Source organism: Melospiza melodia (genome assembly GCF_035770615.1).
Source record: "Melospiza melodia melodia isolate bMelMel2 chromosome 7 unlocalized genomic scaffold, bMelMel2.pri SUPER_7_unloc_2, whole genome shotgun sequence".
Lineage (NCBI taxonomy): Eukaryota > Metazoa > Chordata > Aves > Passeriformes > Passerellidae > Melospiza > Melospiza melodia.
The window spans coordinates 120,672-191,903 of record NW_026948498.1 but is presented as its reverse complement, the minus strand read 5'-3'; the positions used below and the strand labels follow the sequence as shown (position 1 = coordinate 191,903).

Genomic DNA, 71,232 nt, shown 5'->3' with positions numbered 1-71,232 from the left:
GTGATTACAGCTGTTGCTCTATATTTCCCTCCCTCCTTTTTTTCCCAACAGCTATTCTACTCCAGCACCATAGGCAGGCAGTGATGGCTGCCTGTAGCTAACAAGCCAAACTGAGATCTGCCTGCAGAGCCATAGGAAGGTGTCCCTGGGCTTGTGAGACAGGCCAGGACAACACAAACTGACGCCACAGCCATGCTGTGCTTTCAGTTGAGCCTGTGGTGGAGCTGCTGTGCTTGTAGTCAGCATCTAGATGGGGCAGGTGACATATCTATCTTAGCTGGGACAGAAACAGAAGTACAGCCCTTGCACAGCATCCTTCTGCTAGGCTGTGCTAAGCTCAGGGGCCTGTAAACTGGCCCTTAAGACCTAGGTCTCCACTCCTTGCCCAGATCCCCAGCCTCAGGGAGAAAGACTTGGGTTTAGGAGCCATGGCTTTTTCTTCCATCAGACTCCATTAAGAAAAAGTCAAGTTAAGCAGTTCATTAACATTTAAAATACTGCACAGTGTGTAAACCAAATATCCCCCTCCCCACAACAATCCTGTGCTCTCAGCAGACGCTCTGGTGAAGAATACTGCTTTTGGCACTGTTTGCCTTCTCCTTCTTCTTCTTCTTCTTTATGGGATCCATCTCAAAACAGCGGCAGATCCGCAGTGTTTCATCAGCAGCTGCTGAGGCCACTGCTGTACCATTAGGGCTCATGGTCAGGTTCAAGATTCTATCAGTATCACCTGAGGAGGAGAAGGAATGTGCAGTCAGGGCTGAGCTGATCAGCACATGCACATTTACTCCTGTATGTTCCCATTAGCCCTGCCAGCTTGCATAGCTGTCTCCCCACTGGCTGTGGCAACATGATTTCAGACCCCAAGCATACACTTGGATCAATGCTATCTCTTCCACAGCCCCGTAGGCATGCTTTACTCCTAGCAGCATGGCCCCAGATACTGTCCTGTATCAGTGATGCTGCAGGCTCAAACCAAGGAGTGCAGCTGTCTTCAACCTCTAACAGCCCCCCCACCCAGGCCCTGTCCACCTACCTTGCAGCTCTGCAACCTTGGTCATTGTTGGATACTTCCATATAACCAGCTGATTCTGTGCAAAGCCATGGCCTGAAATGAGCTCCTTGTAGTTTGTTGACCATAGGATAGAAGAGACCTGCAAAGAGGCAGTAACACAGGTGAGACAAGGCGCATGTGCTGATGCTCACCACTTGGAGGCGAGCATGGTCCCCCTCCTTCCCTATGCCTCTGGGCCTGAGGAGCCAGCAGCTCTGTGGAGGTGTGCTGCCAGAAGGTGTTTGTCTCCAAGCTGATGTTCATCTCTCACCTGGGAAAGGGTATCAACAGCACTGAGGCAGGCACCAGAACACACGTTCCAGATGTGGATATGTCTGTCACTAGCGCCACCTCCAGTGGCTAGAACATTCGTCTGCCATGGGCACCACGCCACAGCCTGAGAGAGGAGAGTTCATTTTAAAACATACAAGAGACAAGCTGCACCCAGCCAGTGCTGCATGCCTGCCTTGCACACACATGTCCACCTGTGGCAGCTCTGTGCTCACCTTGACAGCACCCTGGTGCTGAGTGAAGGTCTGTACAGGAGCAAAGTCGCCACCCCCACCTTGGGTGCGTGGCCAGATGTTTACCATACTGTCATTGCCACCACTGGCCAGGTAGCGGCCATCCAGAGACCATCTGAGTCCGCATACCTCGTGTCTGTGGCCAGCAAGGGTGGCCACGTGATGCTCAGCCACTCGGACATTGTGGTGATGGATGTGCCCAGTCTGTGCACCACTGCAGAGAGAAGAGAAGGCTTGCAGGGTCAGGCTGCACATTTTCACCAAAATCCATTTTTGTTGTTGCAAGACTGCTATACCTGCCACTGGGTTTCAACCAGTGTTACCAGCAACACAGGTCTGTTGGTGTGAGTGAAACACCCACACAAGCTCTTTACAACTTCAGCACAAATTGCAATACAGGAAAGAGGCCTTCATCTCACAGCCCCAACAGAAAAGGCTGAGTAAGAATCCCAAGCCAGGACAAACTTCTCTGCCATCCCTAACCCATGCCACACATAGATTGAGGGATAGGAGTTTGCAACAACTGGAAACTGCCCTTGACCCACTGCTTTACCTGGAGAGGATGCAGCTGTTCCAGCTGAGGGTTCCCACAGGGGCACAATGGCTGATCATGGTTCGGAGACGTTTCTGCTCCTCAATGTCCCATAGCTTATACGGGCCTGAGTAAATATATGTATTGCAGTAAAAGATCTCTGTATTGTATAAGTGACCCTTCCCTGATTCTAGTTATTGTAAATGGGCTGCAGCTGCAGTGTCCTTGATTGGGCAGCAGCTGTAGCCTGTGGAGGTAGCTGGGATAAAAGGGGGTGAGGCATTCAGGGAGGGCTGCAGAGGAGCCCTGGCTGAGAAACAACAACAACACTGCTGTGAAGAGCTGCTGTGAGAAAACCACCCAGAAGGTATGAGACCCTAGAAATATGATATACAACAATATAAATGTTGTATATTGTTATATATATATAACAATATACATTGTTATATTGTTATATTGTTATATAACATAGCTGGAGAGGCAAAGCAAAATTTCTTCAATCCTCTTTCTATGCCCTAGAAACCTCACTGCACACACTCTGGCATTCAGCTTTCTCAGTAAGGGAACAGAGAAAATGTGTATCTCATGACTATAGCACAGAAGGTAACGTTGCTTATCAGAAAACCCCCAGAACAAACCCTGCCTTGCACACTGGGCAGTTCCACCCCACACCAGGGAAGACAAGTCAGGTGCATGGCATCCTTCCTCTGCCAACCACAGTTTTGTCCCCAGGCCCCACAGTTCTGTCAATCCCTTGAAAATGTCTCTAGTTTTACTCCTGCATTCACCTGAACCTCAGCACTACTTGTGCCAACAGCAAGGTAGTCTCCATCTTTAATCCATGACACAGAGGAAATGTAAACATCTGGATGCTCCGTCTGCAGCAGGGGGATAATCTCCCTAGTAGCGTGATTCCACAGATAAACAGTGTCGTCCAGAGCCACTGCCAGGAAGTTCTGGGAGCTCCAGTCCACAAGATTCAGATCTACAATTTGAAAGAGCAATGCAGGTCACACCATGATGGCTAGAGAGCCCTGCCCTTCACCCGTGCTGATGCAGCAGGTGCGGGTGCACATGTGCACACACACACATACAGGTGAGGGGCACCCTTCTGAGTGTCACTATGCCCAGCTGCTGGGGCCAGGTACCCTGCTCCAAGGCATCTACACAGTGCCCTAGACCACTGTCCCTGTAAGGCCACACAGGGACACTCCAGAAGTGGTCTGTGCTAGCCTGGGTACACAAAATAATACAGACAGCCCAGTTACACTGTCCTAGGAACAGCAATCCAGTGCAGAATGTTCTGGATGCCCAGCACTCAACCCTGTAGCCTACTTACAGTAGTCGTTGAACATCTCTGGTGCATCCAAGAGCCGTTCTGGCTTTGAGGGAATATTTCTGCTATTCTTCCTGCTGAATCCAGGTGCCATTTTCTGACTGTAGAGCACTTTCAGGTTGTTCTGACAGCCTGTGTGCAGGGGAACAGGTTTGTTAACCTGAGTTAGTTTCCTCCTAGCTGAGTGCTGCTCACCCAACCAGGAATCCCTTGGAGTGAAAATGAAGTCGTAAGAGAAACACTCACAAGCCTGCAGTGCACTAAAATCACTGGCAGTATGAACTGCTGAACAGGGGTGAGCTACAATTTCGTCATTCATGGAAACAAATTTAACAAACGTTTGGGTTTTTGAATCCCATTATATTTAGTTGCAGTGAAAGCTAGAAAATGCACAGCAGAGAGTTTGGTGCTCTTACAGACTTCATGAAGGTTTGGAACCTGCAGTACAGGTGACTGTCACCGACATCTTTTCATAAAAATCCTTTCTTTAGGATTTTCCCCCCTTCTTAGAAGCTGTGGCCTCAGCAACAAAATGTAAACAATGGTTATCTGCTGCTGTGGAATGCAACAGGTGGATGCGTGATTGGTCTCGGGTGGATGTTTGGATTTACTGACCACTCAAGGCAGAGCTGGGTCTCACCCTCTGCTGAGACACAGAACTTTATTTATTCATTCATTTTCTATTCTTAGCTTAGCTAGCTTCTGAGAACTTTCCTTCTATTTCATTTAGTATAGTAACAATGTAATATATATCATAAAATAATAAATCAAGCCTTCTGAACATGAGGTCAAGATTCTCGTCTCTCTCTTCACCCTGAAGACCCTTGCAAGCCCTGTAACAGGTGACCAGCTGGCAGTCGTAGCAACTTTCCTAAATAAATTCACTGTAACTGTTATGCCCTCCCTCGACCTCAGGAACCTTAAGAAAGGAGACTCCAGCCTGTACAGCTCTCAGAAACCAGTTGATTTCTCCTGTGACCACGCACAGAGCCTCTGTGTTGCTGTTCCCCTGACCTGATCTCTCCTGCTGATTCAGCTCACACGGAGCCTGTATCATACCTTCTGGAGCATTCTGTGGTTTTCCACTGAGGTGGAGGATCTTTGCCTCTTCTACATCAAAACCATTCAGATTCACTGCCCAGGCTTTCTGTTGCTCCTACAGAGACAAATCACCCTCAGTGCAATGCATTTAAAACAATTCCCACACTGCAATTTAAACAGACACCTAAGCCTCCTTCTCTTAGAATCTGAAGATGTTTGACTGTGCTGCAAGGGTCAGTCACACAGAGGCAGGTCAAAGCAGTTTTTCCTCAGACTTTCATACATCATCCTGCTTACATTTTCACACAATGGCAAATTCAGTGTTATTGCCAGTGGGAAAAGCCACAGCCACAAAGCGACCAAATGCTTCACAAACAGATTTCAGAACACAGTGTAAAACATTCCAGAAGTATTCCCTGTGGATACATTGTCCTAGAATAGCTACCACCAGCAGTTTCACTTTGCATAGGCTTACAGCGTTGTGTTTTTGTTGCCTGCTACATTTTAACACCTCATTAGTCAAAAGCTAAATTTTGCTACCACAAGCAGCATAGGCTTAGAGTGCATGGCAGTCTCTACAGCTTCAATCTCATCCTAAGCTCCTGAAGCCCAGAGCTGCAAGTAGTGATGGTTGGGACTTGTCAGTGCCGTGTGCCCACTTGATAGAACCTATAGTTTACTGCTCTGTAAAGGGGCAGGAAGGAGTAGCGGTTGTTGAAGTAATTGTAACTTAGCAACATGCTCACCTTCTTGGTAGGGGAATCCTCAGCAGGGTCATTCTCTTTAGTTAGGAGGAAATTTGCCATCTCCATCTGCAGAGTGCTGCGGTTGGGAATGAAGCAATCCCCCCCCAGCCTTTTTGGGGGTGCTTTGAATTTTGGATCAAGATTTACCTGCATTCACATATGAAAATATTGTCATACACCTATTTAACAGCCTGTATTAGAGCTTTCATGGGAGCAAACCCAACACTCTTCCACATCACACCCACCAGACAAGTAAGCCTCTGAGGTCTCATGCCACCCAGTCCTAACTAACTTATATTTTCCTCCCTGCCACCAAGTTGGTTAGGGACTGTGTGCACTTGGGTCTAGTGCAACAATTCCAGAGTCCAGAGATAAGGAGAAGATACAAAAACACTCACAGGATGTAAAGCTGTCAGCTGACAGTCCCGCCCACACTCATCCTAGCATACAGCTGTGCCAGCAAGGCTCAGCTGGGCGAACAGCAGCTGGCCAGCCCCAGTGCTCAGAGCTCTGACCCTCATGCTGGCAAGGAGGTGGGTGATGAGACGGAGTGGGGATCCATTCTGAATTAGGTGAAGTGCCTGGGAGAGGTGAGAGGTCTGTAGGGCCAAAGCTGAAGGAAAGGCCGCATTCCAGAGACAGCAAGGAGACAGAGAAAGAAAAACAGAAATTACCGCAAGGTCGATCTGCCCCAGACCTAGGAATTCCTTTGATAAAGAAGAACTGGTGCTAAATGTCACACAGAATGAATATGTATGAACTTATTGTGAAACTGTATGCATATGCATTTGGAAGGGGGATAAAAGAAGACTCGAGGTCTTCAGAGGTACGCATGCCTTGTTGGGGGACTTGCGTCCGGCGCGCGTCGTAATAAAAGCATACCGGGCTTTACAACTTTTATAAAGTTGTGAGGTTTCTTCTTTTCTCCGCAAAACATTATGGCAAGCCAGCCAGGAGTTCTCTGTCCCCGCAGGGGCAGGGGGGATAAACGGACCTCCAAGGCACGCCCTAGGATTTTTTCCTGGTGGGGCTCCGCTCGTCTCAACTTGCCACCTGCGAGGACAGACAAGGACCTGCTGGCCTGCGGAGGAAGATACGGTATGTACTGAGGGGCCCCCGGGGGAGGGAAAGGAGAGCAAGGGAGTAAACCACCCAGAGACATCTGGGTTCAGCTGATAGAGCAGCTGTATTAGAGATGGGGTTCATCGTTCTGATAGAGCAGACTGCTAGTGGCTCTGGGGGTGAGCCGGGTGAACCCGTGTATGTGTGTTGGGGGTTCATAGTTCTGATAGAGCAGAACCGCTAGAGGCTCTGGGGGTGAGCTGGGTGAACCCGTGTATGTGTGGGTTGGGGGTTCATAGCTCTGATAGAGCAGAACTGTTGAGCCCGTGTGTGCTTTGATTGTATGTGTGTGTGATGTCCGGACATTGTTTTGCTGTATGGTTAATGTGTGTATTGTGTGGTCGGTGAGCTGTGTTTCTAATTGTGCAAGTATATAAGTGTATAGTGTATAAAAGGAATAAATCTACAGTGCGGGGGGGTCAGTACTACCCGTGTTTGAAGCAGCCGAGTGAGGCCTGAGGTGCCGGCTGCAGCAGGCTGCGGGGGCAGGGACAGAAGTGCCCCGCAGAGAAGCGAGTGGAAGAATGTCAGTGATGGTATTTATCGTGTTTAAATGTAGTGATTTGTGTAGATCTGGTACATTTTAACCGTGAGTATGAGCTCAGAGAGTTCCTTTGCCCTGGATGTTTGATTTTGATTGTGTCCAAGAAAATTGATGTGAGTAAATGCTGAATTATGGTATGCTATGTTGTGTTGAGAAAAGCGAGCACTTTGAGAGATATGCCCTTTCCCAGTGGTTTTGTGTGGTGATTTTCTTCCGCTGCATTGTGATAATTTGATTCTCAGATTGTATAGTAGTGTTTGTGGAGATTTTAAGATTTTGTTGCAACAAGAGTGGCATTTTACATAGGAGAACTATAGTATGGTGATTTATGCTTAATTACGATAGAGTTAAAGGAATTGCAAGAATTCCCCCCCCTCACAGTAATTCAAGCCTTGGCTCTAGCGAATTTGAGATAAAGGGGGCGGTGCGGGTGCGAGTGTCTGTGGGCATATCAGAGTTTCAGCTGTGACTAGCACAGCCTTTTTGCAAAGCAGTAAAACAAGTGTAAGTAGACACAGGGCTTAATTAGATTGTGCAAGAAGAGAACTAGAAAAGACTGATATTTTGTTCGATCAGAACATAGTGTCTATGTCACGTTTTTGATTAGCATGCTGTGTGAGGTGACAGTGGCTGCCCCCTGGGCACAGGGACAGCTCTGACTGCCCCGTCTCCCCAGGGAACACGGGAATGGCCTGTGAGCAAAAGCTGGATGTGCAGGTATTATTGCAGTGCGGCGTTTATGAGAAACACTGGTTTGGCTGTTCTAATAAGTGTCAGGGCACATGTAAATTAGAGGTTTCTGGTCAAGCGGATTCAGAACCTAAGGTCTTAGAACTTGTGTGTGGGAACCACATCTGATACCTGCCACCTGGAGCTGTGTGTATAGGAGGAAAGTTGAGAAACTACTGTGAAGGTCTGTAAAAAGGTTTGAGTGGAAGCGAGATAGGGCAAGGAGAAATAAATAATGAGAACTGACCAGAGCAAAGAGGTTCCTAAATTAGCCCCTTTTGGGAGGGGCTCACTGGGAGAAGGCTGCCAGTAGGAGCAGCTCAGAAAATAAAAAGATTTATAATACTTCATTGCAGTTAGTACTGTTTTAAAATAGGAGGATAAATGGGATAGAGTTTTGTATGCTGAAATGTCTTTGTGTTTTAAGAAATCACCCTGAATGGCAAAGAGACTGTAAGATCAGACCGCCCTCTGGTCTCGGCCCTTGAAAAAGGAAAACAAGGCAAAGAGAAAGCAAATCAAACATGTTGTTCAGCATGCAGCATAAGATAGCAATGTATGAAATCAGGCAAGGATCATCATGCTGAAATGCAAAGCAATCACAGTTCACAAAATGAGTACATATGATTTGCTAAAGGCTCCTCCCAAGGTAAGGGAGGAAGGGTAAAGATGACCTCCCCAAAAGGGAAGAATTTTTGTCGACACAAGGGTCATATATTCAGTTTTAAATAAAGCTTTAGTACCTGTGGAGAATGTTTATGTTGCAGTGTGGGGAACAACTGAACAACTGGCCAGTCTGAGAAGGCATCCTTGTGCAAACCTTTAAAGTAACATATGTACTATGTGTACCTAAAAGCTTTTGTACAATTCGCTCAATTTGCTAAACATTCTCAAATGAGAAAGGTTACTCTGGAGGCAAATGATATAAAGATGTTAGGCTTAACATTAACAGACACTGAAATTAAAAACATTAGTAAGGAGATATTAGAATAAGTAAATAAGTGTTTTCAAGGGTATGGGACTCTGCTGTACCAGGGAGAGTGAAAGATGCTCCCCCATGAGCATCAAGCTTAAGGAAAGAACACAACTAGTGAGAACTAAGTAGTACCCTCAAAAGGAAGATAAGGAAGGAATCAGCCCAATAACTGATAGTACTGGATTAAGGGCTGTCAATAAGATAACACAGAATTTATACCCTGTGGTAGCAAATCCATATACCTTATTAACTTATTTAACACCTGAGCTAACTTGGTTCACTTTTTTAGGCCTAAGAGATGCCTTCTTTTGCCTCCCTATCCACGAAGCCAGCCAGAAAATTTTTGCATTCAAACACAAGCTCACATAGTCCATGTGCCTGAAGGCTTCAAGATTCCCCACTCCGATTGGAGAACAGCTTGCAAAGACCCAGAGTCCCAGGAAGCTCCACAAGAAGAAAGGAGGCTGTTGCAGTACGTGGACGATCTTCTAGTAGCCACTTGGACGAGGGAAGCGAGAGAAGCCTGGACAGTAAGCCTTTTGAATTTCCTAGGACTCCAAGGACGCAGAGTCTCAAAGAAAAGGCACAGGTAGTGAAACAGAAGGTAATCTACCTGGGGTAAGAAGTGAGTGCGGAGCAGCAGACTTTAAAGCAAAGAAGCTGTACGCAAAACCCTGAAACCCCAGACAACGAAAGAACTCCGAACCCTCTTAGGCATGACAGGGTGGTGACAGCTGTGGGTTTATAATTATGGACTGCTTGCCAGACCCCTCTATGCTCTTATTGCCAATGGAAACAGAGATCTCCAGTGGACACAGGACACCACATGGGCCTTTCGCCAGCTAGAGAGAGTGCCCTCATGTCGGCTCCAGCTTTGAAACTTCCAGATGTAAGTAAACCATTCTTTCTATTTTTCCCACGCAAGGAATTGCCCAAGTGTGGGATCTCAGCACCTCAGGACGGAGGTGCAGAGTGGCCGAGACCACCCTTGAGGGGCTTGGGAGTCCTTGGGAGTCTGGTGGCTGGACTTTGATCCTACACAGGAGACGACACCTGTATGAGGATGGGAGGATTTCACTGGGTGAATGGTGAAGGGATAAGTTAATTAAAGTGTAAGACACAGGATTTAGGATTTCTGTACAGGGGGGGTCTGAAGAAGTAAGATGGAGGAATTGGGGCGTGTCCTGTTCTTCTTCTTCTTCTTGGCCTCCATCTTCTGTGGTGATGTTGGCACTTTGGGATTGGTTATTACTAAAAGTGCACTGGTTAATAATGGTAAAAGATATTGGGGAAAAAGTATAAATATTGTATACGTAACTTCGAGTATAAAGATAGGTGACCGCCCCGGGGGCTCTCAGTGTGCCCATGGCTGACATGCTCTGCAGACCTCTGTCGGGCCGAGAGAAAATCTTTTAGATAAACAATTAATAAACACCGAGACCGAGAAAAGATCTGAAGTCTCTTCTCGTCCTTTGAAGCGCAGGCTGTCCAAGGCCATCCCCGGGCCTTTCCAGGTCACCCAAACAGCCGAGAAACCGACAAGTGGCGTTCGCTGCGTGGGCTACTCCCCACCAACCCTTTCAGGGGGGGATCAGCCCTGAAGAGCTGAAGAGCTGAAGAGCCAAGAGGGCAGCTCCGATCTAGGACGAGTTCCCAGGAGAGCACTGATAGCTCCTGAGGAGAGAAGCCTGAAGAAAGAAGGAAAAAAAACCGGCCAGAAGAGTCTGCAAAAAACAGCAGTCACTGAGAATTACATCTCTCAGCTTCTGCCGAAGAGAGTTCATAGCAGAGCAGCCCGGATTGGAACCGGAAGGCGCCTCTGGATCCTTCTCCCGTGACCTGCTGGACAGAGACCGGGAGCCTTCGGACAGCTATGACGACAGATTCAGTGAGAAGGTCAAAAAATAAGAACATGGGGGGCACACTCTCCCAGGAACAACAGGAAATTTTGTCCGCCTAACAAGGCGTGGCTCAAGCATACACGGAAGGGATCCCAAAGAAAGAATTAAAACAGTTATTGTTGTGGGCAAGGCTTAACTACCCACTTGCCGAAACATGCCTGCTATTCGAAGTGCGGGTTTGGCAAGAAATTAACAGACATTTATATCTCTAAGCAACAAGAAAAGAAAAGACAGCGTTAAAGCTGCTCTCGCTGGCAAGATTGATGCTGGAAGGTATCTCGGTGCAGTCAAAAAGACTGGAAGAGCAACGAAAAGTTGCCCTCAGAAGGAGGTGGGGAGCAAAGCTGTGAGAAAAAATTAGCTCTGGCCTCAAGAAGCCAGGGGGAAAGGGCTCTCGAGAAAAGAGAGCAAGAAATAATATTAAAGCCCCCGGTCCCAAAACCCAGAAACCCCAGGAAACTCCTAAAGCGTCCTGAAACCCCAGAGAGTACAGGGGAGTCAGGATCGGAAGAGGGAGTGCAGGGAGGAGAAAAGGGATCCAGGGGGGCGCTTTCTCGCGGAGGGCACGGCAGCGCGGCGGTGGAGGCAGAGCAGGCTGCGGCGGTGCAGATGGGGAGCGCGGGTGAAGAGATAATAGGAGACACGAGTTCCGGTGCGGCTTTTGTCAGCACAACGCCGGGGGTGGCGGCCACCCCGGCCGGCAGGGTAGAGGAGACGCGCGCGGCGGGCAAAACTCGCAAAAACCCGGGGGGGAGTCACATACCAGCGCGGGGCAGTAAACACGGGCGGCGAACTGGGGAAAATTGCGCAGCCCCAAAGGGTCGCCGTAGTGAGACACGGGAGGCACGCAGTTGTGACGTCAGACCCGGTGCGGAGGTTGGCTCGAATTGCGGAGCGGGCCCGGGTGCCGGCGGGGGCCAGGCTGTACACACCAGTGGAAGGAATGGACACAGCGTCAGAGGAGGAGGAGACAGAGTCAGGGACAGACCGAGGGGAGGAGACCTCGGAGGTGGAACGAGGGGGAGAGAGTGACATCAGCTCGGGAGAGACAGGGAGCGGCTCGGAGAGCACGCATGCGAAGAGAGTGGAGCGCGGGCGGGGGCGGACCCGATCCCCTGTGACGTCTCGGGCGAGGAGGGGCTGTGTTAGGGATTCTACGTCCCAGGGCTCCACACCCTCTCCAGACTCGGTGCCTTTGGTTGAAACCCTCGGAGTTCCAGTCCCTTCCCTTCAAGGGAGACGTTCTGGTGTTCAAGCTCCATTTTCAGCTGAATTAAAAGCCAAGCAAACACGGTCTCAAATGAGATCGCCGACACGGCAGTCGACTGGAAGAGGAACTGGGGCAGTCGAGCTCATTCCGTCATCCTAGCTGGGGAGGCTGGTGACAGCGCCACCTAGTGGGAGGAGGACAGAAGTGCACGACATGCCAAATCTTTTCAGTGGAGCCACAGCGCCATCTCGTGGCGAGACTGCAACAATGCAGCAATTTTTTCCAACATTATACGAAAAGAAAAGCACTTTAAAGAAGACAATGTTAACACAACAAAGGGATTATCCATCGACTTTGGGATTTCATGAAGATGATGAAAGCTCAGATGAAGAACAAGCTACAAGGAGAAGATGTCATAAGGATCACAGCATCGGAAGGTGTTCCGACATGGATGCTGTCAGCAGCAGAAGCAGCAAAAAGCTTCTTGCATTCAGTTGATGCAGCGTAAAAGAAATATCAAGAGGATCCTCGAGTTTTCTTTTTGGATTTAGGAGTGAGACCAAAAACCTCAAGGCGAGAAATGAGGCACGATGAATCACCGATGACATCCACAACACCATTATTCATGCAAATCCCAATGGAACCTCAAGAAGAGGAATTTCAAGAGCCAGTGAAGACGATGGATTGGAAGCGAATCAGAAAAGAATTGGCAAAGGAAAAGCATTTATTTCCAGGATCAGGAGATCTGACAATGCCGGTGACATATGATGCCCAGGGGCAGAATCCAAGGTGGGAAAGGATGGGTCATGAGACACTCAAAGACTTAGGGAAGGCGGCTCAAACTTTTGGGCTGAATTCACAATACTTCAAACAGCTACTAAGAGGGACATTCACTACATATGACCTCACACCATATGATATTCAAAGTATTGTGGCAATGATTCTCACTGACACACAGAATCTCGTCTGGGAAAAAAGGTGGAGAAAATATCTTTCTGAATTGCGGAATAGATATCAAGGTGGGCCAAATGCGAACCTCACAGAAGGGCAGTTAGCAGGAGATCCTCCAGATGACAACCCAGGGGAACAAGCAGCGCGGCTTCCACGAAGAGTGTTAAGCGACATCAAGGAAGCAGCGCGAAGGGCAATCATGTAAATCACTCCAACAGGAGCTCCAGAAGTCCCGTTCTCTTGCATCAGGCAAGGTCCCACAGAGCCATTCATGTCGTTCATCGATCGACTCACGCAAGCCGTGGATCGACAGGTGACAATAGAAGAAGCGAAGAGGCCTCTCTTGGAGAGCTTAGCTTTCGGCAGTGCCAACCCGGTTTCTCAACGGGTCATTAGCACCATGCCAGGACGGCCATCCTTGGCAGAGATGGTGGAGGCATGCAGCAAGGTGGGGACACCTCAGCATGTCGCATCGATCGTGAAGAGTGAATTAAGAGAGGAATGGGAAGAACAGTTAAAGGGACATTCAGAAAGGCAAACAGAGAACAAGACATTGGAGAAGATGCTTGAAAAAATACTGCAACAGCAGGACGAGAACATCAACAAAGTTCTTGCGATGATGCAGAAAAAGAACAATTCCCCAAGAGGACAGTGCTACAAATGTGGGGAGTTCGGGCACATGAAAAGGAATTGTCCACGGACACATACGCCAGTGCCAGCACAGAAGGCGGAAAGGCCAATTTGTGCGCGGTGCGGAAAAGGAAGACACTCAGCTAAAGAATGTTATTCCCAGACAGACGTGGACGGAAATCCGTTACCGCATCCAGGAAATGGAGAGCGCAGCGCGCCCGTTACTCGCCAGCACGCTCAGACACAAGTACTGGTGGTGTCACAAGAGCAGACAGGGCAAGCATCAGTGAGCGACAAGCAGATGCCCTCAGTAAAACCCTCAGTCGATTCCACAGTGACCCAGACCTCCTCCCACCAGGGGCACAGTGTGCATTGGCAGCTTCAAAACTAGTATGCTTTCTAGATGAAAGTCATGCGGAGATACCAACGGGTATCCGTGGGGACTCATATAAGAAACAAGATTTCTTGATAATTGGACAAGATAAGTGCAGTATTCTTGGACTCATTGTTTATCCAACAGTTGTCTCAGCGGACAAAAATACTGAATTAACAGTTTTGGCAAGAGCACTTCGTCCACCATTGACTGTACCGGAAAATACTGTGGTTGCGAGAGTTTTTGCATTGCCGCCACACGCAGTTGGAGAGGTCCTGTCAATCTTCGACAAAGAAGGTTTCCCTATGAAAGAACATGTTGAAGTACATACAACATGGGTGAAGCACATAGGTCGAGACCGACCCACGCTCACATGCCAATTGACATGTGGGGACAGGACAATAGCGATCAGATGTATGCTTGACACAGGGGCGGATGTAACGGTAATATCGTACATCTTTTGGCCACGCAGTTGGAGCTTGGTCGCGCCATTGGGTTCTCTCTCAGGCATAGGGGGAGCATCTCTGTGTCTGCAAAGTGAGAATTCTGTCGTTGTCACGGGACCAGGAGACAAGACGGCGATCATTCGTCCTTTTGTCGTCCAAAAGCCAATCACAGTCTGGGGTCGGGACCTTTTGGCACAATGGGGCGCGAAGATCAAAGTGGATTTTTAATAGGGGTCACTGCAGCACTCGCCACACTGAAGCTGACATGGAAAACAGATGATCCAGTTTGGGTGGATCAGTGGCCCCTTGAGCAGAAAAAATTGAGTGCTTTGAAAGACCTGGTCCAAGAACAATTGCGGAAGGGACACATCAAGCCAACAGACAGCCCTTGGAATTCTCCAGTGTTTGTCATCAAGAAAAAACTATCGGGCAAATGGAGGTTGTTACACGATCTCAGGAAGATCAACGAAGTCATAGAAGACATGGGACCACTTCAGTTGGGACTTCCATCTGTCTCAATGATTCCCAGAGATTGGCAGCTTGTGGTCATTGACCTCAAGGATTGTTTTTTCAGTATTCCACTCCATCCAGATGATGCTCCGAGATTTGCCTTTTCAGTTCCGAGTATCAACAGGGAAACACCTCTGCAGCGATACCATTGGGTCGTTCTTCCACAAGGCCTAAAAAATTCTCCAACAATCTGTCAATGGTACATGGCACGAGCTTTGGCACCAGCGCGGAAGAAATTTCCGAAGGTGAAGATCATTCAGTACATGGATGATTTGCTCATTGAAGCATCAACACGACAGGAGGTGCAAGAAGCTCATGACTGTGTGATTGCAGAGGTGCAAAAGGCAGGTCTGGAAATCAGCATTTCGAAGATTCAAGAGGTTGCACCTTGGAAATATCTAGGGTGGAAAATTTCAGAGAGAACAATAAAACCTCAAAAAAATGGAGATCAGCACCAAGATCAGCAATTTGCATGATTTGCAACAGCTTTTGGGAGAAATCAACTGGATGAGGCCAGTTTTGGGAATCACGAACAGCGACATCCCAGCGTTGCTCGATCTTTTGAGAGGAGACACAGACATTCGGTTTCCCAGGACGCTCACGCCAGAAGCGAAAAAGGAGTTGGAGAAAGTCGCAGACGCGACACAGAAAAGGCAGGCACATCGATTTGTTCCAACATTGCCTTTTCAGTTGGCAGTGCTGGGGAAGAAAACACAGTTCCATGGTTTGATCTTCCAATGGGACGAATCACAAAAGGACTCTTTGATAATCATAGAATGGATTTTCCTACCATACAGGCCCGCAAAAACAATTCTCACAGATTTGGAGATGGCAGCACAAATCATCATCAAGGCGAGAGCAAGGTTGCTGACAATGGCAGGAAGAGAATTCTCAGTCATCAGATTACCTCTGAAGCAAGACTATTTCGATTGGGCAATGCAACAATCGAAAGACCTGTTAATCGCATTGTTAGCGTTCCCAGGAACTTGCACAGTCCACTTTTCACGACATAGAATACTGCATTCGCAGATATGCTATAGAGCAAAACCAAGAATAAGTGAAGAACCTTTATACGGGAGCACAGTGTTCACAGATGGCTCAGGGAAGACACACAAGTCAGTGATCACACGGAGAGACTCAACGACAGGGGATTGGGAATCTGACGTGAAGATGATTCAGGGCTCCCCACAAATTGTGGAGTTGGCAGCCGTTGTCCGAGCATTTCAGTTGTTCGAACAACCTCTCAATCTGGTGACAGACTCCGCATATGTTGTGGGTGTGGTCAAGAGATTGGAAGGTTCGCTCTTGAAAGAAGTCAGTAATGAGGTTTTATACTCATATCTGACAAGCTTGAAAATACTGCTAGAGAGCAGGGAAAGAAAATATTTTATCACACACATTAGAGCGCACACAACACTTCCGGGATTTTTAGCAGAAGGGAATGCTCGGGCGGACAGGTTGACAATGCCCATTTCTCAAACACTGCCGGACATTTTTGAGCGGGCAAGATTAAGTCATGCGTTCTTTCATCAGAATGCGCAAGGGCTAATGGAGTCCTTTTGTCTCACAAAGAGTCAGGCGAGGGAAATCATTAGTGCTTGTCCAGACTGTCAGCTTGTGCAGCCACCTTCTTCTACAGGAGCAATCAATCCGCGGGGGCTGCAAAGTCTGCAATTGTGGCAGGCTGATGTCACAAAATATCCATCTTTTGGGAGGCTCAAAAATGTTCATGTTTCTGTAGATACATTCTCAGGGGCAGTCTTTGCTTCAGCACATGCAGGGGAAACAGCAGACCATGCTTGCTGACATTTTCTGCAAGCATTCGCAGCATTAGGTGTGCCTCAGGAGATAAAAACAGATAATGGTCCAACGTATATAGGCAGGGTGCTTGACAGATTCTTGAAAAGATGGGGTGTCAGACATACGTTTGATATTCCACATTCGCCCACAGGTCAGGCGATCACTGAAAGAACACATCACACCCTGAAATCCCTTCTGGACAGACAAAGAAGGGCTGAGCCAGAGGCAACATCTCACATGAAATTAAATAAGGCACTGTATGTGTTGAATTTCTTAAATAGCTCATCCTCAGAACCTAATCCACCAATCGTGAGGCATTTTCTAAACAGCACACAGGCAAAGCTAAGGGAAAATCCTTTAGTTTTGATTAGAAACCCAGAGACAGGACAATTAGAAGGTCCTTTCAAACTAATCACTTGGGGCAAGGGTTTCGCTTGCATCTCCACAGATCGAGGTCTGAAGTGGGTGTCGGCGCGGCACATGAAGCCATTCCGAACGCGAGAACACGAGAACGCTGATCCAAGAAACAAAGAGACGAGTACTCAGACAGGAGTCGAGACTCAGACTGGAAAGAGTGATTCAGAAGAGATATAAAAAGAAACTAAGGACTTTGGGGATTTTCACATAAAAGCGAAGTAATGAGTTTCATGATGCTTATGTGCATCATTCTTTCATTCATTGCAGTAAGCAATGGAGGAAATTTACCTGTTAGTCAACCCAGGCAAAATGTATGGGAGACTTTAGCTCAGGCAGCAAATTTAGATAGTATGTGCCTGACACATTCGAGGCCAGGGAAACCATTTTCAGCATGCATGGTTGGATTGCCAGTGGACGAATGGCCAGTTCCAGGGCACTCCGCAGTTAACATTTCGCAGGTCATTAAAGATCCTGTGAAAGAGTGGTGTGCTTGGACACATCTTCCTGTGGCTTCTACAGAACCTCAGGAGTTGGAGATTTTTGGGTCCATGACAATGGAACTCTGCATGCAGTTTGAAGCTCCGAAGGTCACAAAGGCAAAAACTATCGATTTGACTCCCATTCATGAATTCTATAAGAATGCGTCAGCATGGTGTAAATATACAGAGAAAACTGCCAGAGGATCGGTCCAAGTCCCAGTGCAATTGCCACGGGGTTTGTTCTTAATTTGCGGGGACAGAATTTGGCACGGCATTCCTGCTAGTGCCACGGGAGGTCCATGCAGCATTGGGGAAATTTCAATGCTATCGCCTGATTTGAACATGTTAAGGGAGAGAAAACGCAGAGAAAAAAGATCAATAGAACAATATGCGGTAGATTGCAATGATAAAATATTTTCTTGGGACAAGAAAGCGAGTATTGCTACAGCAATCTTCTCACCTCAAACAGCATCAGGGGTAGCCTTGACTCAAGTCAACCGCATGGGTTGTTGGTTGAGCAAACATGCACGGTCTGTGTCTGTCGCATTGGATGACATGTTAAAAGACATCAGTGGTGTAAGACAGGCGACTCTTCAAAACAGAGCGGCGATCGATTATCTATTGCTCGCTCATGGACATGGGTGTGAAGAGTTTGAAGGGATGTGCTGCATGAATCTCTCAGATCATTCAAGGTCAATTCATGAAAGTATTAAAAATATAAAGGACAGCATAAATAAGCTTGGCAAGATCACAGGATCATGGATCGATCAGCTGGTAGAATTCTTTGACATCTCTCCCATTTGGAGAGGAATTTTAAGAGTAGGGTTCTATGTTTTAATAGTTCGCCTAGTCCTCATACTTGTCGTCCCATGCATATTTGCATGTTTAAAACGTGCTATGAATCGGATAGCAAAAGAGGTTTTCTTGGTGCAAACAGAAGGGGGAGATGTGGGATCTCAGCACCTCAGGACGGAGGTGCAGAGTGGCCGAGACCACCTTTGGGGGGCTTGGGAATCCTGGAATGTTGCCAGAAGTGTCTGGTGGCAGGACTTTGATCCTACACAGGAGACGACACCTGTATGAGGATGGGAGGATTTCACTGGGTGAATGGTGAAGGGATAAGTTAATTAAAGTGTAAGACACAGGGTTTAGGATTTCTGTACAGGTGGGTCTAAAGAAGTAAGATGGAGGAATTGGGGCGTGTCCTGTTCTTCTTCTTCTTCTTCTTGGCCTCCATCTTCTGTGGTGATGTTGGCACTTTGGGATTGGTTATTACTAAAAGTGCACTGGTTAATAAGGGTAAAAGGTATTGGGGAAAAATGATAAATATTGTATACGTAACTTCGAGTATAAAGATAGGTGACCGCCCCGGGGGCTCTCAGTGTGCCCATGGCTGACATGCTCTGCAGACCTCTGTCGGGCCGAGAGAAAATCTTTTAGATAAACAATTAATAAACACCGAGACCGAGAAAAGATCTGAAGTCTCTTCTCGTCCTTTGAAGCGCGGGCTGTCCAAGGCCATCCCTGGGCCTTTCCAGGTCACCCAAACAGCCAAGAAACCGACACCCACGGAATATTGGCTCAGGACTTGGACCCTTACTGAAGGGCAGTTGATTACTTCTCTAAGCAACTAGATGCAACAGCCAAAGGATGGCCAGGTTGCCTCATAGCTGTAGCAGCAGTCGTGCTGAATATTCAAGAGTCACGCAAGTTTACCCTGGGACAAAAATGACTGTGCTAGTGTCCGACACAGTGTCCGCAGCACTGGAAGTAAAGGGTGGCCACTGTGTTTTTTCCTTATCTAGTTTTTCTCATGGTTTATTTGATAGTAATTATTCCTTTTGATAATTACTTTCTTCCTCAGCCATGAGTCTTTTCTTTAACAGCTTAAACCTGTGGTTTGTGCATGTTAAAACAGCTGAGCTGCATGGATGGCACTTGAGCAAGCAGTCTTTAATGCTGTGGTATCCAACTCTCTCTGTGAGAATGAGATCTGACATAGAGTCCAGCATGCCCGATAATTCACTTTAGAAAGTAGCTGTCAGTTGCTGACACAGTGCTGAATATTCAGGAGTCACGCAAGTTTACCCTGGGACAAAAATGACTGTGCTAGTGTCCCACACAGTGTCCGCAGCACTGGAAGCAAAGGGTGGCCACTGGCATTCACCACAGAGGTTTCTGAAATGCCAGGCCATCATGGTAGAGCAAGACGATGTAGAGGTAGTGGTGACTAATATTGTCAACTCAGCTTCTTTTCTCAGTGGAATCAAGGAGAAGCAGTACACCATAGTTGCCTAGAGACCACTGAAGCTACCTACTCCAGCCACCCATACTTAAGGGATACTCCTCCGGATGATGCAGAGACCTGGTTCACTGACAGGAAAGCGACATTGCAAAGTTCACAGTGACTACCTGCAGAGAGGTAATCAAGTCTGGACCCTTACCAACAGCTACCTCTGCGCAGAAGGCTGAGATAATTGCCCTGCCCCGTGCCCTGGAAAGGGCAAAAGGGAGGAGAATAACCATCTACACAGACCCAAGGAATGCATTTGGAGTCATACATGCACATGGAGCCATCTGGAAAGAGAGGGGACTGCTGACCTCACAGGGAAAGAAGAGACAATCCAGCTGCTGGAAGCAGTTCAGCTACCTGAAAAAGCATATTAAGGCACACCAGAGAGTGAGCTTAAAATTGGAGGAAAGAAATGAGCTGGCGGATGGAGAGGCAAAGAAAGCAGAAAAGGGTGAGGTACAGATTTTCCTCGAAGGTAAGCCATAATACAATAATACTAACCAAAAGAGACGTACAACTGCAAGGGGTGGGCTACCATTGAAAGAGAGCTAGTAATCCCTTCCCATTTTCGTGGTTACTAGTGAAGGAAGGGCACTAGAAAACACACTAGGGCCTAACTACTTAAAAGCCTTTTATAGAGTGTGGCTCCTTTTCGAAATGACCAAGGCTGCGAGTGATACAGAGTGCATTACACAAATCTGATTGAAACAATCGTTGTATTGTTGTCAGGAATTTATATGCCACTATCACTCAGGTAAGCCGACAATGTGATCCTTGCCTCCAGACTAACCCCAAAATACGCCCCCAACCAAAACTCGGTCAGAGTGGGAGAGGCCATGGGCCTGTACAGCAGTGGAAAATTAACTTCTCAGAACTCCCAAGGAAAGGGGGGTATCAGTATTTACTGGTATTAATAGATACATTTTCAGTGTGGCCAGAAACATTCCCCACCAGAACTGTCAAAGCTCAAGAGGTGACCAGATTATTTTTACAAGAAATAATATCACGCTTCAGAGTTTCAGTCACGATATCCTCAGATAAAGAATCACGTTTCATTTCCAAAATAGTGCAACAGATTAGTAGTCATCTGGGCACAGATTAGGAACTTCACACTCCATACCGCCCCCAATCAAGCGACCAGGTGGAGAGAATGAATAAGACTGGGGCAAGAAGTTAATCTACCCTAGCCCAAGCTCTTCCACTAGCACTATTGCAAATTCACTAGCACTATTGCAAATTCAAACTAAACCTTGAGCTAAAGGAATGCTGAGTCCTTTTGGAATGCCTTATAGAAGACCATATAGAATACAAAGGGAATGTCCAGAATGTCCACCTACATGGTGGCATTAAGCAAACAGCTCAGAGTAATTGAGAAACATGTGGCTGGAACTCAGAGCAGGGAGTTAGATAGCCTGGGGATGATGTATGTGTTAAGTCTCTTACAGAGAAGACTTCGGAACCACAGTGGGACAGACCACTGCGAGTACTTCTCACCACCTTCACTGCAATTAAAATCAAGGAGCAGAATGCCTGGATCTATCACTCTTGGGTGAAGAAGGCCCAGAAACCCCTTAAGGAGTGATACCAGGAGACAATGAACTGAGATTAAAACTTACTCGGGCAAAATGAGTATATTGCGGTCGGGAGTAGCTCATATTTTAGTTTGTAGAATTGTATTGTGTGTAATCATAACTGAAGTTTCAGAACTTGAGAGTACCTCTGTTCAAAGTAATGCTAAATGGCCTTGGTCCCTGGCATTTAATCAGTATACTGGATCCATAGGAAAACCTTCTGAGATAAAAGATTTAAACATATCTACTGTAGTAATCAATGAGAATCAGGTATGTGAGGAGCAAGAATGGCAAGAACAGGAACTGTGGACTCTTCAAGGAATCAGAGGAGAAGAAATCAAAGTAGGGTGCCAGGTCATCAATAGGGTAGCTTATGAGAGACCAGATGTAATTAGTGTCTGAACCTCTCCTGGTGTATATGAACACCAGGAAGTCTGTGATAACCTAAGTGAATCAGACTGTTGGTGTAATTTCACCTTGATACAGCCTGTAGAAGTGACCTGCCTTTGAGCTCGAATTAATATCAGACTTTCATTTGAATTCAAAGTGGATGTGACTGAACAACAGCTATTATTCAATCCAGAATGGTCTCTCAAATGTGTGGAGTTGATAATGCAAATTAACATCTCAAAAATCCAACCAGCCTGCTCCTCCTTCCTAAAAACTCCCTTTGAGGGCTGGACACTGCACTTTTTATCACAGCAGGGCCTTATACACCCCATACTAGTTCAGACTAAAACAAGCATATCTCAAGAGCAGAACAAGAAAGGAAGGAGCCAGCTCTCCTGGTGCCTAAAACCAGGAACACCAAGAAATCAGTTTGCTTAGGTCATTTTCCAAGCTGGTTGGCTGAACACTCAGGCAATGACTGGTAAAGGGTGCTGAACTGCAGGTGGTAAATTAACCCAAGCAGGGAAGGTGATTTTCTTTATTTATAGCTATCGCTTTTCCTACTGAGATTTGAATCAGTGATTGTCCCAGTCTGAGGCAGTTGGATTCTGCTTAAAAGAGGTAGAGAGAGACCCCCCTCAGAGCTCAGCAGCAGGCTGTAGGATTTTGAGCATCACTTTTGTGCTGAGTGTTTCAAGCAGCAGAAACCTGATCCCAGTTTCTTCTGAGGCACTGCAATGAATTTAGGCTCTTCTCTCAGATTTCCCCTTCACTATTTACTTGAGGCTTGGACCTGAAGCTAGGGGCAAGGTGGGTGAGGTTTCGTAGACCAGGAGAGACATTCCTGCTTGCCACACATCTGAGAAATCAGGTGCTCTGGAGGGGGAAGGAGATTCCTGAGGTCTCTACATTTCAGAACAAACATCTGCCTCAAATATGACCTAAACCTCTGTCAGATACACTTGTGAAGTGTGTCTGAATTTGCAGTGTGAGCCCAGCACATCCCTCTGGCAGGGAGGGATGGTCATAAACAGAAAGCAGTTCCTGTTCCCCATAACAAACATCTAACTGGCATATTAGGGACAAGATTAGGAGTTTTAAATGGAATTGATTCAGAAATACTGGTGAATAAACTGGCCACTGCAGCAGGTAGCCTAACAAAATTGAAGCAGCCTTTATAGTAATCTCTATTGGCATTAGGAACTAGCCAGTGACAGATTTCAAAAGTACTGCCAAAGTAAGGAAGTATGAAAAGGCCGGGGACCAAGACCACAAGTTGATAGTAGAAGCACTTAGTACAGTTCAAGATAATGTGTCTTTAGCTTTCAGTTGTATACAAGCACAGTTATGGATACAAGCAACAGCAGCTCTAATCATATGGGAAAGGGGTGAAGGTAATTTTCCAATTCAAGAAATTGTGTGGGATAATGCAATTGATGTTGAAAGGAAGTTTCAAACCTGGCGGACTATGGTGAATTTCACCTATGATCCTGTTTCTAATGTGGCAACTGCCTTTGTGCTTACCATACATAATGCCACTGTTTATGTTATCCATCCCATCGTTGCTCTAGGATTAAACCATGAAACTTAGAATCCTGCATTGCTAGAGAACAGATGGGATTCATTTGTGAAAGCAATACTATTAATGCTCAGGATGTGTGTTTGGACACTGAGCAGAGTATTTGTCGCTTCGAAATTCATCCAGTCACTGACCAGAAAACTGTGCTCGTATATACTGGAAAAGGGGGTATGCTTGAGAACTGCTTGTGCTGCTGTATGCTACAACGAATAGCTATACTAACATCTTTGTCAAAAGCACATGGGGAAGCACTAAAAGACACTTACTGTTGTGAAGGTTTTCATTAAGTAAAAGAATTTACTTATTTCCTATGAAAGGGGGGAATGAGACAGAGTAAAGGTCCATTCTGAATTAGGTGAAGTGTCTAAGAAAGGTGAAAAGTCTGTGAGGCCAAAGCTGAAGGAAGAACTCGCATGCCTAGACAGCAAGACGACAGAGAAAGAAAAACAGAAAAGACCACAAGGTCGATTTGCCCCCGACTTAGAAATTCCTTTGATAAAGAAGAACTGGTGCTAAATGTCACACAGAATGAATATGTATGAACTTATTGTGAAACTGTATGCATATGCATTTGGAAGGGGGATAAAAGAAGACCCGAGGTCTTCAGAAGTACGCATGCCTTGTTGGGGGACTTGCGTCCGGCGCGCACTGTAAATAAACATACCGGGCTTTACAACTTCAATAAAGTTGTGAGGTTTCTTCTTTTCTCCGCAAAACAGTGGGACCTTGCCTGATGCAAGAGAACGGAACATCCGGAGCTCCTGCTGGTGTAATTTGCATGATTGCCATTCGTGCTGCTTCTTTGATGTCGCTTAACACTCTTCGCGGAAGCCGCGCTGCTTGTTCCCCTGGGTTGTCGTCTGGAGGATCCCCTGCTAACTGCCCTTCTGTGAGGTTCGCGTTTGGCCCACCTTGATATCTATTCCGCAATTCAGAAAGATATTTTCTCCACCTTTTTTCCCACACAAGACTCTGTGTGTCAGTGAGAATCATTGCCACAATACTTCGAATATCATATGGTGTGAGGTCATACGTGGTGAATGTCCCTCTTAGTAGCTGTTTGAAGTATTGTGAATTCAGCCCAAAAGTTTGAGCCGCCTTCCCTAAGTCTTTGAGTGTCTCATGACCCATCCTTTCCCACCTTGGATTCTGTCCCTTGGCATTATATGTCACCGGCATTGTCAGATCTCCTGATCCTGGAAATAAATGCTTTTCCTTTGCCAATGCTTTTCTGATTCGCTTCCAATCCATCGTCTTCACTGGCTCTTGAAATTCCTCTTCTTGAGGTTCCATTGGGATTTGCATGAATAATGGTGTTGTGGATGTCATCGGTGATTCATCGTACCTCATTTTTCGCCTTGAGGTTTTTGACCTCGCTCCTAAATCCGAAAAGGAAACTCGAGGGTCCTGTTGATATTTCTTTTACGCTGCATCAACTGAATGCAAGAAGCTTTTTGCTGGTTCTTCTGCTGGCAGCATCCGTACCGGAACACCTTCCGATGCTGTGATCCTTATGACATCTTCTCCTTGTTGTTGTGCTTCATCTGAACTTTCATCGTCTTCACGAAATCCCGAAGTCGATGGATAATCCCTGTGTTGTGTTAACATTGTCTTCTTTGAAGTGCTTTTCCTTTTGTATAATGTTGGGAAAAATTGCTGCATTGCTGCAGTTTCGCCACGAGATGGCGCTGTGGCTCCACCGAACAGATCTGTCATGTCATGCACTTCTGTCCTCCTGCCACTAGGTGGCGCTGTAACCGGCCTCCCCAGCTCGGATGACGGAATGAGCTCGACTGCCCCTTTTCCGGTCGACTGCCGTGTCTTCTGCCTGGCTTTTAATTCAGCTTAAAATGGAGCTCGAACACCAGAACGTTTCCCTTGGAGGGATGAGCCATGGACTCCGAGGGTTTTGACTACAGGCACCAAGTCTGGAGAGGCAGTGGAGCCCCGGGACATAGAATCCCGAGCACGGCCCCTCCTCGCCCGAGACGTCACAGGGGACCTGGCCCGCCCCCGCCTGCGTTCTGCTCTCCGCGCCTGCGTGCTTTCTGAGCCGCTCCCTGTCTCTCCCGAGCTGACGTCACTCTCTGTCCCTTATTCCACCTCCGAAGTCTCCTCCTCTCTGGGAGACTGGGACAGGGTCTGTCCCTGACTCTGTCTCCTCCTCCTCTGATGCTGTGTCCATTCCTCCCACCGGTGTGCACAGCCCACCTCCGGCCGGCCCCCGGGCCTGCTCCGCGATTCGAGCCGACCTCCGCACCGGGTCTGACATCACAACTGCGCGCCTCCTGCGTCTCTCTACGGTGGCCCTTTTGGGGCTGCGCAGTTTCCCCCAATTCGCCACCCGTGCCTAACGCTCCTGCGCTGGTTTGTGACTCCCCCCCCCGGGTCTTTGCGACTTCTGCCCAACGCGTGCATCTCTGCTACCCTGCCGGCCGGGGCGGCCGCCACCCCTGGCGTTGCGCTGACAAAAGCCGCACCGGAACTCGTGTCTCCCGTTATCTCTTTACCCGCACCCCCCGCCTGCACCGCCGCAGCCTGGCCGCCCTGCTCCGCCGCCGCGCTGCTGCGAGAAAGCGCCCCTCTTGATCCCTTCTCTCCCCCCTGCATCCCCCCTTCCGATCCTGACTCCCCTATACTCTCCGGCGTTTCAGGACGCTTTAGGAGTTTCCTGGGGTTTCTGGGTCTTAGGACCAGAGGCTTTGATACTATTTCCTGCTCCCTTTCCTCGAGAGCCCTTTCCCCCTGGCTTCTTGAGGCCAGAGCTAATTTTTTCTCACAGCTTTGCTCCCCACCTCCTTCTGAGGGTGCCGCAACTTTTCGTTGCTTTTCCAGTCTTTTCGACTGCACTGAAATGTCTTCTAGCATTATTCTTGCTGGCGAGAGCAGCTTTAATGCTGTCTCATCTTTTTTCGTTGCTAAGAGATATAAATGTCTGTTAATTTCCTGCCAAACCCCCACTTCGAATAGCAGGCATGTCTCTGCAAGTGGATAATTGAGCCTCACCCACAATAAAAGTTGTTTTACTTCCTTCTTTGGGATCCCTTCCGTGTATGATTCAGCCACGCCTTGTAAGGCGGACAAAATTTCCCGCTGTTCCTGGGAGAGTGTGCCCCCCATGTTCTTATTTTTGACCTTCTCACCGAATCTGTCATCAGAGTGGTCCGGAGGCTCCCGATCTCCGTCCAGCAGGTCATGAGACATGGATCCAGAGGCGCCTTCCGGTTCCAATCCGGGCTGCTCTGCTACGAACTTTCTTCGGCAGAAGCTGAGAGATGTAATTCTCAGTGACTGCTGTTTTTTGCAGACTCTTCTGGCCATTTTTGGTTTTTCTTCTTTCTTCAGGCTTCTCTCCTCAGGAGTTATCAGTGCTCTCCTGGGAACTCATCCTAGGCCGGAGCTGCCCTCTTGGCTCTTCAGCTCTTCAGCTCTTCAGGGCTGATCCCCCCCCGAAAGGTTGGTGGGGAGTAGCCCACGCAGCGAACGCCACTTGTCGGTTTCTTGGCTGTTTAAGTGACCTGGAAAGGCCCGGGGTGGCCTTGGACAGCCCGCGCTTCAAAGGACGAGAAGAGGCTTCAGGTCTTTTCTCGGTCTTGGTGTTTATTAGTTGTTTATCTAAAAGATTTTCCCTCGGCCCGACAGAGGTCTGCACAGCAAGCCAGCCATGAGCACACTGAGAGCCCCCGGGGCGGTCACCTATCTTTATATTCAAAATTACGTATACAATATTTATCAATTTTCCCCAATACCTTTTACCCTTATTAACAAGTGCACTTTTAGTAATAACCAATCCCAAAGTGCCAACATCACCACAGAAGATGGAGGCCAAGAAGAAGAAGAAGAAGAACAGGACACGCCCCAATTCCTCCATCTTACTTCTTTAGACCCCCCCTGTACAGAAATCTTAAACCCTGTTTTTTACACTAATTAACTTATCCCTTCACCCCAGTGAAATCCTCCCATCCTCATACAGGTGTCATCTCCTGTGTAGGATCAAAGTCCAGCCACCAGACACTTCTGGCAACATTCCAGGACTCCCGAGCCCCCCAAAGGTGGTCTCGGTCACTCTGCACATCAGTCCTGAGGTGCTGAGATCCCACAGTTGTCTGCTGTAGCAGGAGCTGTGTTAAAACATTTCACATCAGGGACCTCAGGAGTTCCGTCACATGGAAGCAGCGGAAAGGTTTTGCATCCCAGAGCACAAAGGAAGAGCCCCATACTTGGGACACAGAAAGACACTGAGTCGGGCAGTTCCTGATTTCACAAAGCAGCTGGGGAGGAGAAAGTGGAAATTCCCCTTGAAGACCTGCCTCTTCAACACTCCTTTTTTCAGGCATATTTCCCCAGTGCAGCATTCTCAGAGCTGACATAAATCTGTGTGGCAAAGGAATTTAGAGCAGCCCTTGCCTATGTAGTTAATTGCTGTGGCCATCTTGCCCCACGCAAAACAACACGTGGAACAAGGCATCACTGACAGCTGGGTTTATACCTGTTTGTTCTAAAGAAATGAACTTGGTGAATCACAAGTTCCCCTTTGAACATAGAATACAAAGAAGAAAAGTGGAAAATAGGCAGCTAATGCCTCTAATGTAGAGCCTTGCAGGTGGCTGCCCTGCAGAAGCTCTGAAGAGTCAGTGTCCCTTCATACCAACAGCAAAGCTGTTCACTTGGTAAGTCAGACGGGGCCCAAGCAAACTCCAAACCCCCTTTTTCCCCTGAACTGTAGCAGAGCTGTAGCCCAGGAGTTGCTCTTCAGACAAGCAGCACAGAGCCAAGGGCTCCTGGGACTGTTGGGAAATGCTGATCCCATTCCAGCCTGTTGGGGATGGTGCATAAGGACTGCACCTGCACAGCCTCTGGTGGGTGTCAGCTGCAGTGTTCCACAGACAAGAGCAGCTGTCAAGGCACTCAGCACTCTCTTGTGCAGGAGAGACAGAGACGAAGCTGAGGAGAGTCCCTGCCAGGGCTCAGCCTTACCCAAATGAGCAATGGATTCTTCCAGTGCTTTCACAGCTGCCCCACGAACCCTGGGATCCTTTGAGTTCAGGTTCTTTGTTATTCCCTCCACCAAACCAATGATCACCGGGTTCAAGGCATCTTTCAGGGCTCCTGTGATTTCAGCCAGCACGTCCAGTGCCCTCTGCTTCACTTTCTTGTGGCTGTCAGATATTCTCAGGACAAAATAATCAAAAATCTGTGAAGAGAATAAGCAATGTGAAAGCTGGATTGAAATGCCCCTGTTTGAAGAGTGGCTGTAGCAGTCAGCAATCTCAAAGATGAAAGTGATCCTTTCTGTCAGGTCAGCACTCGCTTGCACAATGTCACTGTTTTCCTGTGGGCCACTCACTGGAATGGTGGCACAACCTCATGCTGGTTGAAAGATTTTCTTCTGTTTTTAGGAGGTTTGGCTGGGGACTGAATGGTTCCTATGGTATTTCTCTCCATCTATAAATCATTAAATCAATTCCATTTTTTAATGCTAAAGAGTACCTTTGCTTTGAATGGAAGCAGATGTTTACAATGCCTGGTTTTCTATACAGTTGCCTCAAGTACTGAGGGCAATTATGATTTTGCCAAAACTATGGCTGGAGGAGATCTAAGTTTTCTTTTGTTTGTCTCAGAGCCAGTGTCTGGAGAAGTGCAGGGCTCTGATCAACTCTTCCAGGATCCAGACAATTTCTCTAAGTAACAGGTGGACTTCTGAAATGTAATGTGCTGTACAGCTCTCATTAGAGCATGTTCAGTCCCTTGACAGCCTCTTTATCAGGCACCTTTTCCTGGAAAAAGGGAAAAAGCAGCTACTTGGAGGAGAAGGCAGAGATGAGTCCTTAGCTGTTTTCCTCCTTTTCCAAAGAGAAAAAAAGACCCCCAAGAAGGGTGAGCACTGTCTTTACCAAGAGGAATAGGAACAAGGATGGAAATGAGTAGCCAGAGCTGTGCCTGTGTAAGACAAGATGGAGTATATAGAAGTATTCTTAAATAAAACAACTGGGTTTAAACCAACCCAGCCTGATACTTCTCTTCCCTGTGCAAACCCATTTTTGGTCTAGAGAACAATTGCCATGCTTTCAGGGGCTGGATTCCCTTCACTTCACCCAGCTGGGAGTAGGAGAGAGCAGCAGTTACACCAGCAGAAAATTCTGCCATCATCCGATGAACAGCATCAATAGGCACCTGCCAGATAAATACAGCTGGACTGAAATACCTTGTCCTGAAGCCTGGACCTGAATTACATTTGTCTGGGTAAGAGGGACCAGAGCGTCCCAAACAGCCAGGAGAGAGAGCCAAGACACACTGAATTAACTTTGCTGCTACAGGCTTAGGAAAGGAGCCAAAGGAAAGGAGCAGTGAAGATACCCTACATACTTGGGCAATGTTAGTGGAGATGAGCTGGGGGCTGGTTTTGCACAGGTCTTGGAGGAGTTCCACGCCTTCCATCCTTGTCTGAAACCCCTTGGCTTCCAGGAGATGGTGAAGCTTCTGGAGCAGCTCTGTTTTTTCCACAGCTGGAGGTGACGTGACCTGGGCTTGTGCACAGTGCAGGAGGTGTCCATCAGAGGGAGATTTCACCCTGGAAAATAAAACCAAATGAGGACCTGTTGGTTATATTTATCGTAGCATGGCATCCCCATAGTGGAAATAATTAGCATTGACTCCATGATTCCAGAAGGCTGATCAATCGCTATGCTATGCTATGCTATGCTACTTAACAAGTTGCTTGAAGGATATGCAAATACTGATTATGGTAATCTAGATGTTGCTCAATTAGCTGGTGATTCACCTTACAATAGGCCTGAAAATCAAGCAGCTGAACTGCCTCCGCCTGTGTTAACAGACATTAAAGATGCTGCTAGAAAGGCCTTGCATTCACTTGAGCCTCCTGGCTCACATTTGAATTCTTATCCACCGATCAAACAAGGTGAAACTGAATCTTATGGTTCTTTTTTGGATAGACTAACTCAAGCAGTTGAAAGGCAATGTCCAGATGAACAAGCCCGCTCTTATATCATTCAAAATCTTACTTCTGTAAATGCTAATAATGAATGTAGAAAAATTATTTTAGCTTTGCCTGATCAGCCTCCAACAATTACACAGACGCTAACAGCTTGCAGTAGACTTATGGGTTCACAAAATGCTGCAAATTCACAGGTCAATGCTTTGGAAAAAACACTGGAACACGATTTGACACAACGAATGGATAAAATTGAAAAGCTTTTAGAAAAACAAGAAAAACGTTGGGAAAATTCTGTTAATGCTGTACAAGTGGACTCTAATAAAAAGCCTGTCTGCTTTGCTTGTGGTAAACTAGGGCACCTTAAAAAGGATTGTTGTGGGACATGAAATCAAATTTCTATTTGCCCTCGATGCTGAAAAGGAAGGCATCTTGCTAAATTCTGTCACTCACTATTTGACATCACTGGCAACCCACTGTTGCTAAACTTCAGAAACCCTTAGAGACAGTCTGATAGAGACAGACCAGATTGGTCAATTGAATCCAAAACACCATCACCAGTGGCCAATTAAGAAATTACCCTTTGGTAAACAAATCTCCATATCACATTCCACATATTCACAACAACGGGTGCAGCAAGTGAAGATAAGAATTGTTTCTCATCCTTTTCTCTGATCTTCTAACATCCTTCCCCAGGACAATGCCTGGCAAAGTTGTGCCTGCTGCTCTCTATGGAGAGAGCTGCAGCCACAGACAATACCTTCAGTTAATTGTGAGCAAAACATCTTGAGCAGCTTTCCTAATCATGTGATTTCAAGCTGGAAAATCATGAGGCTCTGAAGAACAACGTGGACCTCATGATAATCATTACGGCAGACAATCTGCAAGTGACATTCTCACCAGTGCTCACTCAGGAAAACCAGGGATGAGATGCATCTGATCTATCTTCAGATGGCTGCCAGGGCACACAGGTCACATTGCTTTGTGGAGAAAGAGAGACACTACTGCCAAGTTTAAATGCCTCCTCATATGGGACATGTGTGTCTTAGAATAAGGAAACTCATCACTCTGGAGAAGTGTCTCTGCAACCAGGCATGACAATCTGGAAAAGTAGCTCAGATGCATCTGAACAGATAAACAGGGCCATATTTGAAGGATTCAGAAAATCAGTAACAGAGATAAAAACAAAAGTCAGACATCCCAGAACTACGCTCACATTTCATTTGCTTCCCTGGAGACCAGATGCACAGCTTCACAACCCCACTGGGAACAATTCTCCTGATCAACCTGTCTCTTCCAAGAGCACAGGAAGATGGTAGTTATGCTACTGAGGCATGTGGTCACTTTCCTGCCACTGCTGAGGAGAACAGAGCTAAATAAATCCCCTCTGCTATCAAAGGAGAACAGGTACAAGTAGCTCTGCAACTGCCATGAAGAGACAGCAAGGAGCAAATTACTGTCTTAAATGCTGATTGCAGCACAGGGGGAAATAAACCAAACATGCTGTCCATCAAGCAAATTACATGAAGGACAGGAATATCAAGGCATAAAGTCCACATTCAGACACCCGTTGACTGAAGTTGTTCAGGAATTGCCTTGCTACTTACTACTCAAACTTGGTACTGTTTGAGGGAAAGAAAACCATGATTCAGCCAGGCCAAACCTCACAGATGAGAACTGCATCTTTGTGGAACAGCATCTTGCTTTCAGACTGAGATTTCTCATCAAAACACCCATCTGAAAATGACTCCACTCAGATGAAAAAAAAGCCCTGTTTTATAGGGGCCTGAGTAAATATATGTATGGCAGTAAAAGATCTCTGTATTGTATAAGTGACCCTGCCCTGATTCTAGTTATTGTAAATGGGCTGCAGCTGTGATGCCCTTGATTGGGCAGCAACTTTGGCCCGTGGAGGTGGCTGGGATAAAAGGGGGTGAGGCATTCAGGGAGGGCTGCAGAGGAGCCCTGGCTGGGAAGCAACAACAATACTGGTGTGAAGAGCTGCTGTGAGAAAACCACCCAGAAGGTATGAGACTCTGGAAATATGATATACAACAATATGATTACAACACTGTTTGAATTTACTTGTCCCAAGTCAGGCAGCAGAAACTTGGCCCTCTCCCAGCCTCCACAACACTGCCCTTGCCGCTGCACTGGATCGTCTGAGCTGCAGCCAATGGGTGTCTTTTTGTCTCTCCATTTTTGTGGAAACCCCTCCAGAGAAGTTGTGTTCAGCACAATGCAGAAGTAGGCACTTTTTATCCTAGAGCATATCCTAGAGTAGGGAAAGGAAACAATCTGTGGCATTGGTCATCTCTGCCAGAAAGCTTTTCCTGAGGAAGAGACATGTAAAGCCTGTCATGTGCTTTGTCACATCTGACAAAAGTGCTCAGTACCGTTTGCCAGCAGACAATGTGGCCTGGGGCTCCTCTGAGCCATCGTTCCTCTCCTTCACCGGCTCCTTGACAGATGGGCCTTCAGCCTTCTGGTTTTCCATCCCCTACAAAGACACAGAGAAACCCCATCAATCTTTAGAATACAAAACAGGAAATTCCCTGTTGAAAACATAAGTTAGAACCAGGATCACTGCTACCAAGGCTTAGGGAAACATTTCCTAACTTACAGATGGAAACAGACCAGAGATTCAGTGATGCCAACTCTTTGTTTTCAATAGCCCAAGGCAGGTTATGGGTGCTACCAGACTGAGCAGCAGTCTAAAATCCCAAATTCCTTAGTCTTGACCATAAATGGGAATAATGCAAACTGGTAGGCAACAAGTGTTTGTAAAGAAATCAACAGAAAAAATTGGACTCTTTTGGGGGTTGGCCCATTGTGTTGGAAGTTAATTTGGTTCAACACTCACTCTCCCTGTGCCTGCACAAAGGCAGGCTCCCTTCTGAAATGTCGATAACAAAATATAAAATCCTCCCCCAAACAAACAAAGGATTTTTCACTCGATGCTGCTGAATTCACCAAGCTTCTTCCAGCTCCACAGGGCTGGACAGCAGGGCAGTATTCCCAAAAGACAGACAGTCATTGTAGTAACTAGGATTGACTTGGATATCTTTTGTAAATTTGGGAATTTTCTTGGTACTACTACTTCCAGTGTCCTTTGCAAAGACTCTGTTATCTTCAGAAGCACAATTCTCACTTAATTGCTTTACAGGGGGCAGGGTAGGGAGAGCATGATGGGGGCTTACACTTAAATGTAAACCCATTATCTCCTCTTTCCCTTTCCTTTTTGTGACTGATATTGAAAATATTCAAAACCCCACTTTTTCCCTAATAATATCAGTTCCTTTGTTGTCTGCAGATGAACAGGCTGAGGATTAACAGCTCATTCCCAGGAGCAAAATGATTCAGCAGAAAAGGAATGAGCTAAAGACAGATTGGGTATCTTTGATTTCATATTAGCAGTGGCAATACTTGCACAAAGGAGACATTTCTCCTGCCAATCACTTACTTTCTTCTTAATTCTTGTCAGAATATCTTCCAGGTCACGGGGGGAAAGAGATTGTTCCAAAAGCATTTTAAATTGTTGATGATTGAGCAACATCTTCACCATCTCCTGTCCATAATGCCGAAGGAAGGAAACAAAAGAAAAGTGAACAAACACAGGAAGAGTGTTAACAGAAGGGGCTGATCCCTTAAACTCATCAAGTGCAATCCCTGCACGAGAAGGCATTACCTACTCAGCAAAGAGGGAGATTTACCTCACTGGACACTGCACAGTGCTGTCAGCTGAACACAAAAGGCAAGGGGAGACTGTGAGACAACAGAAAAATACCATTTCACTCTGAAACTGGGGTGCACTTCTGTGGCAACAAAGGATCCCAGGGAACAAGCAAAACACATCTGCTTTGTTGTCAGAGCCTATTAGCAGTGTCTTGCTGCCATTGCACAGTAATTTGCCTTTCTTTAACTGGCAGGGAAGCCAGGACAAAACACCTCATGCATCCTCTTGATAATTATATACTATGTGTATGCACAGGGACAGCTAGTTGCTCTGGTGTTCTTGGCAGCTATTAATGGCAATTTCATCATCAAAGAAGGGGATTTTGGTGGTTTGGGTTGATTTTTTCACTAGGAAGCCACTGTTTTTTTCAAGAAGAAATGTGGAGCTCACTGAGCCACAGATAACAGCATTCTAGAATCTTCAGAACAAGTTTAGAAAGTCTGAAAAGATTGGCTAAAGACCCCTGAAATATTTCTAGGATAGTCTGAAGTTAATGAGAAATGGATGTTTGGGATCCTTCAGTGATGAATATTAGCCAACACTTTGGCTTTGTGTTGTGCACCTAAGGTCAAACAAAAGTGTTGGACTGGCTGATCTGAGCTCTTTTGATCTCAGCAAAGAATCCTTCAAGCCACAGGAAAAAGGTGGCAATGTTCCTTTTTGCTGGCCAACCTCAGGTTTCCCGGCACAGCCATTTGCCCAGGGTGTGGTCACAGTGCCAAGGTTGACAGAGCTCAAGAAGAGTTTGGACAATGCTCTCAAGCACATGGAGTGACTCTTGGGGTCACTGCACATGGCCAGGGGATGGACTCGATGACCCTGATGGGCCCCTTCCAACTCAGCATATTCCATGATTCTATGACCCTTGTTCACACCGTGAGGTAACTTCATATTCCCTTTAGTTTCCACTCTTGTGTGGTTTCACCTTTATAGCCAGACACAAAGCGGTTTTCCTGTTTTGGGAGGTGAAATGAAGATCATTACTTGTGTCCTTGTGAAAGTCCTGAGCAAGCTTCCCTGCCACGTGTGGCAGCCTCTCAGCCCTGGGGGTGCCTGCGAGCTGGGTGACTCCAATTCTCTCCACCAGGGACAGGAGGAGTTGGGCCGCACACTCGCGCACCAGGGCGGGGCGGCTGCTGGGGAGGAGAGAGCAAACCCTGGGCACAGGGACAAGGAGCAGCGGCAGCGCCGGCCTTGGCCAGAGCTGCTCCCTGCCCTTGCTGGGGGAAGGAGCCTGGGCTCTCCCTGCACCTTCAGACACCTGCAGAAGGCTCTGTCCTCAGCTAAACACAAAGGTAGCATTGCACACTAGGCCTGCCTGCACGGAAGAGGGAGGAATTCAGTCTCCCTGCCCTGTCTGATACTCAGTTTCTTTCTCAGTATTTACTCTGAGAAAGATTAAAGAAATAGATGACATATGAATAATTTAGAAATTAAGGACCATTCATGCTGACCTATCAGAGGGCACCCAGTACACAGAGCTGCAGCAGGACTGAGGCTCTTTCCACCCATTTATCCCCAAATCTGCAAAACTTTGGAAAACAACAAATGCAGGAAAAACACATTGTGGGCTGTGAAGTTGCAGAATATCCAGCAATGCAGCCTGTTTCTCCTCTGGGGCTTGGCAACGGATCCATCTGAATTTTTGACCCTATTGCAAAGCTGTGGAAAGGGTGGCAGGCAGTTTAGCCAGGCTGTCCTATTCTAGAGAGTGTCTCTTGGGAACTATCAGGCCCAGCACCAACATTTAAGGCAGCATTTGCTTCAACTGTCCCATGGCAGTCAGCCTGTGAAGGTGCCTGTAAAGTGATTCATCATCTCAAGGCTAACACGAAACATCAGTGTGAATAGAAACTAGAGCTCCAAGGCCAGAACAGTCATACAAGAGTCCTTTGGCAGGAGCTGCACCTGCTGTGCAGGCTGTGCCACACCCAGCAGATTGTCCCCCATGTGCTCCATGCCCCAGCAAGGAGCCTCCTCATTTCTCAAGTTAATGGCATCATGAGGAGACATGGTTTTCCAGGGCCTCTGTGGTTAGCACTGTGAAATACCAAACACTGCTCACAGCTGCAATTGCAATTGTCCCTCTGCCCACAAAAGCACAAGGCTCCATCCTTGGCCTTTGCAGGCACTTTCCCTTCCCCACTGATCACCACATCTAGGAAAATCTGACAGACTGGGAGAACTCCAGGAAGCAGCAGGAAGCTGAGTCAGAGGAGCTTTAGTTTGGATATCAGAAAAAAGGGTTTTTCACCCAGAGGGTGGTTGGGCACTGGAACAGGCTGGAACAGGCTCCCCAGGGCAGTGGTCACAGCACCAAGCCTGACAGGGCTGAAGGAGCATTTGGACAACAATCTCAGGCACTTGGTGTGACCCTTGGGCTGTTCTGGGCAAGGCCAGGAGCTGGACTCGATGGTCCTGATGGGCCCCTTCCAACTCCCCACATTCTACACTTCTGTGATTCTGAGAACTGATGGGCTGCAGGAGGGCAGAAATAGGTGACAAGAGGAAAGAAGTGAGGATTTAGAGAATCAAGTCACTGAGTTCACAGAAGATGCAGGATACAGGACCCTTCCCTCCCAGCAATCCCATTCTCTGTCTCATTCCTTCTCCCTCCCACACACACAAAGGTGAAGAATATCACTAAAAGAAAAAGAACCTACTTGACTCCCATGTCCATGAGAGCAGTCATTGCTCGTGCAGGAGTCACATTCTCCACCACGATCCCCAGGCTCTGACTGGTTGCTTTCTGAACAAATTCTGGGGAGCTGGACACCATCTGGAGAAGGACCCGAGCAACCTCATCCACCTGAGAGTCCATGTCCTTCTTCAAGGTCACAGAGAGCTCTCCCAGAGTGACAATGGCAGAGCAGGACACCTTGGAACGGAGGTTGGTCACCTGGGGAGGTCAAGAGGGGAAACATAAGAATCACCTTGGAAAGAAAACCAGTTGCCTTCAACAGAAGTCCCAGGAAATGACAACACATCCCACTGTGTCCAGAGGAACATACAAGTACAGGAAGAGCAGGAGAGCACAAGCACAGAAAGGCACTTACTCTGGCACCAATTTCTGGCCTCAGACCTGCTCACTGCAGGCCTAAAATAAAAATTCCATTAACTGTTCCACTTAACCCTTCTAAAATGTCCACAGCTTTGATTTTAGGCCCTTTTACTAGAAAATTAAAGCAAGAGCTGCTTTCAAATCACGAAAGCAAAAATCATAAAGATAAAAGAGTCAGGTGCTCCTGTTCAAAAAATCAACAACAGCAGCTGAAGCACTCAGCCAGGAAACAGAAATCAAACGCTCAGGTCTACAGAAAAATTTGCAGTGTTGAATTACAACTTGGACAGAGATTGGGACTCTGGCAAATAACATCATCACATCTCAGTTTCTGCATTTGCACATTGCATTATAAAGGCACCACACTCAAAGATGAGTGTCAGATACCCGACCTGCCAGTAAATACAGCTGCATATACCCACAGATCCTATGGATAGATGACAGACATTAGAAATCTCAGGTCTAAAACCAGAAATTAAGGCAGACCCTGAGCACACATGGGGATGAACATGCACATACCTACTCTACACACCATGTATGAAGTATGGGGGACAATTCAGAACAATGTTCTCACCTCGCTGGTAACTGCCAAGAAAACCTCACCAAGTCTGCAAAGCAGGACCTCTGAATGGGACCCAGCCAGGTGTCTGATGGTGAAGATTCCCTTCTCCTTCAGCTCCCTGAAAGGCAGAAGATTGATTTTTCTCTCCACCAAGGCAGCACCCTCTGAAATGACCAGGCTGGCAGCTCAGTTGAACAATGGGAGGTGCTTTTCAAGGAGTGCTTAATGAAATCATGGAATGCGTTGCCCCAGGATGCTGTGGCTGTCAAAAGCACACACAAACCCAAGAGGCAAAGAGAGGGGTTTCAGAGTGGCCTTTTGAGAAGACAGCCTTTCTGAAATCTCTGGCACATGAGGCCCCTCTGTCACTGCTTCCTAGGAGCTGTGAGACCGGGCCATGCTGCTGTTTGCTGTCACCTCCCTGTACCTGTCCCTGAGACACAGTGCCACAGGCTGTTATTGGGGCATTTTCCTTCTTTGCCAGCCCCAGCAGTCATTCAGCAGGGAGAGTCTGCACTGCCACTCTGGAGCTGAGTTTCCACTCTATGATCTCAGCCTCTCTGTCACCCCCTCCACTCCCCCTCACACATTCCCCAAAAATGCAGCAGGATGTCTGCTGGGACCACCTCAGCCTGCAGGAAGGCCAAGTGGGTCCTTGCCTCTCCTGACCCACAGCACAGCTTTCTTTCTTCCCAGCATGGAAATGTAAAAACTGTATTATCACATCACACAGAGGGCCAGGAGCTTTTTATTTTGGCTGCAAGTGTCCACAGAGCATTGGGGAAGAGGAGAAAAGAGTGTTTTGCAGCAAGCAACCCAGCTACTCAGGCAGGATGGTAGGAAAAGTGTCTGGAAGCTGCTTTTTAGGACTTTGGTTGTTCTGCTGAAGCTTCTGACAGAGCTGATGGGCAGATCCCAGAGCTGTGGAGAGTTCCTGGGAAATTTGTCCTTGGATATGTCTACGAATGCTCTCCCAGCCATGAACTGCCATCTGTGTCCTGTCCCTATGTTACTGCCTTGACTGTTGAGTGTCTGAGGTGCCTCTTGGGGCTGCTATGGACCTCTTTCACCAAGGAATGGATTGTGATACAACATCCCTTTCTGCTTATATTTGGACACTGACAGAGCCTGGACCACTCTGGCTCGAGCTTGGGCTCTGGCCATGCAAGATTGCTGATGAGAGCAGCTCATGGTCCTCAGCTCTTCCCTGCTGCTGGGACAGACAGACATGGCCATGGGGACAGAATGGAGCTGCCCCATCTGCCAGGTATCTAAGAAGAATGTGAATTTTTCTCTGCCCTGTCCCCTCTAGTTCTGCCTGGGCTGCATCCTGCAGTGGGCAAAGAGAAATCCAGCGTGCCCACTCTGCAGAAGAATGATAGAAGCTGTCAGGTTTTCTGAGTAGGATGAACAGGACTACATACAATTTGCCATCAGCTCCCCCAAACAATTGCTAGAGCCCAGCAGGGAGAGAGCCTGGCCACCTTGCTGAAAACAGCCCCCCAGACCCTGTGATGGCTGCTCCATCTTCCCCACAGGGAACACTGTCCCCAGCTGAGCAGGGGCTGCAGGACCAGAGCCTATGGATGGCCTCCTGCCCAAGGTGTGGGCCGAATTTTTCAAATAACAATGTCATCTGCTGGACCAAAGGTGGCCCTGGCTGCACCAGAAGCTGGAGGGAATATGCCAGCGCCAGAGATGGCTGGTTAAGGAATTCACAGAGCAGCATCCTGCACGCCCTCTGTGCCTGTGGTCAAGTTGCCAAAATCTTGGTGCCAGTACTGCAGCTTCTCCTCTGTAGCAGTCTGAATTGCTGCTAGCACAGTCCAGGGTAAAGAAGCAAAAAGGACCTTTGCATAATCTCCACAGATGTTTCATTCAGCTGTGCAGGGAGATGTTCAGGTCCCAGCACCCATACACAGAGGGTCTCACTTTGTCTCCACAGGGGCCTGGGGGCTGACCCTGATCTCGGGGCAGTACAAAGATAAGGGGGCCAATCAGGGAATAGGGAAGGTGTGGCTCAGGAACGCAGGAACAGACACAGGAACAGGGGAAGGAGCCAATGGGGTCTAACAGCTTTTTGAGGGAAGCTTCTTGTGTCTCCCTAGACAAGGGAATGCCCCCCCCCAGGGTCTCCACAATTCCCTGTGTTTTATATTATTAGGAAAGCTTCTCTGAAGGATCAACTGAATCAACACAAAATGACAAAAACAATCAAAAGCACTCATAAGACAATTGTTCAAAATGCAAACAATTCTGAGTTCCCAATGTGCCAACAAATTTCTTGGAGTGCCTTAGATCTGGCAGGAGGGATGCAGGGTTTTCTTAGCACAGTTTATCAGGAAACTGAGTCACACATACTGAACCTCTGGTCCATGGCTCCTCACTGCCATCGTGCAGCAAGGAGGCCCAGAGGCTGCTGTGCTCTGGGCCTGTCAGGGATGAACACAGCGGCTCTGTGGCCAGTGCCAGCTCCAGCAGCTCACAAGGGGAGACTCCTTCCAGAAGCTCTGCTGGCTCCAGTGTGGCAGACCTGCAGAGCCCACTGGAAGCCCCCCTCCATTGCAGTCCCCCCAGCTGCGTCCATCATCACTGCAGAGCAGGAGCTGCCCCAGAGGAGCCGCGGCAGGAGCTCGTGGCAGTGGCAGGTCCCTGTGCCTGGGGCAGAGCCACAGAACCTCTGCTCCTGGCTGGGACAGGGGCTGCTCACCCTGGTGTCCCACCGAGAGGAGGGATCCTGGGCCCCAAACTCTGCCCAGCCCTGCAAAAGGCCACCCCGCCAGCAGTGCCAGCAAGGTTCCTGCAGCCATTCAGCCAAATCAGAGGAAACAAATGTCTCTGTAGCTGACACAGTCTCTGCACACAGCTTTCTCCCCCTTCTCCTGGTGCCTTTCCCTGGCTCCAGCAAGAGCTGCAGGAAATGCTGTGTGAGCCATGATGATGGAAGAGCTACTGATAAAAACACTGGGGTGATGCTTTCAGAGGAGTCATGAACGGAAGATTGACCAACCTTCCAGCCAACGGTGTGCCATAAGTTTGCATTCTTTAAATAATTGACTGCAATAAATTAGTAAAAAGAAAGATATAGAAACAAATTAAATCTCCCACAACTGCTGGCTTTCCTCAGGCTCCATGGTCTATGTATTGCTAGACTTACTTCATTTAGGCAGAATATTAACTGCCCTGACTTGTTGGAGACTGACCACAAGGTCTCATCTGTGGTGGGGAGTCACTAAAATTAGCTCAGCAGAGGCATCTTCAGCTGTCCAAGTGTAGCAGAAATACAAATTCTCTGCTTCATGACTGTGTGGCAGCAGCTGCTGGTGTGGGTTTGTCAGCATTGCTTCATGGATTACTCCTGGGAAGGAATTGTGTGCACAGGCAGAGTGTGATGGCTTCGATCTCCTCTAATTACTCCAATCAGATGATGGCCAGAACTTTTAGGCAAAAAGCACCATGACAGAATAATTTACAATATTCTCCAAACTACTCCTGTGGTTTTGATTTTCTTACTGATTAGGTTCAGTGTCTGGCCTCAAGAAATCAGTCCAGAAAGAACAGGCAAACCTCAGCTTGCAAGTTAGAGTGCAAGTCTTTAATCTGCCATTTTTGCAGCATCTACAAACTGCTTTTCAACATATTTGCAAAAAAATCTCTTAGTTCTTGCTATACCTATCCAGAACCTGAGTCTCTCCTCATTTTATTTTGATTTGAGATCTCAGCATGATTTTTTTATTGGACAGGGAAGTAAGAACCAGCTGCAAATACAGACTACAAGTGTGAATCTGTACTGCAGGAACTGAGCTGTAGCTTGGAATTAAAGGCAAGAAGGGATGCCATGGTAAATGTGAACGTTTAGTGCTGGCATGGGAGCCTTCTGCAATGCTCCACCAACCCATGGTTCACACTGCTACAAACTCTTTCTGGTGTTACAAAGAGTGTTGAAGAGCTGACTGTAAGTAAAAAAAAAAACCAGAATGTTAATTTTTGTTAATATGGCGAACAATGACTATCTAATAATTCAGAGCTCATAGAAGTGAGTATTCAGATTTCCACTTAGTACGTGCTGGCAGTTTTAATTTGAAATCAACAGGTTTATCCAAATCAAGTTATCCATAGGAATTAATTTGCTCTATAGTCTAACTAAAAATGCCTCATTGTCTGATAAGTTTAGTAGAAATTTTCAAAGTAAACAGTCAACAGATTTGAATTTCTTGTTTAGTGGCTATTCTGCAGGAAAGCTTTTACAGACTAATCAGTTTGGATGCAATTAAAATGCCAGTACATTTCATCTAGCCATTCTGGTATTAGAACAAAACCATACAACTGCACAGCCTTTAAAAAAAATTTAAAATAAAATTTCAAGTCAACAGTCTGAGTAGGACTCAGAATAAAAACTCTACCAAACTTCAACTCCATTGGAAGGTTCCCTTGTCACCCTGTGAATCAATTCTACATTCAGAAGATTAGAAGTCCCCATTATGGTGGTTTTGGTATGGTTAGGAATTGGGTAAGGGTCTTCTTCCTTCTCAGCTCCATGCTGCAGTGCCTTTGGGATGTGGCCTGCTGGTCGTTGTTTGTGCAGCCCTGGTGTTTCTCCATGAGGCAGAAAGTGCAATTGCATTTCCAGCCCATAGCCCGTGAGGAGTGGGGCGTGCAGAGCTGTGCCAGACCCAGGCCAGCAGCTGTGCCGCCAGAGGGTTTTGGTTCCTGCCCAGTGCAGCTGGTGCATCTCTGCCGTGAGTGCCTCCCCTTCCAGGTGCCCATGGACAGCAGGTGCAGGGTTCTGCAAGGGGCATGGAACAGGGTGGGGATGTCTGCTGGCAACAGAGTGCAGCGGAGAGCAAACAGTCCAGGATGTTCCTGCAGTGTGTGACAGAGAACTCCTGACACAGCTGGTGACTGAGCCAGTGAGGGAAGGCACTGCTGGGCCTGCTGTTTGTGAGGAGAGAAGGGCTGCTGGGTGACAGGAGGGTTGGAGGCAGCCTTGGGCTCAGTGATCACAAAATGCTTGTGTTTGATTCCCAGAGAAGGAACGAGAGATGTTGGGGAAGTGTTGACCTGCAACAAATTGTGAATTTGTTAAGCTTTACCAGGCAGTGCTTAGTCGTACCTTCCCTCACAGCAGTGGTTAATGTGTGCAAGTGGATGTCTTAGCCTTGAGAATAAAGACAGTGGGCCTACTGAGGAGGTAGCTGCAATGCATTCAAGGAGAAGAAGGCTCCTAACCGTGGGAGGAGAATTTGAGGAATGGGATGTTCACCACGTGGCCAGCAGAGACCCTCAAGAGACCCCTACTCTAAATGTGAGTAATTTTGGGGAAGTGATTTAAACATGTCAAATACTTTGTGAGAATGTTTAGCCTGTGAGTTTGAGCAAAGTAATGAATAAAAGTAATGAAAGTAATGTCTTAGTTCCATGGATACTAACACGTGGGTGTGCATGTTTCAGGGCAGTGATTCCCACACACCCAGCACTGAAATAAAAATAATGCCTCTTTTCTCACACTGAGCGGGCAGTGTGCATCGGCCCTGCTCGGTAACTTTCATTTTGGTCATTTCTATTGAAGCATAAAGAATGGTTGAAATGAAATCTTTTCCAGCTGTTTTCCTTTGGTTTTCCTATTTGAGGGTTAAAATTGTGTGCTGCAGGTGTGCTGGGTGTGTGCAGAGCAGTGCAGCCCCAGAAACCCCTTGGCTTGCCCACAGGTTGTCATGCCTTGTTGTCAGGTGTGCCCAGCTGTGGCAGGAGAAGGAGCCCGCAGCGCAGTGGGCACCGTGCCCTGCCCAGCCGGGGCTCTCTGGCACAGAGCAGCAGCAGCGCCAGCACCGTTCAACCCGCTCCTGCCTTGGCTTCCCCTGGCACACAGAAGCCTCTGGAAATCAGCAGCACCAGTGGCGTTCCCAGCTGGGAGCAGCTGCTGCTGGCAGGCAGATGCTGCCAGTTCGACTGCTGCCAAAGGGGAAGAAAGAGCAGAGGAAGAGATGTACATACACAGCAGCCATGGAAACATCCTATAAACATGCAGATATATGGGGTGATTTGTTAGGAATTACTTCAGCTGCTATGCCAATAGGGCTTTCTCTCCTGCTTCTGTACCATGCTTTGGGCCATTTTCTTGGTCTGGTTTCCTTTGCTTGTGTCCCATCTGAATGTTCAGCTGGATTACAGGCTGTAGGTGCTTGGGGCACTCTTGGAGTTCCTCTTGGATCCCTGAACAACAGGGTTTGGCCCATGGGGGGAGTTTGTGCTGCTTTGTGTCAGAGGAGAACTTCTGAGGCCATTTTGTGTTTGCTGTAGGAAAGGCTGGTTATTGCTTTGCATAAATTCACAGACTAACATGCTTTGTGATGCTTTGCTTTGTCATACTTTTCTTTGTGATATCAGGGCATGGTTGCCACATTGTCATGGTGACATCAGAAGGTTGCCTTGGTGCACGGAAGGCCTCAGTACCAGAGCAGTCCTAGGGGTTGCTCAGATCAGGAGCATCCTCCTGATTGTGGCATTAGTCAGCGTGTAGCTGCACACTGACAGGAGTCTTGGTTGGAGTAAACTTGAAGCACAGTGCTACAATGATTGAGCAACTCGCTGCTGCAGTTTGCACCATGTATGGCACTGTTTATTCCGCCTATTTCATTACCAGCCTGGCAAGTAAGTAGAGGTTTCAACTCTATTTAGGCTAGGGTGTAACCTAACCCGGCTTTTGCATGTCTTCTTGCTCTTTCTTAGTGACTGAGTTGATTTTGAAAGAGAAAGAGAATTAGGATGCCTCTGGTTTGGTAAAGCTCCTGTCAAGAGGTTCAGCTAAAAAGGGGGTGTCTGTAGGCACAGGGGCAGCATTTGCAGGGGAACCTGCAGGGCTCCGTTCCCTCCACGGGAGAGTCTGTGGCAGCAGAGTCTGTCATTTCCTCAGGTTGCTGGGACAAGCAGGACAACTTCCAAAATGCAGACTGGGAGGCCTTCTCAGAAGGCCTTCTAAAGACTTTGTAGTTCTCCCCAGAACTCAGGGAAAGCTTCTTTTATTCTAAATTTTGTAATGAAAGGATTTGACTGTCCGTTTTGACCCTTGACTGAGTGCTAAAAGAGTGATTCCCTTTGCAGTGAAGTGCAACTGCCAAAGCAGTGAGTGTCTGCTCCTGAGCCTGGAGCTGCTGCTGTGCTCTTTCACAATAGAACTGCCACAGCTCAGGGGGATTTGGGGCAAGCTTCTCTGGATGACTGTTTTCAGCAATTTAATGGGAATTAGTGCATGCAACTTCTTTTTTGAAAAAAGTACCTCAAAGACAAGAGAACAATAGCTGCTTTATCTGTTGGACAGAACAGAAGCATTGAGTGTTGAAGAACAATTTGCATTTTCTTGATCATGTTTGTATTCATTTACTGACTAGACAGGCCAAAGTGTAGGCACAACCAAGATTATTGTCCTGATCTCTTGCTGGCTGTGTGAAAGAACTATGTCATGTGGAGGGATGTTGATAAAGAAAAATACTCTCTGTTTGGGTTGACTTCTCTTCTGTGGGATTCAGCAGCCCAGGCAGTTTTCTCACAGCCCTTGTTCATTTTCCCTTGCCCACTCCAGGTCACCTGAAGCGTGTATTCAGAGGTGCTGATCCTGAGGTGAGTGAGAAAGGAACATTTCATGTTCCTGGTGCTTAGGAATTTTAGAGCAAGCTGTGAGCTTGGTCTGTGGCAGTAGAGTGTAGAGAGCCAGCTGGGTAGGCTGAAAGAAAATCCATATCCATGTCTGCAGCAGCAATAACAAAGGCATCACTGGCTATTTCCTAATTTTCCATTTCAGAACTTTCAAGGAATGAAAAGCTCATGTTGCAGAGAGAATGTTGCTTCTTGATAGTAGCCAGGGCGAAATGTCTAATTCAGAACTATTAGCAATTCTGTTGAATTGGCCCATTTAAATTTAGTTGCACTGACTTAGAATCCCATTGTTACCAAAGTTTCTGATTTGTCCTTAGCAGAGCTGGTTGTAGAAATAGAGCTGAATAGATTAAAGTGCTGAATAGAAATAAGGGTATAAATTATAGGTAACTTTCTGTCCCTCACACTGCTGTCTGTCCACAGATCACAGAACCAACAGCAGTCTCTCCTCTGGCTCCCTCTGCTCATGGAGAGGAGGCCAAAGAGGAGGCAAATGAGGTGGATGAGCGCCAGCCTCCAGCTGTGCTCACACCACAGCCTGAACATTCTGAGCCAGTAAGTGCCAGCTGTGTGTGCTGCTGTCTTTAGTGCAGGGCAGAGCTGCAAGTTTCTGACCAGCCAGCACTTGCTGTTGCTGGCTGAGGATGCTGAGTGCTGGAGTCCTGCCAGGGCCTGGTGATTGCCCCCAGCCTGTGACAGCTGGACAATGGGCTTTGGTCTGTCATGTTTAGGGACCAGCTTCCTGGCATTTTTATAGGGGCCAGCCTGAAGCACGAAGGCTCCCTGTTCCCAGAGGAGGGAGCATGTCAAAGACACTGTGCTCAGCCTTGTTGTAAACACAGGGGACACTGTGGCGTGGAGAGACCTGTCCCCCTTCACACACTGGCCAAGTTGCTGCAGGCACAAAAAAAATGTTGATCTGACCACACAAGTTGTTTGTGGTCCCCAAAAACTTCTTGGGTGTGTTTACTTGGGACTATTTCAGAGACACACTGGGGATGTAGAGTTGCTGCCTGAAGTCAGGGATTTTGGTGCCTTTGTTGCCAGGTTGCTCTTTTGCCCCTTCAGGCAGAGCAGCCGGTAGCAGAGCAGATAGGTGCTCTGAGTCTGCCTGTTTCTTGGTCTTTGATAAGCTGCAAGGAGATGACTGTGTTGTCCATGAAGCTGTGGGGGACCATTCTTGTCTAGTGTGGCAAAAGAAACAAAGGGAGTAGTTCTGAACCCTTCTTCTGAGGCAAAAACCAGACACTGCATGTGTCTGTCGATACCTTCTATTGTGTAGTTTGCTTTGAAAATTGCATTGGAGCCTAGAATGGGAGCAAAGCTGCAAGTCCTTGACTGCTGTCTTGTAATGCTAAACCCAGGGTGTACACCTTGCAATGGTACCTGCTGTATCTGAAGTGCAATGGGCACCTTTGTGGCTGGGGAGCTGCGTGGGCCCAAAGGACGCAGGGCTGGCGGCCGTGAGCAGCTGAAGATGAGGCAGCGTGGGGCCAGGGGGCCCAGAAGGCCAAGGGCACGGTGGCTGTGCCAGCAGCAGTGGGGCAGCAGGAGCAGGGCAGGGAGCGTGGCCTGTGCTGGGCAGCGCTGTGGCCACAGCTGGAGTGCTGTGTGCAGCTGTGGGCCCTGGGAAGCAGAAAGTCATGGAGGGGCTGCAGCACAGTGGGCACAGAGGGACAGGGGGGCTGGGCAAGGGGTGCAGCACAAGGCCAGGGAGGAGGTGCTGAGGGAGCTTTAGCCTGGACAATGGGGGCTCATGAGGGACCTTCAGGCAGACTGCCATTGATCCCTGCCTTGGATCCATAGAGCCAATGCTCAGCACGAGGGCTGTTTCCCTGCCAGACATCCCTTCACTGCATCCAAGTGCTTTAGACACTGGAGTGGGTAACACTTTCATATTTTATTTGCTTATTTGTTTGTTTGTTTGCTAGAAGGAGAAGCCTTGGGTAATTTCTCCTTCTCCAGTGAGCAAGGGATCTTTTTCTCAATCTTTCCTGCCCTTTTCCAGCACTGGCAGAAACACATCACTTTCAGGTTAACGGCTCCTGTGTCTTTTGGCAGCCCAGGGAATCAGTATGTGTTGTGTTTGGGAATTGAGCAGGAAATCAATGCCCTTGCATTCCAGCTGGTGCTCAGAGATTAGAGGAGCTGGGAGGGGCTGGGCTGCATTTCTGATTCCAGCCACTTTAGCCCCATCAGTGTTGTCAAGTCCAAGAGAAGAACTTGCCCGAGCACAGATGCACAAAGAGTGCAGTTCCCAGTGCAATGCTCTGGGTCTGGTTGCATTCCATAGGGACCGACATGCTCCAGATTCCCCAAGAGTGTGGGTTACTGAAGCAACAGGAGAGCAAGTTCAGGATGGCAGCTGATCGGGGCACTGCTACCGAGTGCTGATGTGTGTAGTGACAGAAAGGATAGTATTGATTCATGGTGACCCCCCCGTGGGGAATAATGTGCTTTGACTCTGATTTAGAAGGTTAAACAAATGCTTTCTTAAGCTATGTTGTATTACACTAGCACTATATTAAAACTCTACTATAGACATACTATACTAAAAAGCTGCTAAAGAAAAACTCGTGACTGTCTCCAGACAGTCACAACACAGTAAACAATCACTATAACACTTTCAGTAAACAATCACTATAACACATTCTACGTGTATTAAACAACAAGAACAGCAAGTATAATATTAATTGTTTCCTCTTCTTCTCTAAGTTTCTCATTACCTTCCCTTAAAAAACACCTAGGAGAGAGAATTATATCTCTCTCTGTTCAAAGAATTTAAATACCACAGCACAGTAAAAAAAAATTTAAAAGTGAGATCTGTCTATCTGTCTATTTGAATCTTCCTGGCTCTGCTCCAAAGCAGTGTAAGATGCAAAGCTCACCTAAAGGTATCCCTTCAGGAGAGGAGTTCCACTGACTGATCCTGAGCAGGCAGAGATGTTTCCCCCTCCAGAGATGGTTGTTTTTCTCCTCATGTTTTCCTGCTTCAGCCTTTTCTGACCTGAAGCCTTCATTTGTCCTTTAAATTTTTGCATGTCCTAAGGGAACTATCCCATGCTGTAGCTGGGGTCTGGTGACTTTGCTCATACACGCATTACATGACACATGGTTTCCTTCACTGGCATCCCCAGGGCTGTGTGAGTGCATTCATTAATGGGGCCCTATGAGAAACTCTGTTATTGCTGGTCAGAATTCTCCATTGACAAAAGAGGGAGAAGAAACACCTTGGTCTTCCTCCATATACTGAGATGGCCATAGAGGTTCTCTGACTTCCATCAGAGATCTTTGCAGGCATCCTTATCTCCTGAATGACCCGGTTTTCTAACAAGAGTGTGGATGTCAGGAAGGAGGAATGCTGGTGCAGGCCTGAAGAGAAGGTGAACACCAGAAGTGTCTCTCACAAGGAGTGAGCTCACCCAGGAAGCCCCTGCAGAGCCAGGATGGAGCTGTGGGACAGGGTGGGGAGTCAGTCACTACTGAAAGACAAACAGGACACAGCAGAAGCAGAGGGAGGCCCTCACCAGACCCTTGAGAAATGCCACCCCTTCCCTGTCAGCTGCCTGAGAGGCTGCTGGAGCTTCAGTCCCCAATGGCCCCTGATTGTAGGGCCAGGGTCACTTTGGAATCTGTGCCTCCCCTCGGGCAGAGAAGGACCCAGGAGAGCAGCAGCACAGTGCTTTGGGAAGGTGTGAGCCCAGCAGTCTGTGAGTCTTGGCCCACAAAGGGTGTATGGGAAGTTGAAACCCATCTTCTCTTGCTTTCTGTGCAGGTGCTTCTAGAGAAAGAGCAGGAGCACACTGCCTCATCTGAGCTGCCATGCCAGACTCAGGGAGAACTGTTCCCAGCCCGAGAGCAGGAAGAGCAGCTCAGGCAGCAGGTGGAAGAGCCACAGGAGAATGGCCAGGTGAGCCTGACTGGCCAGGGCACAGAGGGAAGGGCAGGGAGAGGGGCATAAACCACAGCTCTTGGGACTGAGGAGGCCAGAAGTCCCACAGGCAATGGAAGCACAGAGCCTTGCAATCTGCAGAGATCAGCCCTGGGACAGGAGGTTTGCAATGGAGGCAGATGTGGGGAGGGAAGCAGAAAGAAGGGGCTGAATAAATGTGATTTTGAGGCTGCAAGAGGAAAAAAGCTGAGCCTGATGGCAGCTCTCAGTCCCTTGCTCTCCTTTTGTGTGTACAGAACATCAAGGCAGAGCCACAAGCAGAGCTGCCCAAAGCTCAGAGTGACATCATGGCAGTGAAGAGAAAGAACAAGGAAGACATGGGAAGAATTCAAGAGGAGAATCTCCATCAGCAGAAGGGCGATCATCAAAACCAGGTGAATGAAAGAGTGGCAGCCACTCCACTCATGAAATGTCCTCTCTTTTGTTTATTAGAGAACATGAAGAAACAGCTGGATGCAGAGCTTCAGACAGCTCACAGTATGATCAAGGCAAGGCATAAGCAGCTGGAGGAAGAAATGAAAATCATCAGAGAGAAACTTAATTGCTTCCGTCAGTCTCTGCAAAACCAAGTGAGTGAAAGAGGGATGCAGCCACTGCAGTCACCAATCTGGTGGTTTCTGCCCTTCTTGCCTTTCCAGTGCAGAGCAGCAGGGAGTGGGGCCATGCCTCTGAGTGCCATGCTGCTGTAGTGTGTGTATCACAGTCACTCTGAAGGACATTTCCCGGTGTGCTGAATCTCAACGTCTGCCCTGGACAGTGAAACTTGTCCTTTGGCCTTTTGGCCAGCAGTCATCCCAATTGATTCCTGCTGGCCTGTTCCTGCTCTCCTTTTTTCTTGAGGTGTTTTTACAGTGGAACTTGGTGACCCAGATGGAGGATTGAAACAAGCTGTTGTATCCCCTGTCAAACTGTTCTTTGCCTTTCCTCACAGTCGATGACTCCTGGCTGACAGGGACAAGCTGTAGTGTCTGACTGCTTTGTTCTGTTTGACTTGAGGTGCAAGTGTTGACATCTCACCGGGCAGCCTGCGAAGACTTGCAGGGAATGTGTGGCAATGAAGAACCCCAAGTTAGGAGTGAGGCACAGGAACAGTGCCCACCAGAAATGCTCCAGGTCCAGCACATCATGGGCTCTGAACCTGCTGCTGCAGCAGCATCACCTCGAGGAAGCCCTTCTGTGAAACCTGGGAACTCAGGCTCGGGCACATCCCGGGAACAGGAGATTGAGGAGGAGTACCTGGAGCTGCTGGGTACGTCTGGGGTGTTTCTTATCTGAGGGACAGTGTGTTGTGTGCAGGTGTCAGCAGAGCTGTACCCAATGCTCCTCCTGAGCTCGGTGTCACAGGGACATTTAGGACTCCCCAGAGGCAGTGCTGTGCTCCGAGGCAGCGAGAGAGCTCTGGGTGTTCCTGCTGCCTCTGAGGGCACCTGGGACTGGCTTGGGTTTGCCTGAGCTTCCCTCTCTGCTAAAGGCTGAAGCAGGGATTTTTCTTGGATCAGCAGAAGGCTGTGACCTAGTAAATGATCTAGGCAAGTCCTGTGTGCTAGTGGCCAAACTGAACAGAATTTTTAGCTTCCTAAATTCTCCTTAGACTCTTGATTTGCAACCAGTTATCACAGCAAAAAAACTTCACAGAAATGGACTGACTTTGGAGTTTTGTCTTTTTGGTTGGGGATTTTTTTTGGGGGGTTGGGGTGGGATTGCTTTTCTGTTGTTCATTTTTGGTGGGGGTTTTTTGTTGTGTTTTTCTCCATCTTGAAGGAGCCCTTCTACCCCACGTTTTACTGATGTCATTTTTATGACTGTTACTGTTACCACTACTACATCTGCAGTTCATTTTCATGGGAATGGTATATTTTTGTCAATAAGAGGATGCTATCTTTGTGTCAATAAGAACTACTTTGAAAGAACATCAGGTTACAGGACAAATAGAGAGCACAAGGTATTTTCCATGTGCCACCAAAGAAAAAACAGAGACTTTGATAACAAACTTTATTTAATCTTCTAGTTTTATGCTTATCAAGATGTGTCCAGGAGACACATCCAAGTGGCGTGATCAGATAAAACTGTACTGCAGGCATTTCTCAGGAGAGAGCCTCCAGCCCAGCCATGGTATATCCCTCAGATCCATGGCACTTTTCCATACCTGATTCCCACTCTTTCCCATTACTGTTAGAATCCTACCCATTGGCCCAGGCCCTGCTCAGATCAGTCTCTAGGAAAACACATCAAGCCCTTTGTGATTCTGCAGCACAACCCAATGAATCTGCTTCTTGCCCGTAACAGCTGCCAGTGCTGTGCTCTCAGATGAGAGACCTGGTGGGGCTGAGACCAGAGCCCAGTGGATTCTGTGTCTGCCATCACCTGTTGGGACAAAAAGGGCACTGATCTGTGCCTCGGTGTGGCTGATCTCAAAGCCCATCCTGTTGTGTCCTGAATGGGGGTAACAGCTTGTCTGGGGCTCAGGCTCACTCTGGCTTCTTCCCATCAGTGCCTGTCAGTGCTCATGCTGGGGCTTTGCCAGCCTTGTTGTGGTCGCTGCCCTGTCCCTGAGGGCTGGAGGGACTGCAGAGGCTGGAGTCTTCCTTAGCTGGGAGAGGGGCATCTTTGAGCTCAGCCTGCTCACAAACAGGTCAGGGTCCTGATGCCGAAAGCCCCGTCAGGATCGGTTACAGCTTGAGCTGCTCTGGTTTGGGATGGGAATGGGAAGGCATTCCTTTGGCAAACTGCTGAAAGGTGGGGAAGATGTCCTCCTCTCCTGGGATTGTATGTCCCTGTGCTTTGTTTCCTGTCAAGAGAACTCTTCAAAAGACTGTACAAATCAGTCTCTGTGCTGGCCACCTGTGCTGCAGGGCTGTCTGCCTGGTTGTGGTTGTTGTTACCCAGCCGACCACAAAGGGCTCAGAGCTCCAGGCGCTGGGGCTGCCTTTTGTATCTCCTGGAAGCTGGGATCTCTGCTTTAAAGTCAGCATCTTGCATTTTGTTTCCCTCAGGGAGAATGGTGAACACCACTGAAAATCCCCTGATGAAATACACGCATCTGAATTATATTGGCAGCGGGTGAGTCCAACAGCAGTTACTCCTGCACAACTATGGGCCAGGTGTTTTTGGGGTGGAATGTCTATCCAGCATGAAGTCAGGACAGCTGCAAAGATGATCACACACTGGGGATAGATCGTCCCATCTCTCAATGCTGCTCAGAATTTGTGAGTGGGCTCAGAAGGCATTGTCAGAGATGCCTTGCTACCGAGGCCTTGCCTGCATCAAGGAACAGGACCTGGAAGGTCTCCTTGTCTCTCAAGTGTGGGACAGCTCTGTGTTAATTTCTTTAGCATTTTTTGTGTGTCTCAAAATCATACTGGCACACTAATGAAAAGAGAAGAAACTTGCCTGCCGGAAAGAGCAACCTATGCCCTATCAAAGCTGTGAGATAACAGTTGCCAGGAACAATTCTTTCCCCTGGTTTGAAGAGGGAAACACTCTGTGGTCAGGATAGGAACCACACTGTTTAGACAGTGAAACCCAAGAGGAAAGACTTGACTCCCTTTAGAAATTGGACCCCAGTGCTTCAGGAACAGGCCCAGTGCCCATGCACTTGAGAGGAAAATGCATCATCTCCCTTCTGGCAGAGCCCTCCTGCATCCTGCAGGTTTTGACACTACCAGCAGAGATCTCCTGTGTGGGCTGGCTTTCACTGCAAGATCTAAACAGCTTCTGCTTTCTCTGCTTCTGTTTTTTTTTCTAGGACTTTTGGAGATGTTTACAGAGCACTCGACAGTGCCACAGGAGGAGAGGTAAATGTCACCAGCCCCTGCAGGCTCTGCTGCACTCGAGGGCTTTCCCCTCTGGTGTGAGCTGTGGCTGGAGCTTTGGGCAGAGCTGTGCTGAAAAGGCACAAGAAGCACAGACTGGTGCCAGCCCACAGAACACATATGGGACTTTGTCCTCCTCAGCTGCCGGAAGGAAGGCACGGAGGGCAGCGGTTCCTTTCAGAGAAGGACGCACTCACTCGCTCTCCATTGCTAAAACAAAGGTGGTGCCTGCGAGCACCTCACTGCTCTTTGGGGCTACAGCTTCAGAGTCCTGAATTCTCGTTTCTGGCTGCCAGCAAATCCATCTGAAAGTTACTGGTAGTTCCTTAGCCACCTGCAGTGCTGCACTTGGGAACTGCACATAGGGAGAGATCTGCAAGGCGTCCTTGAAAGCCCTAAGCCCTGCCCATATCACAAGATTTATCCACAGAGTATTAAGGCATGGATTCCTTCTTCTGAGTCCCAAACAAAGCAGCAGAGAGTGTGGTCAGAGGTTTGTGGGTGATAACTGAGACACCGTTGTTACCAAGTGGTCAAGGCAAAATGTCAGTGGCCCCACGTATCCTGTAACTGGCTCCCAAGGGAGCAGAGAAATGGGCTGTTGGAATGTCAGTTCCTGATTACTGCAGTGCCTAATCACAAGGCAGTTTGGCACAGCTCAGCTGTGTCATTGCAAAATCACTTGCTCCACATGCCTTGTGGTCTCGTGCCACCAACCCCTCAAGTTACTGATTTTCAATGTCATTTTAGGTGGCAATAAAAAAAATAAATCTTCAAGGAGTGAGGAGGAAGGAGCTAACCTTTAATGAAATAATGATCATGAAGAGGTATAGGAGTCCCAATGTTGTGAATTATTTAGACAGGTGAGAGGTCATGGTCTTATCCCATGGATGTGTGTTTACATAAAGCAAACATGAGAGGTTAAAAACCCACTTTGGTCAGTGGCAGCAAGTAAAGCTGTTAATTTATATTTATTCATATTTCTCTACTCATCTCCAATGGATGAGAAGAGAGTGCATCTTGTCTGCATGAGTCTTCCCTGGCACACCTACTTTGATAATTACTCCAAAATTATTCAAAACCTGGATCAGCTGTATCTTCCTAACTCAATAGCCTCAAAGATCACTGCCTCCACATTTATGTGGGATTGATTTTTTAAAGTTTCTTAAGTGCAGATAACCCATCCTAAAGTGGATTTCCCTTGGATTGTTGCCCCTCTTTGCCATTGCTATGCATGCCAGGAAAACTAGGTGCTTATTTCCAGAAACACCATGCCTGGCATGTTTTATATCTGGGCTCTTTCCAAACTGCACTTTTCATTTGCTGCCCATCTAAGACATCTCCTTTTTCACAGATGTGTCTTTCTCTATGAGACTGCACAGATTGCGAATAATGCACAGCCAAGAGGGAATGTCTATTCCTTTGATTCTGTCCTTGTCACAAAGGCATCTGGAAATAAGAAACCTGGAAGCAAAAAATCAACGTAGCCATGCATGTTCATCTTCACCCCCTTGTTTCCTTCTTTCAGCTACCTTCTGGGCGAGGAACTCTTGCTGGTTATAGAGTACATGGATGGAGGTGTCCTGAGCGACATCGTCAGCCAGACCTGCCTGTCTGAAGATGAGATGGCAGCCATCAGTCGGGAGGTCAGCAATCCCAGCTGTGTTTCCAAGGCCTTGGGCAGGATTGTCTGGGAAACAGGGGCTCAGAACAGGAGAGGTTTCCTGTGCCGAGCTTTGTTTCTGTGTTGCTGGTATGCTATGGGCAAGTAAAAGCATCTCAAGTGAAAGGCCTGCCAGTGCCCCTGCACTCCCTGTACTCAGTGCCAGTACTCTTATCTCCTGCTGTTGTATTCTCGCTCTGTCTCTTGTATTTGTAGTTGCTGTTCTCCACCTTGCCTCTCTAAATGTTTGCCTGGAGTCTGTCTTCACTGCATTCCTTGCCTGTAAAAGCAAAGGTGCTGGTGGCAGGATTTGAAACAAACAGCAAAGAAAGAAGAGAGAGACTCGTTTCTCTCAATGCTCAGCTAAAAAGGATAGGAGTGCAGCCAGAATGCTCTTTGCTTCTGAGCACATGCGCTGCAGCAGGAGTCATCCTGGCTGGTTGGCAGGGGACAGCCTACAACAGCAGGTGCTGTTGCTCTTTCAAAAGCTGACGTGCCTTTCCTCAGAAAGGTCCTGCTCTGCAACTGTTGGAGCAGCAAGCTCTTCCTCTCAGTGGCCATGACTGTTCTGCCATTACTCCCCATTCCCCTGGAGAGGGAATCTTTTAGATTCTTTGTTTCCTTTCTTGTGTGATGAAATCACATCACTCATTTTTGCCCTTCTGTTTCTTCTGTTTCTTTTTTCTCGCTCAGTGCCTGCAAGGACTGGATTTTCTTCATGCAAACAATGTGATCCATCGAGACGTGAAGAGTGACAACATCCTTCTCAGAACGGACGGTTCTGTCAAACTGGGTCAGTATATTCTTGGTCAGGTGCAGCTTTCCAGGGATGTGGGTGTGGGGCTTCTTGGCGTGACTGCCAGCTCCCCAAAAATGGTGCTGGTGGCAGTGCAGGGACCCCTGCTGCAAGCTGAGGGCACAGTTGCAACGTGCACAGAGGTAGAAGGAGCCACAAGCAGTCAAGAGTGGCCTTGCTCTGTGTGGGTCCCTTCCAGAGGGAGGGAGTTACAAGTCTAAAGTTTCCAAAGAACAAAAGCCACTGCTAGAGGCAGTGTAAAACATGGGGGGATTTTTAAAGTCGCCAATGCCAGGAGATTCAACAGAGCAATTTCAAACTTCTACTGGGGAATTATTTTGCTTGCTTTGCTAATTGCACAGAATTCAAATAAAACCAGTATTTTGTTTTCTCCTCAGCTGATTTTGGCCTCGCTACTCAGCTCACCCCTGAGCAGAGCAGACGGTGCTCGGTAACCGGGACTCCTTGGTGGATGGCGCCTGAAGTGGTGACAGGTCAACCATATGGCCCCAAAGTGGACATATGGTCTTTTGGAATTGTGGGAATTGAAATGATAGAACAAGAACCTCCTTACTTGGGCGAAAGTTCTGGCACGGTAAGGAGCAAATACTCACTGATCCCACTGTCTTTCTCACCTGTCCCATGTCCTGTGTGCCACTGGACAAAATCCCATTGCCATCTGCTGGAACTACTTCCACCAAGGTCCCCTCCTACAAATGTCCCTGCAACACATCAGCATCTGCTGTACTTTTGGTTGCATCAGTGGGGGAACTCAAGCCTTACCACATGCAAACAAACTCCAAACAAACTCCATTCTCACTCAACACTTTCCTTTGGGTTAAGTGGTTCCAGTTCTTTTGTCTGTGTAGATGGCCTTAATACAGGGAAAAAGCATCTTAAAAGTGTTGTTATCTTTCCAGAAATGAAGGAAGGAAACCCAAACCCAACAAAGTTTCTAAAACTGTGGTCTTTAGAGAGGAACCTAACCCTGTGTGCAGTTTCTTCTCACTGGAAAACATGGGCATGAGGGTGTAATGCACAGAGTCTCTTCTGCTTCTTGTGCAGTGCTGCTGAAACACTCAGTGACCGTGTTTCTCTCCTAGCCCAAGCAACATTCTGCACGTCACCAAGGCAGAGCCTGGTGATGTGGAGAGCCTGCCAAAACCTCCTGTTTGTTTCCTGGCACTTTCTGGCATGGGCCTACCATTAATGCATTGACTTGAGCAGCCAAATGACTAGAGGGTGTCCATAGGGATGGAACCTCTCCTTCTTCTGACCTAGAAAATTTTTCTTTGGCTGCAAAAATGGGAAGCTGAAATTTTCAGACTGCTGAGAGACAGAGCTGCAAGTGGCTCCTGTGTGCCCAAGCAGGCATTTTCATCCCAATACATTTGTGCAGGCATCTTAATGTGTCTGTGTTGAAGAGGAGATTGTAAATGTTTGTTTCCCTACCTGGGTATTAACTGATGGATTTCCTTTCTTTTCTTCCAATTCCCATTGTTTTCAAGAACAGCACAAAAAGCTTGATGAGTTTTGTTCTAGGGCACGTGCGCTTAAAGGACCAACTAGCACTGCAGAGATGCCTTTCATGTACTAACCCTTGAAATTAGTTAGTATAGCAAAGTCGCTCTTCCAAAAACCATCTCAAGCTGGCATGAATCCTCAGAGAAGCAAATGTCCTTTTGCTGATGTAGTTCCCACTAACTAGGTCAGGCAATGAACTCAGCTGCCAAGGCAAGATCTGCAGGATGGTAGAAAAGCTGTGGCTGCATCGGGGTTTGGGTTTTTTTGGTTGGTAAAGGAAAGTCATCTCTGGGTCTGTGCCAGGGCAGAAACTGCCACTGAAGAACAGAGGTTAAACAAAGGGATCTGGGAGAGCCTTAGAGATGTGAAAGCAGGAGGTGGAGCCTGGTGTCTCCTTTCTCTCCAGGCTACATACCTGATAGCCACAGTAGGGACTCCACAGCTGCGGCAGCCCAAGCTCCTCTCGGCTTTGCTGCGTGACTTCCTGAGCTGCTGCCTGCAGACAGACGAGGAGCAGCGCTGGTCTGCCAAGGAGCTCCTGCAGGTAAAATGTGAAGGGGCTGCCGGTGAAACAGGCTCTGAGGGATGGGCTCCTCTTCCACTCAAGCCCAAGATAGCAGATGAGCCCCCTTCCTCCTCACCTCCACTCTTGCTGCTCTTCAAATGAAAATGGTGAGGAATCCTAGACTGGGCTGGGCTGGCAGGGCCCTGTAAATGTCCTCTGGTGCAAGTGTCCTGCAATGAGCAGGGACATCTTTAAAGAGATCGGGTTGCTCAGAGCCCGTTGCCACTGGAGCCGGAATGGTTGCAGGGATGGGGCACCTACAAGCTCTTGGGGCAAGCTGTGCCAGTGTGGCACCATGCTCTGAGTACACAAGTTCTTCCTTAGACCTACTCTGATAAGATGCCCTTAGTGTTTAAAAAGATTTGTCCATATCCTATTGTAACTGGCCCTGTTAAAAAAGATGTCCCGCACTTTCTTCAAAGCCACTGTGAAGTCTTGGAAAGTGGCAATAAAGTCTCCCTGGGGCCTGTCCTTCACAAAACTGAATAACTCCAGCTCCCTCTGCATTTCCTGTGAGGAGAGGTGCTCTGTCCTCTGACTGTGTCTGTTGCCCTCTTTTGTGATTTGGTGGAGTATTCAGTTTTATCTAATGGCAAAAGAATTGAAGTAGAGCAATGCAGGGTACAGAGACATGAAATGGTGGTGGAGGAACCCAAGGAAGCCAGTCCCAGCCTAGGGGTCCGAGATTTTGCTGTGGGCAGGAGGGGCTGTGGGGGGCTCACTATGAGCCTCTGAGGGGCCCTGGTTGGTGCCCCCCAGCCCACCCTCAGAGGTTTCTGCCATGCAAACAGGGACAGCTGGGAGGGACTTGTCCCAGCCCCATCTGCTGCCTGGCACGCTCAAGCAGATGGGAACTGTGCCAGGGTTACTGCCAGGCTGTGTGGCAGAGAGGGAACTGCAGGGCCCAGTGCCACTGGGCTGGCCCTGCTGGGAAGGAAGGTGCCATCCAGCACACGAGGGGCAGGGCATGGAAAGGCAGACAGTGCTTCCTGTCCCTGTGGGAATCAGCACAGTGCCTGTCTTTCAAAGGCAGGGCCCTATGTGAGTCATTGGAGTTTCCTGAAAGGAAGAAAACCCCGGGACAGAAAGCACCATTTCTAGAGCGCTGGCAGGGCAAAAATCCCAGCATGATGAAGACATCACAATAAACAGATGAATGGGATTCTGGGCCAGGTTTGCCTGTGATGGCAAGGTCTTGCACATTGGGGATGACTGGGGAGCAGATGGTCCCATTGCTCCTCTTTCTGGGTCTTTCCAGGAACTTGATGTATCCTGATTGAGTCCCTGAAGCAATGAGCTTGGAAAGTAATGGTTCACTGTTCTTTGTTTTTTTTTTTTTTTTTTCCGGTGGACAGCATCCATTTGTAACCTCAGCCAAGCCACCATTCATCCTGGCACAAGTCATCAACTCAGTGAAGAAGACGAATAACCCTAACCCTAAACTCTAAACCTAAAACCTAACCCTAATCTTAAATGCTAACCCAAACCCTAACCCTATCCCTATCTCTATCCCTTACCCTTTCCCTTACCCTTTCCCTAACCCCAATCCTAAGCCTCAGCCAAAGCCTAAACCTAAACCCAAACCTGAACCTAAGTCTAAGCCTAAGCCTAAGCCTAAGCCTAACCCTAACCCTAACCCTAGGAGACGAGAACATAGCAATCATGTCAAGATGTTATCTCTGTTACCAATTTAGAGTAGGATTGTAGAGTAGGGTTGCTAAAGAGATTTGTAGCATAGAATTATAGATTAGAGTTGTAATTAATAAAGTTTCTGAAACATCAACTCACTTGGAAGATTCTCCTCCTTCTGACCCCTTCAGAAAATTCCACATTTTTTTCTGAATAACCAATTGTTTTTTATTGGTACTAAGTCACACATATAGCTTTTTTTGTATGGTTTCATAAGTGAGGAGGGCTCTTCTTCATTCATCCTCTCCAGACCGCACTGCCTTTGGAATATAACCCACTAGCTGGTGATGGCACAGCTGTGGTATTTCTAGTTGAGGCAGAAAGGGCAATGGCATTTGAAGGCAAAACCAAAGGAAGAATGAGGCAGCCCAAACACCCTGTGCCGATGCAGGCCTTCAGCTGTGACTGGAGAGCAATGGGGTTCCTGCCACTTGGATTTGTATCCCTAAATGTAATAATCTCTTTGGCTGGAGGAGAGCCTTGCTCAAGTGAGAAAGCAGAAAGATCAGAGAGGGTGCTCGGGAAGGTCTCCTGTGGTGCAGAGCTGTCAGCGCCTGTGAGGTGAGAGCGGGCCTGGCCTTGCCCAGGCTGGAGCCCCAGCAGAGCCCCGGCAGAGGCTGAAGCAGCCTGAGCCCCGGCAGAGGCAGGCTGGAAGGAGGCCCTTGGAGCTGCAAGAGGCAGCAGCTGGGCCCTGGGTGCCTCTTGCTGGGAGCGGGCGAATCCTCCGCTCTCAGAGCCCAGGTGGCAGCTGGCTGCTGCTGAGGGGAAGCGCAGCCGTGCTGGGCACAGCCCGGCCTGGGGGCCATGGCCGTCTGGAGTGTGCCCAGGAGCAGAGAAAGGCCAAGGGCAGCCACGGGCCGCTGGGCTGCCTGAGGATTACTCCTCTTCTGCCGGCTGCCCTGCAACTCTTGGCAAAGGCCAGCAGCATGTGCAGCACTCTGGGCACCGGGGCAGGGAGCCGGGCTGCTTGGCAGGCTGGAGCACAGGGCAGCTCCTTCAGGCCCGGCACTTGTGCCAGGGGAAGCGAGGCCAGCGTGAGGCAGGGACAGCTTGGCAGGGCCCATCTGCAGGAGCCAGCCCCTCACGCAGCTCTGGGAGGAAGCGCCTGCAATCCTGCAGTTCTGCACTGAACCAGAGCAAAGGTGTGAGATGCAGAGTGTTTGGCAGAAATATTCAGGCCCACCAGGCCAGCCTGCTTTGTGCTCTGTGGTGCACAGCAGGCGCTGTGCAATGCAGCTCTGAGCTGCTGGGAGAGAGGCAGTTGGGGATGTGCCTGAGGTGAGTCAAGGGGTTAGCTGAAAATGGAATTAGGATAATTGAAAAGCGCAGATGGGTCGAGGGGCCAGCTGGGAATAGAATTGGGATAGTAAGAGAATGCATGTTTTAGTTAAGATTTTAAAATGAGGTAAGAAGCTAAGTTAGTAATAAAGCTAGCAGCAATCATGTCCCTTAGTTAAAGAGTACCAAATATATTAGGAACGTAAAGCTAGGAGTGACAGTGATAGAGGAAGCAATTGTGAAGAAGCTGAGACCATAGAAAGACCTTGCCTTAAGAATGATTGAACAGTTAGGAGAGGCTTGGACTATGAGCAGCAGGTGAAAAGGTCTTGCCAGCTGGCCATGGGAGAAGAATTCACCATGAGGAAGACTGCTTTCTTCCTCCCATACAACCACTCCCTCATTTCAAAATCCCACCGACCCAGTTAAGGTAGTACAATTGTGCAGCTGTAATAGATATTCAGCTGATAAAAATGCGAAGCAGGCAGGTAATAATTATGTATTTTGGGTCCTTAGAAACCCAATGTAAAACCTTTTCTGTAGAAATAGAGAACAGGAGTCTGCAGCTCCTTGCACATGTCTCTGGAAACTAGTTCACATGTGTCCAGGGCTGCAATAAATACCCTTCTTTTCTACTATAATTAGTTGAAGAGTTGTTTGTCCGTGCTTCAAGGGTTATGCTGGAGTAATGAACTGATTTGGATGGGAGCAGAAGAGTTTCAGCAGGCAAGTTTTGGAAGAAATGGAAGGCTCTTGTGACTGAAGGGAAAGCTATTTGGAATGGAGTAATGATCCCAAAGTCCATCCAATTGTATCTTTGTGTCTGAATTGAAATCAGAATGATTATAGATAGCTTCATGCAATTTGTCTACAAATGTATCAAAGTCTTCATTCTTCTTTGGTGAATTTGTGTAAAAGACATAGTGTGTAACCCATCTGGAAGTGCAAGGATAGCATTATATGCCAGTTGTTGGCTCATCTGCAACACTTGATCAATGCTCCTAGCCTGGGCAGTGGCAGTAGCCCCGGGCCCTTTGCCAAGTAACTGTTGTGCTGTTAAACCATACAGAGGATCACCCTGCACTCTAGCTCTTGCAGCTTCTTGAGCACTCTTTTCCTCCCAGCTTTTATGAAACATCACCCGCTGATAGGGTGGCATTATAAGTCATATTAGGGTATGCACATCAGCTGGAATTAATGTGTTAGATGGAAAAATATACTGCAGAAGTGACTGTGCAAGTTGGGATTTTCAACCAAATTGTGAAATTACAGCTCTCAACTTTTCTAAAATCTTCCAATCGAAAGGTTTTCAAATTCTACTGGCAGTATTAGTTGCTACAGGAAAACTTTCTACATCATTTGAGAGAAAAGTCCCTTCTACAATAGCTTCTGCAATAACTTTTTTCTACTTTCATTTCTGAGCTGCTTCTATTTCAGGGTCACATTCCAACTCTAATTCCACATTCTTTACGGTGGGAGAGGGAGGATTTTGTTTAACTGGCTTGAATTCTGGCTCAGAGACAGAATGGAGGAGTTTTTGCAAGAGAGTGGCCATATTCAGCCAATGCACAATCCAGCCTGCTTGTAATAATGGACAATGAACACGTTCACAAAGAATGAATTATGGACATATTCAGAAATGGGCTCAGTATATCCTTGAAAAAGATACAAGAAGAAGAGTCATCAGGACTCAGCAAGTTTGTCAGCAAGTTTGGGGAAGTGAGCCATCGGTGGGCCAGACAACCCCAGCCAGACGTGTGAAAAATTAGGTGATCCAATCAGCATTCTATTTTAGACGTGTGAACAGCTAGGATTAACCAATCATGTATTAGCTAGAGACACGTGGACAGTAAAGATTTATTATAAATAGAGTCTTTTTAGGAATAATAAATTTAGCTTCACTGGATCATATTGGTTATGGTGTGATGTCCCTGAACCTCCGCACCATGCACTTAAGGGTGGGTTGGTGTTGCCCATGAAATGTACACATCTGGGGAAGTGCCCTTGGCAGAGAGGAGCTGGATTGCCAAGGAAACTGCTTCCCCAGGAGCCCCCTGTGAGACAGGTGCAAGTGTCTCCATTTGACTCCCTGTGTTTCCTTCAGTCCTTGAGGCCCCTTGCACTTTGCAGAGGGGCATGCAAAGGGAGAAAGCTGTGAAGAAATACCAATTATGTTCTCTTGATGCAGAGTGTGATTTTATACACTCTCTCCTATGGTGCAGATGCTCTTCATTTCTACTGTGTTGATTATTCTTATCAATACATATTTTAATTTGCTCTGGCATTCTTCCCATAGAAAAGCTTTCCTTGTGTATTTGATTTATGTCTGCAAATGTTGATACGTAACTTTAGGTACCTGAATTTAGCCCATTTCTCCTCTCGCTTTAATTTCAGAAAATGTCAGAATTACAGATGTACACACTAAAGTATCCAAGATTTCTGTGCAACAGAAAGATGAGTAAGCAGTAGTACAGTTCAATCTACATTACCTTTAGCAGTTACCAAAGCCAGTAGGTATATAGAAAAGTGTGCCTTCTTTCAGCAATATTACAAATAGATTGTTATATAAAAATTATAATACTGGCTTTACAGAAATATTAAAATGGATTCTATATGTGTGATGTTAAAGTTGTGATCTTTATAACTTTGTTATAAAGATATAGTTTTTATTTCTGTTGTTAATTAAAGCTTAGAGAGCTCCTAAGGCCTTGAACATACTTGAGACTGATTTTGTATAAACTATCTTTTAAAACTCTGTTTGGAAAGCAGAAGGTAGGAACATCAGTCGTGTTATGTTGTGTTTGACTTTATTGTTATCTGAGATTGTAGTAAATACTGAGCATGAGCTGGGATGCAGATTGTAATTGCTCATCTTTCCAAAGATAGATATGGATACTATTAACATGTGCCCTGTTTATTGTTCCTAACTGACTAATTTACTGCAGTAGTTTTATAGTGCATTTTTATTGTTGTAATGTCTAAATGTAGTGGGACAATATATATTTGACTTGGGGTACTTTGGCTTTTGTTTTTCAAATAATAAAACCACTCTCTTCAGCCTGGTGAAGAAGAAATCTGCTTCTGTCCTTGTGTACAGCTATGGGTTTGTTTACATAGCTTCTCCTTCCCTTTTCTGCCTAGGCTTTCTCACCTGCAGTTTTCAGTAGAAAAGCAACAAACCTTTGAAAGGCTAAACCTCAACATAACTGTGACCCTCAATCAATACTTCCTTCTTCCAATTTCTTAAGATCTCTTTGTCCTGGGCACTCAGTATGGCCTTTTTCCTCAAAGTTCTTTAGCTGTCTTGAATGCTTACAGCGTAAAAGGTAAGCCCTGATCTATTTTCAACTCCCTGCTCAGATGCAGACTGCTGGAAGGGAGCTAGGACTGGTACTGGAGACCTGGCAGCTTGTCCAGGAAGCAAAATTTTTGAAATAATGGTAATGTGGAGAAGCATGCAAGTCCGGGTGGTGAACTCAAATATGCAAGTACTTGCAGTTTCCTGACAGGACTTTACAGTTCAAGGGTATGGTCTCTTCTTATTTCTGTCCCTTAATGCTCAATCCTTTCCACATTTCTTCAACTTCTTTTGCATTGTCATCTTCTGTGTTTTCTTCCTCTCTTCTTCTCTCTGTGACTTTCTATGTAGGACAGATAACCTGTCATACAGTGTCAGCTTGCTCAGTGACCTGAGTAGTGATATGATGGTGTAGAAATTGTAGGCGCACAGTAGGCAAACGTGTCATGCTTCTGTGTGCCCTCTGCAGGCAGACCTGCTTCCCAAACCTTCAGTCAGACTTGGAAAAAAGGCTTGTCACCACTACTTTGTTGTGGTTTATGCACTGATGAAGAAACATTTCCATCTCAGCCCACTTAAGCCACTGCAGAGCAGGAGTTGTTGCTTTGGTAGCAGATGTGCTGGCAGGGTCCTTACAGCTCCACAAGATGTGCCTCTCCTAGAACAGATTTTTGCATTTTTGTACAATAAAAACTATGCTTTAAATTGCACCAGTGTAAGTCATGCACTCCTGTAGATGTGTTTTCAGACATAGATATTTACATATATATGCCTAGTGAATGGCCTCCTGGGGAGCAGGAACAAATGAGGAAGGAAACTGGGCTGATAAAACATGCTTCTGCTTCAAGAAAAACCCCCCAGTCTTCCCTTTCCAGAGAAGTCTATAAACTTTTTCTAGATTGGCCTAAAGGGGATAAACAACTCCCTCCATGTCCTGATCTTTTACTAGTCTCAAATTATTTAGAAAAGTTTTAATTTCTATTTCTGCACTTCAGACCTGTTCTCCCAGCAGCCAGGGACCTGCACAGCTACTGTGGGTGGGGCAGGTGCTCAGGTAATTACCAACAGGTGCTTGGTAATTGCTAACAGCAGTTGAGGTGAGAAGTTGGCTTGTGCCTGGCTGAGGGCTTGAGGACTGTGGTGAGAGAAGGGATAGGGAGTGGAGTGGAAAAAATCAGTTACACAGGCAAATCTGAGGTGTAGGTGGAATTTAACTGGATTAGGTACTGCATTTCATGGACTTGATCTCATGAAGAACTGAACATTTAACTATGAGATAGGACTATTTAGTTGTTATTCTAAATGCTGCATTTACTAATATGTAATGTAGTTTCTTTGTATTTTGCTCAGAAGCTGTCCCAAAAACATTGAAGTCCAACTAAAGTCTTCATAAACACAAGTTAATAGCTTACTTTTTGTTAAAAACAGAAGCTGAAAGGGCCAATGGCTCTTGCATTCAGTAATTCACACATTTTAAAGGAAGTGGCTCACTCTTCTTCCTGTGTCTAGCTTGTCTCTTCAGGCTAGAAAACATTTCTGGGAGCATTTCCCTTCTGCTCCTATATCTCTATGCCCTTGGAATCTGATGGTAATACTATATTTTTCTAAAATTAGAAAATTTTAAATTTCTGTAGGCCCTTTCATTTTGTAATTTGCACCTGTCACTTGGGGCGGGGGGGGGGGGAAGTCTGATGAGTTTTTTTCTTGTAGGCCTGTCAAATTGCAGTCCATTGCATTTAGCTGCAAAATCCTAGGTCATGCTAGGATTGCCTAGCATGCACAGAATGCCTGAAATGGACACTGGTAGAGGGTAAAAATATTGCCTGATACAGATACTATCAACTATTTTTAGTTCCTGACAGTCCAGTATTTCCCTTACCTAAGGGATACCTGTTCATATTTCTTTCTCTTTTTCTTGCAGCTTTCAGTTCTGTGATGACTGAGAAACAAAAATACAAAGTAAGGGTGTGCAGAGTAGATGGACTTTATGAGAATTAGGGGGCAATTTGACCATACACTGATCTGTATGATTGCCTTCTTCTGTGAGATTGTAGTGATGTTGTAATATATGTTGGGAAATAATTCATGCTATAAAAGTGTGTATTTCATAACGATTGCAAAATCCAAACAAGTCTCTGACCACAAGCAGCCTGAGAGGCAGATGTCTATTCAAATTCCAAAATTCCTGAAGGTGGCCAGATAAGATCGGCACTTTAGCCCAAGAATAGACACACCCAGCGCAATGATCACCATTATCCCGAGACATCGTCATCCTCATGTCATCGGAAGACACCCAAGAGTGATCATTGCCCTGTTGATAACATCGATCAAGATAGCCAAAGTCGCCAGAAATATACCTGTGAATACGTGACTTCCCTGAATCCGATCAGTGCTGACTATCAACAAGGAAATGGCGATTGTCCAGCTCTGCACAGTGAAAGAACCAACTATGAATATGCAGAGTTACAAAAGAAACTGGGACTTCTTCGCTCAGGCATAATAAACTGTATAAAGCATCCTTGCAAGAAGCGGTGCTCGTGAATGGTGGAGGGTCCGATGCAATAGAGGTGGGATCCAGGTTCACCCAGCACCAACCCCGGGCTCGACACTGTCTCTTTGGCTGTGGTGGTTTTGAAGACCATATTTTAGTAGTGCAAAAAGATAAAGAAATCTTTTCAGATTTTTTACCAATTTGGCTTTTGATTGATCATTCATAACAGTTCATGATAAGCACCAGTACAAGCTGGACTTCCCAGAGCAGCCAACTGAAAGAATCTGAAAAGAAATGCAGGAAATGCCTTGGTAAACCTTGCCTGGAAGATGGGTGACTTTTTTTCAGTAATCTATAATCCATTCCCTTGGCCTTTGGCTTTCTTAACAAGGCCATTTGCATCCCAGATTCCCCATGAAGTGCAAAGCCTGAGCTTGTGGAAGTGGCTGAAAGATGCCCTGTTTCTCTGCAGGGACATTCAACTGGAACAGGAGCCAGAGTGCTGTCTGGGGAAGCCTCCTCCAAGCTGGAATTTGTGCCGTGCTGGGAGAGGAGGAGGAGGGGGAGAAGGCTGGCGCTGTGTGGCAGGAGCAGGAGGTTTGGGCCGCAGGACATTCCGTCTGCACCACTGCTCCACAATGGGTGGCCGTGTCTGGGGCCCTAGGCCTGGCCCCGCATGCGCTGAGCTCCCTGGGCTGGGCTCAGGTTCCCACTGGGACTGGGCAGAGCCTGGGCTCAAACTGGGGGCAGCAGCAGTGCAAAACACCTCTGGGCATCTGCGTTTCCTGCTGCTGGGAAGGAGCAATGAAGCGAGTTTAGAAGTTCTGGTTTCTGCTTCTTCTGGTTGATTTTTTAATTTAACTCCACACTGCGGAGGCGAATTCTGTGACAGCCACTGTCAGCTTATTCTATTTCAACAGTGCCAGCAACAGGGCTCTGTTTGAGCCCTGCAAATGTGGCCTGTGAAGCTTTAATTCCCCTCATCTTAGTGTTTAGGAGCTGGTGAGCATTCCAGTATCTGCTGATCTTTATGCCTGTGACAAAAATACTGACTTCACTGTCATGAAAGCACCGTGGGTAGCACCAACTGAAAGCAGTGCTTGCAGTTTCATGGATAAAATTCAGGTTGCAAGCAGAAGAGGGCCAAGAGCAGCCATGATCTGCAATTCCCAAGGCAGAGGCACCAGCAGCCTCCTCCTGTCACCTCAGGGTGAGTCAAACAGAGGTGGAAACAGCGCTGGAACCCAATCCTTTCTTCCTCTGAGGGCTGGCTCAGGGCAGCACAGGCGGGCCCTGAGCAGTCAGGGCTGTGTGTGGGTGCTGGTTGCTGTGCTCCAGAATTGAGCTGGAAAAAGCCCTTGGGAGCCGAGGCAGGAGCAGGCGGGAAGGGGCCGGCGCTGCTGCTGCTCCTGGCCGGGAGCCCCAGCTGGGCCGGACCGGCGCTCCCTGCACTGCGGCTGCTGCTGCTGCCAGAGCCGGGCGGGACTCGGGGACAGGGAACAGACACGGGGGGACAGCAAAGGCCTGGCGGCTGCAGGGATGGTGGTGCTGGAGCCGGGGCCAGCACAGAGCTTCAGCCCGCAGTTAACCCCGAGGGAAACGCCGGGGAAAGGCTCCATTTCAGCCTTTCTGCACTTGTGGCTGTGAAAGGACTGAAATGAAAGGAGAACAATCAGGGCCTGACACCTTCTCCTTTGGGAGGAGCCCTGCGTCTGGGGCTGTGAGGGGCCATGAGGGACTGTGAGGGGCCATGGGGAACTGTGAGGGGCCATGAGAGGCTCTGAGGGGCCGTGAGGGGCTGCGAGGGGCCATGGGGAACTGTGAAGGGGTTGTGAGGGGCCATGAGGGGCTGTGAGGTGTCACTCTTGAGTCGAGAATGTCACAGGAACAGGCAGGAGGCAGTTGTGTAGAGAGAGTGAAAGAAGGTTTTATTCAAGAGAACTGTGCAGTTTTTATAGAGAAACAGAAAGACAAAGTAGAACAACACCACCTGCAGATTGTTTATACTTAACAAGTTATTACATCCCTACCATACCCAAAAAATTCTCACATGCTGCTGTGAGAAACACTTGCTGTTTCTCTCTCTCTCTTCCAGGGCATCCACAGTGAGAGGCTGTGAGGGATCTTGGGGAACTGTGAGGGGCCATGAGCTGTGGGAGGCTGTGAGGGGCCATGAGGGGCCATGGGGAGCTGTGAGGGGCTGTGGGAGGCCAGGCTCCTCATGGAACCAAGGATCCATTGTGACTGCAGTACCAAGGAAATCATTGTTGACAGTACAGAACCTCATGGAACCAAGGGGCCATTGTGGCCCAGCAAGGCCTTGTGGAACCAAAGGGACCATGGTGACACTATGGAACCTCATGGTACCACAGATCCATTGTTACACAGCAGCCACAGCAGGGCCGCAGAACCAAGGAGATCATTGTGACACTGCACAACCTCATGGAATCAAGGCGTCTGTGTTACACTACTGAACCTCGTGGAGCAAAGGGTCCATTGTGACACTGTGGAACCAAGGAGACTGTTGTTGGCAGTAGGAAAGCTCGTGGAACCAAAAGTCCATTGTGACATTGTGGGGTGTCATGGAACCATGGAGACCATTAGGACACTTCAGGACCACTGGAATCAAGGGGCCATTGTGACACTGCAGGGCCTTGTATAACCAAGGGGTCCTTGTAGCATGGCAGGGCCTTATGGACTCAAGGGGATCAAAGTGACACTGTGGGGCTCCATAAGGGGCTGTGGAGCTCCATAAGGGGCTGTGGGGGCTCCATGAGACCACGGGGCCATTCTGACCATGGAACCAAGGATAGCGTTGTTACACTACAGAATAAAGAAGGCCACTGTGAACCAGCAGGGGAACCCACTGGGACTATTGTGACACTTCAAGGGCATTGTGGAACAGCAGGGCCTCGTGGAAGCGATGAGACCATTGTGATATCCCAGGGCCTCATGGGAGCAAGGGGCCATTGGGACACTGTGGGTCCTCATGGAACCAAGGGGCCAGTGTAACACATCCTGGGGAACCCAATAGAACCAAGGGGCCATTTGGAGACTCTGTGACCACATGGAAGCAAGGGGCCATTGTGTCATTGTGCAGTCCCATGGCAAGAAGGAAACCATTTGGACATTGCAAGGCCACTTGGAAAGCAAGGGGCCATTGTGCCACTGCAGAGCCAAGGAGACCATTGTTATATCACTGGGCCTCATGGAAAGCAAGATCTGTGGTGATCCTACAGGGCCTCATGGAACCAAGGGGCAATTTTGATGCTGCAGGGCCCCAAGGATCCAAGAATATGGAAAAGGTCTGGGTGGCTGGGCCTCCTGGGGGCTGCTTGACTGGTCCAGCTGGCCTTGGCATGTTGAGAGTTGCTTCTTATCAACCCCTGAAACCCTGGAATTCTGTGCATTCCTTCCTGTAGGAAAGAACTGTCCTTCTCCAGGGATTCAAGGCTGAAATTGGGATTCCTCCTCCAAATCTGATTATATCCAAGGAATTATTCCCATATGAAACCTGCCAGGACAGACAGCTCTGGCTGGCCTTGGCCTCTTGGGGGCCACTCCTCATCTGCCTTCAAAACACTGGGGGCCCGCTCTTTTCTTCCCATTGAAAAAAACACTTTCAAGTCCAGCAATCCATGGCCAAAATTGAGAATCCGCCTCCAAAATTCCTTATATCCAAAGGTAGCTCCCAGGCAAAAGCTGCCAGGGCTATCTAGGTTCCCTTGGCTGCCCTGGTGGCCCTAGTGTTGCTGTAGGGCCTGAGTGCTCTCGGGGCTGGGCACAGCCCTGGGGGTGGCAGTGCCAGGGCTGCAGCAGGGACAGGCCATGGGCACTGCTGGGGCAGCGCTGACGCCTCAGGCCAGGCCCTGGGGGCTCCAGGCTCCTTGCCCAGGCCCTCTCAAGAACACAGCCAGGCCAATGCTCAGCACAGAAAACCCCTGTAAGCAGGCCCAGGCTGGCCGTGGGCAGGCTGGGGGCAAACAGCATGGCTGGGGCTCTGCAAGGGCCCTGGGGCAGACGGGAAGGAGCAGCAGAGCAGGGGCTGATCCATCTCCATTGCGCTGGACAGCCCAGGGCAGCGTCCCAGAGCGTCCTGATGGAGCTGCCAACAACATCCCCCCTCTGCAGCCCTGGCCTCTCCCCCAGCTCACACAGGTGCCCCATCCTTGCAGGCACAGACACAGCAGCACTGGCTCAGCAGCCCCTGTTTGCATTGCACAGAGCAGGCGGGAGCACCCCCATGCTGTTGCTGTGGGGACATGAACATGAGGGAGCACAAATGCCATCAGCCCCTGGGGCCAGCAAGGGCTGGGGGACACCAGGGAATCCACTCAGCTTTGTCCTGGCCTCTGCAGACAGCCAGAAAGTTTGTTCCCATCAGCTGGGAATTTCCTGTCCCACTGCAGATGCTGTTGCTCAGGGCCAGGGGTGCCTGGCAGCCACCCCCAAACTGCCCTGAGCATTTCCTTTGCTTCACCTTTGTTTTCTTTCCTCTTCCTGATACAAATGTCTTCCCAATGCCCACCCCTGTTCCCTCCCCTGCAAACAGCCCATCCCTGGTTGCCCTTTCCTTTCTGGCCTCATTCTCCATTGCAGTTCCTGACTTGGCCCCATGGGAATGTCCCTTGGGGAGCAGGATCATCCTACAAGTGCTGCAGGAATTGTCTGCAGGCTCCTGCAGTGCCTGGTGCTGCTCCCTTGCCAGAGGGAACCCCAGGCCAGGGGGGCACATCTGGGCTGCTGTGTCTGGCTCTGGGGCTCCCTGTTCTGGGCAATGAGGAGGAGCTGCAGAGGCTCTGCATGACTGACAGGATGGGCTTTGGGGCTGGCAGGAGAAGCTGAGGGACCTGGGCTGCTGGAGCTCCCCAAGAGGAGGCCCAGGGCTCCTCCTGCATCCCAGAATCAGCAAGGTTGGAAAAGACCTTGGAGATCATCAAGTCCACCCAATGTCCTGACACTGCCTTGTCTCCTCTCAGCCTCCTCCAGGACAAACAACCCCAGCTCCCTCAGCCCCTCCTCAAAGCTCTTGTGCTCCAGACCCCT

At 47.9% G+C, this 71,232-nt stretch overlaps 1 protein-coding gene across 1 annotated transcript; it reads left to right on the top strand.

The window, feature by feature from the left end:
• Positions 1-55,251: 55,251 nt before the first annotated feature.
• Positions 55,252-59,162, top strand: LOC134432917 (serine/threonine-protein kinase PAK 1-like). Its single transcript, XM_063181789.1, has 4 exons — positions 55,252-55,338; positions 55,740-55,936; positions 57,272-57,409; positions 58,786-59,162. Exons 2-4 carry the CDS (start codon positions 55,814-55,816, stop codon positions 58,876-58,878), a joined length of 354 nt encoding a protein of 117 aa, XP_063037859.1. The 5' UTR covers positions 55,252-55,338; positions 55,740-55,813; the 3' UTR covers positions 58,879-59,162.
• The last annotated feature ends 12,070 nt before the right edge of the window (positions 59,163-71,232 follow it).

Excerpts from the sequence above, each read along its gene's own strand:
- LOC134432917 (XM_063181789.1), top strand. The coding sequence starts at position 55,814 with ATGGCGCCTGAAGTGGTGACAGGTCAACCATATGGCCCCAAAGTGGAC. Across the intron at positions 55,937-57,271 it reads TGGGCGAAAGTTCTGGCACG|GCTACATACCTGATAGCCAC; the intron begins GTAAGGAGCAAA and ends CTTTCTCTCCAG. Across the intron at positions 57,410-58,785 it reads CTGCCAAGGAGCTCCTGCAG|CATCCATTTGTAACCTCAGC; the intron begins GTAAAATGTGAA and ends TCCGGTGGACAG.